The 72089-nt window shown below is 33.6% G+C and overlaps 3 protein-coding genes across 3 annotated transcripts; 2 read left to right on the top strand and 1 right to left on the bottom strand.

Annotated features, from left to right (window-relative positions):
* The first annotated feature begins 713 nt into the window (after positions 1 to 713).
* On the top strand, positions 714 to 4384 carry LOC133303392 (GDSL esterase/lipase EXL3-like). The gene is made up of 5 exons (XM_061503301.1): positions 714 to 1036; positions 3046 to 3176; positions 3303 to 3536; positions 3641 to 3896; positions 3982 to 4384. Exons 1-5 carry the CDS (start codon positions 754 to 756, stop codon positions 4170 to 4172), a joined length of 1095 nt encoding a protein of 364 aa, XP_061359285.1. The 5' UTR covers positions 714 to 753; the 3' UTR covers positions 4173 to 4384.
* A 16729-nt stretch (positions 4385 to 21113) lies between these two features.
* LOC133303397 (GDSL esterase/lipase EXL3-like) lies at positions 21114 to 24458 on the top strand. The gene is made up of 5 exons (XM_061503309.1): positions 21114 to 21396; positions 23318 to 23448; positions 23587 to 23820; positions 23927 to 24182; positions 24268 to 24458. Exons 1-5 carry the CDS (start codon positions 21114 to 21116, stop codon positions 24456 to 24458), a joined length of 1095 nt encoding a protein of 364 aa, XP_061359293.1.
* Positions 24459 to 32011: 7553 nt separating this feature from the next.
* LOC133303381 (DNA polymerase epsilon catalytic subunit A-like) lies at positions 32012 to 70214 on the bottom strand. Its single transcript, XM_061503286.1, has 50 exons — positions 70056 to 70214; positions 69549 to 69614; positions 69379 to 69438; positions 69098 to 69193; positions 68628 to 68788; positions 68383 to 68471; positions 68053 to 68270; positions 67408 to 67494; positions 67114 to 67248; positions 66650 to 66772; positions 65747 to 65830; positions 64833 to 64997; positions 64556 to 64732; positions 64315 to 64428; positions 63973 to 64077; positions 62933 to 63051; positions 62692 to 62833; positions 62526 to 62620; positions 62179 to 62284; positions 61991 to 62070; positions 61705 to 61881; positions 61082 to 61169; positions 60857 to 60937; positions 60624 to 60767; positions 60027 to 60122; positions 59671 to 59871; positions 59492 to 59546; positions 59262 to 59404; positions 58706 to 59175; positions 57943 to 58075; positions 57659 to 57856; positions 57484 to 57558; positions 56451 to 56641; positions 56099 to 56279; positions 55863 to 55927; positions 47472 to 47604; positions 47272 to 47373; positions 46948 to 47031; positions 46656 to 46730; positions 46023 to 46082; positions 45720 to 45943; positions 45595 to 45643; positions 45154 to 45314; positions 44805 to 44871; positions 41597 to 41707; positions 36316 to 36486; positions 36008 to 36220; positions 33689 to 33795; positions 32480 to 33044; positions 32012 to 32144 (listed from the first exon to the last, which is right to left on the bottom strand). The coding sequence occupies exons 1-49, from the start codon at positions 70212 to 70214 to the stop codon at positions 32684 to 32686; spliced, it is 6597 nt and encodes a 2198-aa protein (XP_061359270.1). The 3' UTR covers positions 32012 to 32144; positions 32480 to 32683.
* Between the last annotated feature and the right edge of the window lie 1875 nt (positions 70215 to 72089).

Here is a 72089-nt window from a genome sequence, read left to right as displayed (position 1 = left end):
GGGCTTTTATTATAAGAAATTTTTTCTTCAAAAATACAATTTCATCAAGAACACACTACTATTTCTTTTCTCAAATATTTTCCTCTCAAATGAGTACTTCGGTATTCCTTTTCCCATATTTTCCCCTATTTTTAGAGGGAAACACAAATTTTTCTATTTTATTTTAAATGTGAGTTGCATCCACCCATGACGTCTAGTTTGGTGGTGCATGCTTTCGCATTTTATTTTTATAGATTTTTTAATTTTAGTTTTTCTCCTTTTTTAGATTTTTGGAGTTTGTTTTCTAACAGCTTGGACTTGTTTTTTTTTTCATCCAAAAAAACTGCAAAAGTCTATATATATATATATATAATCAATAGGAAAAACATCTATCCTTTTAAAGGATATAAGTTTATATCCTTTTAGATCATAACCGTTGATTTCCGTCCATCAACGGTTATAATCTATTGGGCCAAATTTATTATTAATTAATTAATAATTTTAATCCAATAAATTATAATCGTTGATGGACGAAAATCAACGGTTAGGATCTAAAAGGATATAAGTTTATATCCTTTAAAATGATAGATGTTATTCCCATAATCAATTAGTTAGCCGTCTAATCCAGCTATTCTTGCTTGTGTAATTAATGACTAAAAAGGAAGTAATTTTGTGTGTGTATATAAAGAGATGATAAGCCCCTTATTTCCTAGACTCACTGGAGTTTACTCTTGAAGAAACACTTGTTGGAACTTCTTAACGTACAGCATTAGTATGGCTCTGTTAATGAAGCACCCCAGTTTTTCTTCAACTAGCTTAATGCTTTGTTTCATATTGTTATTAGTTTTATCCTACAAAGCAAAGGCTGTGGTGAAACTACCACCAAATTTTTCAATTCCTGCAGTCATAGCTTTCGGAGATTCGATAGTGGACACGGGCAACAATAACAAGATTAAAACACTTGTTAAGAGCAATTTCCCTCCTTACGGTAAAGATTTTGAGGGAGGAATCCCAACCGGTCGATTTTGTGACGGAAAAATTCCATCGGATCTTTTAGGTACTACTCTCTCTTCTCTTTGGTGTTTGTTATCTTTGCATTTCTGAAAGCCTTGTGATCAGTCTGCGGTCTATGCTTAATTGCAAAGTTTCTTCGTGTCATTGTTTTTACTATATATATCTATATATATGCATGGCAACAAGCGAACGCAAGCTATACACCTTTTATTTTCACCTCCTTTAATTGATCGAACACTCTAAATTCAAAGCAAGCTTTAGCTTTATTGTCAAATTAATTTGATCATGAAGAATGCGATTTTTTTTTTTTTTTTGTATACAACCTATTGCTTCTCTTTATGCGAATTTCTTTTATCTCATTACAGGGTCTTAATTTGTATTGCCTTCCTTTTGTCCCTTTCACATGCGTGAGACATTATATTATATGTATAAATTATAATATTTAAATTTTATATATAAGATAGGTTATTCTACCTACTATTTTTGCTGTCTATCTTTGTCTACCACTCTTTAATGTCGTTAGATCAGAATTTTAACTAACATTTATTTCTCTATCTCTTCTTGAGATTCTGATCTAACGGTATTGAAGAGTGATAGGCAGAAAAAATAGTAGGTAGAATAACTTATCCCTTTTATATATATATATATATATATATATATATATATATATATATATATATATATATATATATATATACTTTTTTCTCGAATATATTTTTGTTGTCAAGAGAGCAAGGTGACAGTTGAACATCACTGTTGAATGTTTTTAGTATTGATGATATCTATACTATTGTTTAGAAATTTTAACCAATAATTACATTTTTCTAATCAAGAAAAACTCACTGAAGGAGCATCGATCATGACCTTGATGTTACAAACAAGCCTAGAAATGGATAATTTAAATTCCATTGCAGACTAATGTTAAGGTTAATCAAAATAAATTAATTTTCATAAAATGTCTAGAACCCATTAACCTTTAACCTCTCTCAAAGAATATTTTCTGACTCCACACCTTCTGTGATATTGCGATAATTAGTTGCGAGGAATTCTGGATTGGGGATGGTACTACATGGAAGAAAATATTGGAGTTAGGTAAGGCATGAGGTAGCTATTTTAAGAGGACGGTTCCCCAATTTAAAATGAAAACGATGGCTTCATTGCAAGTATTTATGGAGCCTCATTAGAAATTGAAGCTCGCATATTTCTTAGAAAAAATTGAGTGTCGCTAATAGCATGATACCTGAAGGAACCTATAACAAAATAAAGTCTCTCTTGGTATTCATCATAAACGACATCGAAAATCGATGAATCTCAAAGGGAATTAATTAATCAATTAAAAAACAAATTACATAAATTCATTTGATCTTGGGTCATATGTTACGTCATTTTATAAGGAAACATGAGCATACACAAAGGTCATGAACAATACAACATAATAAAATAAAACATGTTAAGTTGGATCTACAAGTATTACTTCAAAGTATCCGTGTCTCTAAGAAAATATATGATTATCTGTAATAATATAATTAACAGTCGTTCACTATATTTGAAATTTTAATTTTAGAATTTAACATAATTTATTTGAAATAAAATAATTCACAAAACATAAAAATTCTCTGTTTTTATAAATTCTAAAACACGATAATTTATAAATGAAAGTGATTTTCTGACGATATTACTTCTTATTTAAAGATGAAAATATAACATTAAAAAATACTTTCCCTATATACAGGGCGGATGGAATGGGGACAAGAAACAACTTAATTTGGTCCCCCACTCATGAATTTATCATCTATTATCGGTAGTACTATTTTTATGAAAAAAACAATATACTCACTTTAGAAAATATATGATACGTTTAATATTTAAATCAATAATTTTTCATTCAAATATCTAAATATTTAATAATTTTGATCCCTTAATAATAGATGCCTAAATCCGTCCTTCACAATATATGATATTTTGAATTCATTTAGCATTATTATCGGCTTTTCATTAATTTCCAAGATCATTTTTGTTCCTGTTGAGATTAATTACTTCATTGAATTTCAGTTGAAGAGTTGGGTATTAAGGAGCTTTTACCAGCTTATAAGGATCCAAATCTAAAACCAAGTGACCTTATTACGGGAGTCTGCTTTGCTTCTGGTGCCTCTGGATACGATCCTTTGACGCCAAAAATAGCGGTGCGTATAAATATTTTTGAGCTCTAGTTTTCACTAGTAAAATTTGTGGGGTGGACAAGAACAAATTATATCAATATTGTTATTCACATTGTTTTCTAACTCGATAATTGTATAATTATAAATCAGTCAGTGATATCATTGTCCGATCAACTAGACATGTTCAAAGAATACATAGGGAAGCTTAAAAGCATTGTTGGAGAGGACAGAACAAACTACATCATAGCCAACAGTCTTTTCGTTGTGGTAGGTGGAAGTGACGATATTGCCAACACCTATTTTATTGCTCGTGTTAGACAACTACAGTATGATATTCCTGCTTACACTGACCTTTTGGTCAACTCAGCCTCTGATTTCATTAAGGTACTAAAGTCTTTTTTTTTTTTAATTATATTTATAAATTTTTATTTACGAACTTTTATAAATTACATTATCTTTTACTATTTTTTTTTCGATAAAATGTGAAGGAATTATATCAACTTGGAGCACGCAGAATCGGAGTACTCAGTGCACCACCGATTGGGTGCGTGCCATCACAGAGAACTCTGGCTGGAGGCAAACAAAGAGACTGCGCAGAAAAATACAATGAAGCAGCGATTTTATTTAACTCCAAACTATCAAAGGAAATGGATTCCCTTAACAATAACTCGCCAAATAGTAGGATCGTTTACATTGACGTTTACAACCCCCTACTTGACATCATTGTGAACTACCAAAAATATGGTAATTCCCATCCCAAGTCTTATTTATTTTTCTAATAATTTAGTTAAAATTCTTTTAAATATTAAGTTCCTTGGTCAATTTGCAGGCTTTAAAGTTGTGGACAGAGGTTGCTGTGGCACAGGCCTAATAGAAGTTGCAGTTTTATGCAATCCTTTGGGTGCCACTTGTCCTGATGCTTCGGAATATGTTTTTTGGGATAGTTATCATCCTACCGAAGCAACATACAGACAGCTCATAGACCAAGTCCTTAAAAAATATTTGAATCGATTCCTCTGAATTTTGAAGTTTGCCCTCGGCATGTTAATTAATCAATTATGACATATCATTCAAGAAGATCAATGTTTGATTGAGTTTATGATGTTGTGAGCGTGATTGTTAAGTAGTATATGTATCAATAATTAATATTGATTGAAGAAGATGAACATGTTAGATCGAAATATCAAGTTGCTGCTGTAATTGTTAAGGATTATATATATCAAGAATTAATATTCATGTATTTTTTTTTAAAAATAAAATAATATTCATGGGTCTCCCACTCATTGATTCTTATTTTCCCATTTTTTCTACTGGTTGAAAAATAAATCTTAGTGTAGCACTAAACTGAGACAGATCAGCTAGGATCTTAATTCTCGGGACCGAGACTAAGGAATAAATGATTAAGGGAAAGAAAATCTATAACTATCATATTAACTATTAAGTAAGGGTTAAATGAGTCTATAGCGACATGAGAAAGAAACCTACTGACCAATCGATATTTGTGTTATTGTTTATAGAGAAAGATTTATTTACAAATTTTGATAAATTACACTATCTTCTTTCGGAGAACATAGTGAAACTTAGTGTTTTACTGAAAAAAAATAATATAGTTTGTATACAAAAAAGTTTGTAAATATAACATGCCCCTTTTTTTTATATATATATATATATATGCACTCTACATAGGTCATTGTCTCTATAACATAACATAATGATTCTCCACAATAGGAGAGTTATTTAACCCATTACGTAAACACATAGGAAATTGTGTTATGTTTGAGAGACCATCAACTAGTGAGATTCAGATACTGTGATATTAAATATGAGTAACTAAGGTGGGCAAGAAATAAAAATAAGGGGAATAACATATATATATATATATATATATATATATATATATATATATATATTTATTTATTGGGAATTAATATTAATTAGTAAGTTCGATTCTCAATAAATTATAACCGTTAATTGAAGAAAATCAAATGTTAGGATTTTGTGACAAATTTCAAAATTTGACATCGGTATCAAAGGATCCTATATATATATATATATATATATATATATATATATATATATATAGGTGGGATCCTTTGACACTAGTGTCAAATTTGAAATTTGACACCTTATCTGAGAGCCGTTAGATCAACCGTTAGATCAAAAAAGATCACTGATGTCACATGCTTACAAATCAGAGTTATTGATCTTTTTTTATCTAACGGCTTTCAGATGAGGTGTCAAGTGATCATACCTCATATATATATATATATATATATATATATATATATATATATATATATATATATATATATATATATATATATATGGGGCAGGATATTCTTACATCAATGTAAGAGTTAGAAATCTTACACTCAATCTTGAGCATTGATCCACTTGTATCTAATAAATCACATTACTAAAAAATTATAACCCTTAGATATAAGTAGGATCTATGGTCAAGATTGAGAGTGTAACTTACACCGGTGTAAAATGATCCTGACCCTATATATATAGAGAGAGATATGATTCATTTACAAACTTTTTTTGCAAATTAGACTAAGTACGACCGGTCGTACACTGCATGATTAAAGTATGTCTGGTTTATAAGAGTTTGTAAACAAAAAAGTTTGTAAAAATAACCTGCCCCATATATATATATATATATATATATATATATATATATATATATAGGTAAAATAATTTCTGCAGCCGCTTTATGTACAGCAACGACAGATGTATGGTTATGATTTCTCCCATTTAATGCTTTTATCTTTTGTATGGTTATGATTCTCTGTATTTAATGCTTTCAAGTATATATATGGCAAGTATTTGATTGCTCTATGTACAACAGCTATAGAAATGTAATCTCCATATATATATATATATATATATATATATATATATATATATATATATATATATATATATAATCTATTATTCTAAAGGAATTCCATTTGTTGAAAATTTTTGCCATGTGTCACTCCCTCCTTGCATCTCAGATTTGTTGTGTTCACATCATACCCACTTAAAAACTTTCCTCCTTTGGCAAATTCGAATTATTAAATATTTTAAAATACGAAAAAAAAAGTTGAATTGAGTTTTGATTCAATTGAGTTGTGGTGGCAGACACCTCATTCAATTTCCAACTGTCCCAGTCCTTATTCAATGTCTCACTTAGCTGTTTCATTTAACGATGATTTCTACATTGGAATTGAGAGGCTATTTTAAAATTTGAAATTCAAACTGATCATGATTTTTTTTTCTTTTTTGTAATTAACTGATCATGATTTCTACATTGGAATGATCAGCTCTTTTAAAATTCAAAATATGATTTCGATTTAAATTTTGAAATATTTCGATTTCATTTTTGAAATTCAAATTGTAATGGTGGAACAAAAATTTAAGGTGTTTAGGTGGCAGATAGCTCTCGTTTAATCTCTGACTACTTTTCTTTTGTTGCTTGGGTCTATAAGAAGGAACGTGGGAATAGACATTTTGTTCTTCCCTCCGGTATTCCATTTTTGCTGATTGTTTCTTTTAGAGGAATCAGTTCTTTCTTTTCTTCCTTTTTTGTTCTCCTCTACGAAATGTTTTCAACCTATGATTTTATAAAGGATCTTAATCTTACCAAGGAGGACTAGAGGATTAAGGTTAAGGTGGTTCGATCTTGGAAGGTTCCTAATTTTCAACGTAAGGATTTTGACGACAATGTTGAGATGGTTCTGTTGGATGAACGGGTAGTGCTGGTTGTTCTTCCTTTGTTCTTTATAATCTATTGTCACTTCGTCTCTGTTGTCGTAGCATGTTTCCGTCTCTGTGTCTGTTGTTATGATTTTTCGTTTTCGTTGTTTCAATTTTGGCTTTCACTTTTTTTGTAGGGTGGAAGGATCCATGCTACTGTCAAATGATCTTTGCAGGTCCGAAAAAAATTCTGTGACGGAGAGGTGTATTTTATAGGTCCAGACTCTACAATGTAATGGATGCACTGTTATGAATGACTGATATACTGTATTAAGCTCTAAAATGTTTCTACATCTTTTTTTTTAATTCATTTATGTTATTGACTGTAATGTGAACTGTACATATTACATAAGAGCTGTTTGATGAGGATCTAATCTCGGTGAATATAACCTTCTAACTGCTTCTTCTTCTTTGGGTGCTGTTATACAGACATATGATGCATCTTCAAATGTAACTGAGAATATAAACTAACAGCAGTGCTCTCGCTCATCTTTTGTCTATTTTATCAGGATGTTGGCTTTTGGCTGAGAGACTATAAATCTTGGTAATTACCGGCAAATTTTTAAAGAAAATGGTGTTAATGGAGAATACCTAGAAGGAATGTCTATGTTCACGACTGAACAGATCCTTCGATTCATTAGACGTTGCCACATGAAGTGGGGAGACTTTATCACATTGTGCAAGGAATTAAGCCGCATTAAAGGTTTCTCTCTCTCTCTCTCCCTTAAGCAGTAAATAGATAATGACATGCCAATAAACTCTCATTTGATTTTATTTTTTTTACTAATCTGTTGTGATTTTAAATTTCTGTGTCTGTTGTTATGATTTTTGTTTTCGTTGTTTGAATTTTGGCTTTCACTTTTTTAATGAGTTGATCTGTATTTTTTTTAATTTTATGGCTTTAATCGGGAGGCATATGGTTTAAATTCCGAATCTGTTTTCCTGCAGCATAGGGCTTTGAATGTAATCGTCTGTCATGCAAATTTGGTGATCTACCTGGATTCTTAATTCTTTGATTTGTCTTTCCGTTTCTATCAATCTTTATCCTTTCTAATTGTTTACTTTTCTCAAGTTACTTCTCTATTCTGTTGTAATGGTGGGAAAGGATTTGGAAATAAAAAATTAAATAAATAATAGTTTCTTTTAAAAATTGAAATAAAAAATAAATGGAAAATACAGTTAATCATTTATGGTGGCAGACAACTCATTCAATGTCCCACTGATTTGTACATTGGAATTACTCAGCTCTTTTAAATGCTTTCTACATTGGAATTGCTCAATCTTTTGAAATTCGAATTCTGAATTGATTTCAAATTTTGGATTTCAATTTTAAATTTCAAATTGTAATGGTGGGAAAGGATTTGAAAATAAAAAATTAAATAAATAATAATTTCTTTTAAAAATCGAAATAAAAAATCAATGGAAAATTAAGTTAATCATTTATGGTGGCAGACAACTCATTCAATGTCCGATTGATTTGTACATTAGAATTACTCAGCTCTTTTAAATGCTTTCTACATTGGAATTGCTCACTCTTTTGAAATTCGAATTCTGAATTGATTTCAAATTTTGGATTTCAATTTTAAATTTCATATTGGAATGATCGGGAAAGGATTTGGAAATAAAAAATTAAATAAATAATAATTTCTTTTAAAAGTCACAATAAAAAATCAATGGAAAATCAAGTTAATCATTTATTGTGGCAGACAACTCATTTAAAAAAAATATTGTAAAATAACCAAATTAATTATATTGTAAAATAAATTCAAAATTTGGAAATAAATTAAATGAAAAATTATGTTAACAATTTTTGGTGGCAGAAAGCTCATTAAATGTCCCACTGCAAACTACATTGGAATTTTCAAATTAATAATAACTCAACCTTTCTAAATTTTGAATTTATGTTTAAATTTAAATTTTGGATTTGAATTTTTAACTTTGTAATGATGGAAAAACTTTTAGAAAAAATTTTGTAACAGACAACTCATTTAATGTCCCACTACTTTTCTTTTGTTGTATATCTTACTATTTTTTTCATGGATAATTGTTAGCCTTATTAATGCTGCATAAAAAAAACAAAACATTAAAAAAATTGTAAAATAATAAAATTATTGATATTGTAAAATAAATTCGAAATTTGGAAATAAATTAAATGAAAAATTATGTGAACTTGATATATGACAAAAGAATCCAGCATTTAATATTTATGCAGTGAAAAAAAGATATATATAATAAATTTGAATTTAATATAAAATTATAGATTAAACAATAAAATATATAAAATTATAAAAATACATTTATAGTCGATAAAATTATTTAAAATTTCAAATATAAAAGAAAAAAATAAGAAATGGCATAATTTATACTTTTCAAAAAATAAATTAAAATTTTAACATAAAAATTTTAAATATACATGTATAACCAATTAAAATAATATACATGTATGTTTTAAAAAATACTTAACATAAAAATTTTAAATATACATGTATAACAATTAAAAAAATATCTAAAAATCATAAATTAAAATAGAAAACATTTATATAAAAAAATGTATAATTAATATAAAAAGTTTTAAATTTTAAATTTAAATAAAAAATGACGTGTGTCATTCTGTAAAAAAAATTATTAAAATTTAAGAACTATAAAATGAAAATTTTAATTTAGTATATAAGAAAGAAATTAAACTTTCATTTTTTTATTGCAAGAGTGTAATTAACACAAATACTTGTAAAAAATAATTATTTATATAAAATGCTGACAGTTAGAGGTGAAAAACTGGGCCAGGCCGAAAATATATTTTTATAATTCAATTGAAATTTTATCCTTCTTCTTTTATAATTAAATTACTGAATCTGATTTAAATTTTTGTAAATACAAATTTGTAAAATTTCAAAGACTAACGACACTAATCCTTGCAAAAAAAAATTATTTATATAAAATGCTGACAGATAGAGGTGGAAAACTGGGCTCAGCAATTGAGTATTAGGGAATCAAAGAATTTAACCCAAAATACCAAATCAAAGTAGATCCATTTTTTTCATTCCCGAAGAATCCATACATTTGATTGGATTAAATATTGAAGAATCTGGAATCCTCTTTTCTTTTTTACCAGAAAAATGGAAACTGAAAAATGGATGTCTTACTTGATCATTAGTTACTGAAGGGTTATAAATATTTATCTCTTCGGTTTTTTAAGGCAAAAATTCAACAATCACTTAGCCAAAATCATGGAACTATTCGTATGTTATTCAATAGAAATAAGGAATGCCGATCTTTGATAATTTTGTCATCATCGAATTGTAATATATTTTTATAATTCAACTGAAATTTTATCCTTCTTTTTTTATAATTAAATTACTAAATCTGATTTCATTTTTTGTAAATATAAATTTGTGAAATTCCAAAGACTAACGACACAAATCCTTGCAAAAAATAATAATTATTTATTATTATTTTATAAATCTGATTGTAGTAAATGAAACTTCATCTCTGAGATAAAATATAAAAACCTAGACGTAACTATAAAAATATTTTTTTGTGAATAAATATAAACACCTTTTACATGCTGATAGTTAGAGGTGGCAAACTGGACTCGGCCCGGAGGGCCGACTCACACACATATTTTTATAATTAAATTAAAAGTTCATCCTTCTTCTTTTATAATTAAATTCCTAAATCTGATTTTAATTTTTGTAAATACAAATTTGTAAAATTTCAAATACTAACGTCACAAATCCTTGCAAATAATAATTATTTATAATTATCTACCAAAAAAATAATAATAATTTATTATTATTTTTTAAATGTGATTGCAATAAATGAAATTCTATCTCAAAGATTAGTGTAGTTGCTATTAACATGGTGTATTATAACGTATTATGGTGTATTATGATGTATTATAACGTATTATGGTGTATTATGATGTAGTTGTATGCAAAATTAATTATCCCTCTGAATAGCAGATTTTTTTTTTTGGGCAATATTTGCAAAGCTCTTTGTCAATACTGTAATTTTTTTACCTGAAATATAGAACAAAATAACAACACAGTTTTTTGTAAGTATAAGATTTGCAGTGCGATTAACCAACCACGGCGGACGACAAAAAATTTGATCTTTTTTCCCCGTGCATCGCACGGGTAATATTTTTAACATATTTAGTAGAATAACATATTTTTACTTAAATGCGATTAAATTTGATATATTTACTTAAATAATAACATATTTGATTATATTAAATGTAATTCAATTCAATTCACCAAACATTCGATTTAGTAGAATACTTTTTTTGTATCAACTCATATTTGTTCATTATATTTTTGTTATAAATATAAAAAAAATGCACAATGAAAATAAATGAATTTTTTTAAATAAAAAATAAAAGATGACATTTATCATTCGATAAAAAATAAATAAAATTCTGTAAACTGGGTTTGGCCCGGAGGGCCTGCACGCCCTGTCTGCCAACACATTTTTATAATTAAATTAAAATTCAACTATTCTTCTTTTATAATTATATTCATAAATCCGATTTTAATTTTTGTAAATACAAATTTGTAAAATTTCAAATACTAACGACACAAATCCTTGCAAAAAATAGTTATTTATTATTAATTTATAAATCTGATTGTAATAAATAAAAGTTTATCTCTGAGATAAAATATAAAAACCTAGACGCAACTATAAGAGCCTTTTTTTTTATAAATATAAAAACATATTACATGCTGATAGTTAGAGGTGACAAACTGGGTTCGGCCCAGAGGGCAAGCCCACTAACACATTTGTATAATTAAATTAAAATTCAACTATTCTTCTTTTATAATTAAATTCCTAAATCTGATTTTAATTTTTGTAAATATAAATTTGTAAAATTTCAAATACTAATGATACAAATCCTTGCAAAAAATAATTATTTATTATTATTTTGTAAATCTGAGTGTAATAAATGAAAGTTCATCTCTGAGATAAAATATAAAAATCTCAATGCAACTATAAGGACCTTTTTGTGTGGATAAGTACAAAAACCTATTACATGTTGATAGTTAGAGGTGGCAAACTGGGCTCCGCTCGGAGGGCCGGCCCACCAACTTATTTTTATAATTAAATTAAAATTTCATACTTCTTCTTTTATAATTAAATTCATAAATCTAATTTCAAATTTTGTAAATGCAAATTTGTAATATTCAAAATACTAAGGACACCAATACTTGCAAAAAAATAATTATTTACATAAAATGCTGATAGTTAAAGGTTAAAAACTGGGTTTGTCCCTGAGGGCCTGCACGACCCGCCTGCCAACACATTCTTATAATTAAATTAAAATTTCATCCTTCTTCTTTTATAACTAAATTCCTAAATTTGATTTTAATTTTTATAAATATAAATTTGAAAAATTTCAGATACTAACGACACAAATTCTTGCAAAAAATAATTATTTATTATTATTTTGTAAATCTGAGTGTAATAATTGAAAGTCCATCTCTGAGAAATACTGAAAGAAGCCGAGTCAAACTTTGTAATTTTTGAATGACCACAAGATTAGCTAAAGTATAGCGATATTTTTTGGAATGACCATAAGATAAATATAAAAATTCATTACATACTGATATAAAATGCTAATAGTTAGAAGTGACAAAATGAACTCGGCCGGGAGGGCCGACCCACCACACCAAACAAACCGATTTTTTCCCCTTGCATCAGCATGGGTAATACACTAATTTTGTAATAAACTAGAGTACAGAGATCCTTCCATCTCAATTACTGGAGTTTAAATGTTGTCTACCATATCATTATAATTTGAAATTATATATGTATTTATATATCTTTTTATTATACTTTCTTTTACATTATATTGTTCAGTAAATTCTTCATTAAATCTTTTTAAAAATTGATTAATGATTAAGAATAATACCAACTAAATGAAAATATCAGAAAGTTATATTTTTCAAATATACCCTCCCCTAGCTATATTATCTTTTCTTGATAAGATAATACATTGTCTTATCATTTGAGTTTAAAAGAATGATATATGTTAACAATGGATTCTAAAGCCACTACCTAACAATGGTTCCAATTTAAATATTTTAAGATATGATAATATTTTTTTTATGTAGATATGATAATAATATTAGAGATTTGATTATTTTTTCCTATTCTACTCTTTAAGTGATTGAAGCAGAAAAAGGGTTAAGTTTATTTCAACCCCCTCATTTATCATTATTTTTTTACTCTTTATACTTTAATTTATATAAGGAAAAACTTCAAAAAAAAATTCTGTAAGTTTTTTCATAATCACTTACCCCCTCTCCGAAATTTTTAATCATTTACCCCTACTTAAATTTGCTTTATCATTTATCCCTACTTAAATTTGCTTTATTATTTACCCCCTTAACTTAATTTTTTATCCAAAATTATAGTTAACAGTGTTAATTTTTTTATAAAATACCAAAATTATCCTTTAAAGAAAAACACGCTGTGGGTATTTGTTAAACCCTTTATCAAATTATGGAATGTAGGATCATTTGCAAATAGTTGTAATATTTATGTTTCATCATCTGTTCAAACATTTTGAGTGCACTATTTAAGTCATGCCGCTTCACATATCCATCTATAACTGTGGAATAAGTGTACTCATCTGAAGCATGATGCACATTTTTCATCTTATTGAACATATTTTCTTCATAGCCCAAAATCTCCCTTCTCATGCCAAAAAAAAATGTTTCCAAAAAATCTGGACAGCAAAAAAAAACTTTAAAAAATCTCCTTTCAAGCATATGAATCTAAAAATAAATCTGGACAACAACAATAAGCTTCAAATCAATGAATCTTTATCAAATGTTAAGGGGACATCAATATGTTTTCCTCCTCGTGTAGAACCATCTATCAATACAAGAGGCCATTCAATTAAGAACACAAAATTAAAAAATTGAAATAAAATAGGAAAAAGTCATTACCTTTTGCGTCTTTGTAGAAGGTTGAGATATTTGCTGTGATTACTCATTTTGAATTCGAGCCATCCTTTGGTATAGCCAGAGCTGTCAACTCACAAACACCCACAATATGTTTTTTTTAAAGGGTAATTTTGGTATTTAATAAAAAATTAACATTATTAACTATAATTTTGGATGAAAAATCAAGTTGGGGATAGGGGAGGTAAATGATAAAACAACATTAAGTAAGGGGTAAATGATTAAATTTTTTGAAGAGGGGTTAAGTGATTATGAGAAAATTTATAGTTTTTTTTTTAAGTTTTCCCTTTATATAATTAGGCACATTATACTTTAATTTTAACATTATTTAATCGAATTCGTCATTTTTTATTAAAATTAGCTATCATTTAACAATAACTTAAAATAAAATATTCAAAGGATTTTCTTTTTCTGCAATTACTGTAGATAAATTATCTGCAGTAAGTCAAATACGACGTCATTTTGGGACGAAAATCATGGTGTTTTTGTAATTTAATTTATTTCATGGTTACTATAGTCTTTATAATTATAATTTTTTAATATTTCAATCCCAAAACGACCTCGTTTTGGGAGTAAATACAACTGCATAAATATTTTTCTGATATTCAAAATACCCTTGATCTTTTTTGTTCATTGAAATATGAATGCGTTCGATGAGATATTCACCTTTCCCATGATTTCGGATTCGATTCTGAATTATTCTTCCTTTCTAGGCGACACGGCATAACATAGGCACACCTTTCAGATTTCAGCAGTAGGATATAGGAGGTCTCATTTGAGGTCTTGCATTTTGCTTATATCTTCTGAGTAGTGTATACATAGTAGGTACTACTTATATATCCATTAACTTTGTCTGTTGAGGGCTTGAAACTCTTTCTTAAGATGGATGTTAATGGATTGCTTCGTTATTTTGGCAATCGAAAAAATTAGGCAAAGATCTCGTTGACAGAGCAACAGCCCCACTTGTTTGTGCAACCCATTGGTAACCTTACAGAAAATAATATCGAAGGCAAAGTAAAGAAAAAAGAAAGGAAGAAAATTTCTTTACAATTAATTCTTTAAACAATAAAATAGGTTTAACTGAATTGCGATAACTTAATTATGTGACACTTATAAAAGGTCATTTAGGTTACGATTTTTTTATAATTTCAAAATTTTAAAAATAAACCAAATAAACTCTAACATTAAATAATTATTTTTATAATTAAATTACTCAACCCAAAAATATTTTAAGGAGTCACACAGCTGTGAGTTTCATATTATATCAGAGAATACATAAGAGAACGAGTTCTTTATCAAGTTAAAATTAAATTTTCATAAATTAGTTTCTTGCTTAAGTAAATGGAAAAAATAAATATATATTGGAGCAGAAGATAGGTTGGAGTAAGAATTCTGTCAAGTTAAAATCAAATTTTTACAAGTTAATTTCTTATTTATTTAAATGTAGAAAAATATATATTTAAAGTTTATTAATAATTCATATAAGGTAATTTCTTCTAAAAAATGTATTATGAATAAATATAGTGAGTTTTAGTTTTCATCCTTTTTCGTATTTAATCAAAATGAAATTAAGAACAATTTTATAATTTTTTCATAAATTCTAAATACATTTTCTCTCTCATGCTTTCTAGCATGTTGCGAAATTTATGTGTAATTTTTTTAAGGGAAAAGTTCACTAATGCTATTGTGATTTGCTTCAGAATCACTTATGCTCCTGTGGTTTTTTTTTTATCATACATGTCCCTGTGGTTTGCAAAAAGGTATATTTTTTATCACATATGCCCTTGTGGTTTTTTATTTATTACAAAGTACAGGGACATATGTGATACAAAAAAACCACAAGAATATTGGTGAACTTTTCCTTTTTTTAAATAGATAACATTCAATGTTTGAAGACCCATCTGATTTTGGGTTTAAACTTTTTCACCATTGGGGAGTAACCAGCTACTTTTTAGGTCAATCAATTCTTGCCCTGGGTCTAACTAACTGAGACATCACTAAACCATCAACTCTTGTTTTATGACTTTAATTTATGAGTAAACACCCTTTTTAGTCTCTGGCAATATCTACGAAGTCCTTTTCAGTCCCTGGTAATAAAAAAGGACCAAATTAGTCCCTGAAAGTACTAGAAAAGGGCCACTCTACATATTTGGGAGTTGACATAAGGACTAACATGACACTTTTTTTGTAATTTCAGGGACCAATTTGGTCCTTTTTTATTGTCAGGGACTAAAAAGGACTTCGTAGATATTGACAGGGACTAAAAAGGGTGTTTACTCTTAATTTATTAGTCATGTAAACTGTTAGATATTAATGAGATAAACAACTAACAATAAAAGTAATACTTGTTAGACTTTAGAAGCTGATATTCCCCTTTCAAATTAATTATCTAACCCAAGCATTCTATGGTTATTTAAATAAAACATTTTTGCTTATTTAACTAAAAAAACATATTTATGCGTATGAATTTTTTTAATAAACAAATATATATATTACTTTTTTTACTTTAGAAAATTTTTATAATTAGAATATTTTACAAATAATATTTTGTTAAAAGTGTTAAACATATTTATAGTATCAAAAAGTATAATGGAAAAAATAAATTTTAAATTTTAATAATTTTTTTTTATTTGTAATAAGATTTAGTACACTTTTGAGCTTTACATACATATTTTAAATTAAAAGTCATTTTTTGAAATATTAATTAAATTTATTTAGCGCGTGGAAATTAACTTTATCTGTTAGAAAAAGCATATTCTTGATCTCCTTAGCGATGCACAAAGGAAAACTTAAATGTAAATCTTCTAGAATTCAAATTGACCAAAATCACAAATAAGGAAGTGAAAAGGGGAATCCTTAAGTTGACCGAAAACAATATCAATTGATATGGTTGATATAACTAGCTCATACTAGACATGATCTTACTTACGCGATTACTGTCATCAAGCAATTCAACCACGACCCAAAGGAAAAACACATAGATGCAATAGACAAAATTCTCTTGTATCACACCCGACAAAGGACTATAATTTAGGAGAGGCAAAAATCTATCACTAGAGGTTTATATCGACAATGAATATGCTAGGTTTATTATTGATCAACGATCAACCTTAGGCTATTGTATATTTGTTTGTGGTAATCTAGTAACATGGAAGTGTAAAAAACAAAATATGATTACTAGATTGAATACAAAGGCAAAATTTATAATTATGGCCCAAGGTAATTTCAATTGTTGTGTCTAAAAATTATCCTAAATGACCTCGGTGAGATGTCAAACTCTGTTAACCTACTTTATGACACTACTAAAAAATGCATTTTTTCGACGGAAAAATTCCGTCAAAAATGGTTAAAATTTCGTCAAAAAAGAAGTTTTGTGAAAGCTCAGAAGAAAAAAAACTGTTCGCGTAGAATATTGGTAAAAAATACCATAAATATGGCAATCTGGTCACTATTCCAACAAAATACAATGAAAAAATATTTCACTTATATATTGTATATTTGTGAGTTTTTCGACGGAAATTATATTCCGTCAAAAATTTCATAAATATAATTTCTCTTTTGATTTATTTTTTACAATAATTTTCGACGGAAAAATAATTTCATCGAAAACTTCATAAATATAATTTTTATTTATTTATTTTTTATAAATTTTTCGACGAAATTAATATTTCGTCGAAAAATTCACAAATATAATTTTTTTGATTTATTTTTTATAAAATTTTTGACGTAATTAATTTTCCATCGAAAATTCACAAATATATTTTATTTTTTATTAATTTTTTATAAATTTTTCAACGGAATTTATATTCCGTCAAAAAATTCAAAAATATAATTTCTTCTTGATTTATTTTTTATAAAGTTTTCGACGGAATTTATATTCCGTCGAAAAATTTAGAAATATAATTTCTTTTTCATTTATTTTTTATAAAGTTTTCGACGGAATTTATATTTCGTCAAAAAATTCATAAATATAATTTTTTTGATTTATTTTTTATAAACAATTTATTTATTTTTTATTAAGTTTTCGTCTGAATTAATATTTCGTCGAAAAATTTAGAAATAGAATTTTTTTTAAAAAAACTTTCAATGGAATTCTTTTTCAGTCGAAAATTCACAAATATATTTTCTTTTATATTATTTTTTATAATATTTTCGACGAAATTCGTTTTTCGTCAAAAAAATTTGACGGAATCTATTTTTGATCGAAAAATTCCATCGAAAATTAAAACTTTTCTAGTAGTATGATAACAAGTCAGCCATATGCGTAACATACAATTTTGTCCAACTTAATTGAACATAGCACATGGAGATTAACCACCACTTCATCATAGAGAAGTTAGAGAATGGACTAATCATTATTCCATTTGTTTTCCAATTAGCTAACGTCTTGACCAAGTAATTTCTCATTAACAAATTTCAAGTACTGGCGGAATCGATGGACGTTGTCCAACTTGGGTTGTCAGAACATATTATTCAAGATTCCAATGCTATCTTCTCACTTGCTCTTGATGAGGATGATGTAAACAACATTAGAGAAGCCTCAGGGCAAGGAAAAGATCTGCATAAAGTGATTGGTGATTATGGAGCAGTATACAGGCTACAGTCATGCTGGCATATCAAAAAGGTCAATAATTTCATTTAAATAAGACAATGGGGACAAGAAGAAATTATTCACGTCACCACCGTAGAAGAATTTGTATGTGATGCTTCCATAAATCAAATTACTCCGTCATTGGTTCTGAAAAGGAATCCATTGAACGATTAAGCTTTAATATGGCACTGGTAGCTTGCATTTTATGAGGAGAGGATAGATATTTCATTGATCAAGTTGAATTTCATATACACAGAATTTACATCATGCAATGACAAACAGAATAAAAGAATTGCTTACAACAGTGTCAAACGAGCACACCTCAAATCAAATGGTTGAATAATCTCGTACACTGTTGGCCACAAGCAGGTTTCGATGCTTCTTTCATACCGGGGCACTTGTTGCTTACGACTAAGAGCAGATTTGCAAGGACCGGATGTGTACACTGATACTATTACTCTACACAGTTTAGTTTGGATTTACTCCCGATCATATCTCACTCAACTTTTAACTATCTAAATTCTAAAATCCAGGAGGTACATTCTTGGAGAAGTTTGAATTTCTGACGAGAAGCAATGTTCAAGAAAACCTGCATCTTAGTGCGAAATTCACTTACATCTTCCTTGCACCTAAATGAGCCTGCACATGCACACTGCTCAGCCAAATGTGCAGCTTTCACCTGGCTGCACCTGAGACACACCAGATCTTGGAGGTGATATTGCCGTTCTCTTTGTCGTACAATCTGAAGAAGAGTATTCTCCATCGCCTCGCGGTCATAAGGCTGGCCGCACTGTGGCACAGCACAACGCCACTCCTGAGTCAATAAAGCTGAGTCACAGCACAAGTCCAAGTCCCTGCAGCCATTACAATAGCTGTCCCCGAAAAATAAAAAGTAATATAAGTCAATATGGGAAGCTTAAAACATTTTTGCTTTCGGACCATGATTAATATTGTTGGATCCAACGTATAAAGACAACGGAAATCTCATCCATATAAATCAAATCAGACCATTGATAAAATTATCAAGTTAAAGACTGGCCATTAATGCAGAAGCTTGCAAATTCCAAAGCACATGAAAAGATAGTAATTATAAGAAATAATAGAAAGATAGATAAACCCCAGCCCAATGAGGCAAAAAGCAATAGCATTTTAGTTATGAGAAGCGGTGCATTGTGAAATGACTTAGCTTTTTCTAATATCAAATTGTTTATCTTGGCAGTAACCCTTCTTAGGCAAAGAAATTTACAAAAACCACAAACTGGCCCATGAAAAAATTAACAGCCACTGATAATATAAGAAACAGTCAATGGTTTTCATTAAACAAAATTGAATAGTTTGGCAACCAATTAATAAGATAGTTCTAGTCAAACTCGAGCAAGAAATGCTTATGCATTTCAAGAATGAAAACATAATAACTCTAATGCTATTGATAGTCAAAATACTTTTAGTAAAACTATTGTATTGTTTGCTATTCAATTGATAAATCAAAATCTATATTCTTTTACCTGCAGATAAGATTGGCATGGGTAAGATGATGGAATGACAACGATTACGAAACTCAGCTTCTGGAGCAAACTCCCTGACATGAACATACTTTAACAAAATCTTTCTCATGACCTGTCAAGTGAAGGACACAATCAAAACAATCACTTTCCAGACCAAGGATAAATGTAGAAACCAGAAGATAAACAACCGATGAAGAAAGAAGCCATTCCACTTAAATTATTCGGAATAATATAGAAGTATAGCTTCACCACTCCTACTTCTTTTTTCTTTGGCATGAGGTTAAGTACTGAACAATGCTTAAATTCTTCTTTCTTGTTGATATCCTAATCAACATAGGTTATAATGCGTTGTTAACATTTATTTCCTCACGAAATTCATGCCACGGCCAAGACAAGGAGTATACGTAAGTGCATGCTCAACGGATAAGATACAAAAACTGTTGATCTTACCAAAGAAAAAGACAAGAGAGATCCAAGGGTTCAGTTTGAGTAGCTCAGGGAAGGATTCAAATCTGTTGTATTAATTCAGGACCTATATGATGGATGCGACAACTAACAGGGTACTACTAATTTTACTGCTCCAAGCCTCTAACACATTAAAAACCTATAATTTAATTTCGAAAGTTACAATTCTTAACTACGTTGCTTGTGTAAGATATTTAATGGTGCAGAATAATAGAGAAGATAAATGGGCTTTTATTATAAGAAATTTTTTCTTCAAAAATACAATTTCATCAACAACACACCACTATTTCTTTTCTGGAATATTTTCCTCTCAAATGATTACTTCGGTACTCCTTTTCCCACATTTTCCCCTATTTTTAGATGGAAACAAATTTTTTTCTATTTTATTTTAAATGTGAGTTGCATCCACCTATGACGTAGGCTAGTTTTGTGGTGCATGCTTTCGCATTTTATTTTTAGATTTTCTAATTTTAGTTTTTCTCCTTTTTTAGATTTTTGGAGTTTGTTTTCTAACAGCTTGGACTTTAGTCATGACCGGTCTAATCCAGCTATTCTTGCTTGTGTAATTAATGACTAAAAAGGACGTAATTTTGTGTGTGTATATAAAGAGATGATAAGCCCCTTATTTCCTAGACTCACTGGAGTTTACTCTTGAAGAAACACTTGTTGGAACTTCTTAACGTACAGCATTAGTATGGCTCTGTTAATGAAGCACCCCAGTTTTTCTTCAACTAGCTTAATGCTTTGTTTCATATTGTTATTAGTTTTATCCTACAAAGCGAAGGCTGTGGTGAAACTACCACCAAATGTTTCAATTCCTGCAGTCATAGCTTTCGGAGATTCCATAGTGGACACGGGAAACAATAACAACATTAAAACACTTCTTAAGAGCAATTTCCCTCCTTACGGTAAAGATTTTGAGGGAGGAATCCCAACCGGTCGATTTTGTGACGGAAAAATTCCATCGGATCTTTTAGGTACTACTCTCTCTTCTCTTTGGTGTTTGTTATCTTTGCATTTCTGAAAGCCTTGTCATCAGTCTGCGGTCTATGCTTAATTCCAAAGTTTTCTTTGTGTCATTGTTTTTACTATATATATCTATATTTATGCATGGCAACAAGTGAACGCAAGCTATACACCTTTTCTTTTCACCTCCTTTAATTGATCGAACACTCTAAATTCAAAGCAAGCTTTAGCTTTATTGTCAAATTAATTTGATCATGAAGAATGCGAATTTCTTTTATCTCATTACAGGGTCTTAATTTGTATTGCCTTCCTTTTGTCCCTTTCATGCGTGAGAAATTATAGTATATGTATAAATTATAATATTAAAATTTTATATATGAAATAGATTATTCTACCTATCATTTTTTCTGCCTACCTTTGTCTACCACTCTCCAATACCGTTAGATCACAATCTTAACTAACATTTATCTCTCTCTTCTTGAGATTATGATCTACCGGTATTGGAGAGTGGTAGACAAAAGTAAACAGAAAAAATATTAAGTAGAATAACCTATTCCTTTATCTATATATATGTGTGCGCTTTTTTCTCTAATATATTTTGGTTGTCAAGAGAGCAAGGTGACAGTTGAACATCACTGTTGAATGTTTTTAGTATTGATGATATCTATACTATTGTTTAGAAATTTTAACCAATAATTACATTTTTCTAATCAAGAAAAATTCATTGAAGGAGCATCGATCATGACCTTGATGTTACAAACATACCTAGAATTGGATAATTTAAATTCCATTGCAGACTAATGTTAAGGTTACTCAAAATAAATTAAGTCTCATAAAATGTCTAGAACCCATTAACCTTTAACCTCTCTCAAAGAATATTTTCTGACTCCACCCCTTCTGTGATGCGATAATTAGTTGCGAGGAATTCTGGATTGGGGATGGTACTACATGGAAGAAAATATTGGAGTTAGGTAAGGCATGAGGTAGCTATTTTAAGAGGACGGTTCCCCAATTTAAAATGAAAACGATGGCTTCATTGCAAGTATTTACGGAGCCTCATTAGAAATTGAAGCTCGCATATTTCTTAGAAAAAATTGAGTGTCGCTAATAGCATGATACCTGAGGGAACCTATAACAAAATAAAGTCTCTCTTGGTATTCATCATAAACGACATCGAAAATCGATGAATCTCAAAGGGAATTAGTTAATCAATTAAAAAACAAATTACATAAATTCATTTGATCTTGGGTCATATGTTACGTCATTTTATAAGGAAACATGAGCATACACAAAGGTCATGAACAATACAACATAATAAAATAAAACATGTTAAGTTGGATCTACAAGTATTACTTCAAAGTATCCGTGTCTCCAAGAAAATATATGATTATCTGTAATAATATAATTAACAGTCGTTCACTATATTTGAAATTTTAATTTTAGAATTTAACATAATTTATTTGAAATAAAATAATTCACAAAACATAAAAATTCTCTGTTTTTATAAATTCTAAAACACGATAATTTATAAATGAAAGTGATTTTCTGACGATATTACTTCTTATTTAAAGATGAAAATATAACATTAAAAAATACTTTCCCTATATACAGGGCGGATGGAAATGGAGACAAGAAACAACTTAATTTGGTCCCCCACTCATGAATTTATCATCTATTATCGGTAGTACTATTTTTATGAAAAAAACAATATACTCACTTTAGAAAATATATGATACGTTTAATATTTAAATCAATAATTTTTCATTCAAATATCTAAATATTTAATAATTTTGATCCCTTAATAATAGATGCCTAAATCCGTCCTTCACAATATATGATATTTTGAATTCATTTAGCATTATTATCGGCTTTTCATTAATTTCCAAGATCATTTTTGTTCCTGTCGAGATTAATTACTTCATTGAATTTCAGTTGAAGAATTGGGTATTAAGGAGCTTTTACCAGCTTATAAGGATCCAAATCTAAAACCAAGTGACCTTATTACGGGAGTCTGCTTTGCTTCTAGTGCCTCTGGATACGATCCTTTGACACCAAAAATAGCGGTGAGTATAAATATTTTTGAGCTCTAGTTTTTACTAGTAAATTTCTTTTTTTTTGGGGGGTGGGGGACAAGAACAAATTATATCAATATTGTTATTCACATTGTTTTCTAACTCGATAATTGTATAATTATAAATCAGTCAGTGATATCATTGTCCGATCAACTAGACATGTTCAAAGAATACATAGGGAAGCTTAAAAGCATTGTTGGAGAGGACAGAACAAACTACATCATAGCCAACAGTCTTTTCGTTGTGGTAGCTGGAAGTGACGATATTGCCAACACCTATTTTATTGCTCGTGTTAGACAATTACAGTATGATATTCCTGCTTACACTGACCTTTTGGTCAACTCAGCCTCTGATTTCATTAAGGTAGACTAAAGTCTTTTTTTTTTTAATTATATTTATAAATTCTTATTTACGAACTCTTATAAATTACATTATGTCTTACTGTTTTTTCTCTCGATAAAATGTGAAGGAATTATATCAACTTGGAGCACGCAGAATCGGAGTACTCAGTGCACCACCGATTGGGTGCGTGCCATCACAGAGAACTCTGGCTGGAGGCAAACAAAGAGACTGCGCAGAAAAATACAATGAAGCAGCGATTTTATTTAACTCCAAACTATCAAAGGAATTGGATTCCCTTAACAATAACTCGCCAAATAGTAGGATCGTTTACATTGACGTTTACAACCCCCTACTTGACATCATTGTGAACTACCAAAAATATGGTAATTCCCATCCCAAGTCTTATTTATTTTTCAAATAATTTAGTAAAATTTCTTTTAAATATTAAGTTCCTTGGTCAATTTGCAGGCTTTAAAGTTGTGGACAGAGGTTGCTGTGGCACAGGCCTAATAGAAGTTTCAGTTTTATGCAACCCTTTGGGTGCCACTTGTCCTGATGCTTCGGAATATGTTTTTTGGGATAGTTATCATCCTACCGAAGCAGCATACAGACAGCTCATAGACCAAGTCCTTAAAAAATATTTGAATCGATTTTTCTGAATTTTGAGTTTGCCCTCGGCATGTTAATTAATCAATTATAACTTATCATTCAAGAAGATCAATGTTTGATTGAGTTTATGAAGTTGTCATGAGCGTGATTATGTTATGTATCAAGAATTAATATTGATTGAAGAAGATGAACATGTTAGATCGAAATATCAAGTTGCTACTGTAATTGTTAAGGATTATATATATCAAGAATTAATATTCATGTATTTTTTTTAAAAAAATTAATATTTATGGGTCTTCCACTCATTGATTCTTAATTTCCCCTTTTCCCTACTTGTTGAAAAATAAATCCTAGTGTAGCACTAAATTGAGACAGATCAGCTAGGATATTAATTTTCGGGGCCGAGACTAAACGAATAAATGATTAGGGGTGTTCGCGGTCTGGATTGGATCGGTTTTGGAAGCAAAAATTATCTGATCCAATCCTTTTGGTTTGGTCATGTAATCATCCATTCGGTTTGGATATTTTTTCGAATCCGATCCGATCCAATCCAATTTTTTTCGGTTTGGATTGGATCGGTTTTCAGTTTTTTGAAAATCCTAAAATTTGTTTCATGATTATTGTGAAAATAACACCTTTTGTATACATTGACTTTGTAAAAAAAAAATTAAATACAAAAACATCAGTAAACGATAATATAGTTTTTTTTTTTTAGAATGAGATATAAAACTCTACATAGATGAAGTTTTGTTGATGAGATGTGACTAGGTTTTTTTTTAATTTAGTAGATGGGTTAATGGGTCTTGTGTTTAGAAATTTTTGGGCTATGCTTGGGGAAAGACCCAGGTAGATAAAGAGAAATTAATATATTGGATCGGTTTGGATTGGATCGATTTTCATCTACCAATTCGAAAACCGATCCAATCCAATTAAAATTTGCGGGTTTTTTTCGGTTTTCGATTATTCGGTTATCGATTTTTTGGTTCGGTTACCGCAGTTTAAATCGATTTGGATCAATTAATGAACATCCATGTAAATGATTAAGTGAAAGAAAATCTATAGCGACATGAGAAAGAACCATACTGACAAATCTACATGTGTCATTGTCTCTATAACATAGATAATAATTCTCCTACAATAGAAGAGTTATTTAACCCATTACGTACACTCATAGGAAATTGTGTTATGTTTGAGAGATCAACTAGTGAGATTCACATAGTGATATTAAAGATGAGTAATTAAGGTCGGTAAGAAATAAAAATAAGTGAAATAATATATCCCTATATATATATATATATATATATATATATATATATATATATATATATATATTGGAAATAATATTAGTTAATAAGTTTAATTCTCAATAAATGATAACCGTTGATTGACGAAAATTAAAAGTTAAGATTTGGTGTCAAATTTCAAAATTTGACACCAATATCAAAGAATCATATCCCTATATATATATATATATATATATATATATAGGGGTTTACTGTTGAGATATATAAAAAAACAATTAATGTAGACTTGTTGATTTGGTGAGCATGGGGATTTTCCATGGCACATAGACTTGTTATGTCTTGTGTTAGTTGGAGTTGTAATAATGTATCAGGATTATTGTCCGGTTTACGTGATGTAATGCCGTGACTTAGATACTTACTTTATATTTTATATTGAGGTATTTCAGTTAGTTGTCTTGCAATTTACATACAGGCGTTGTTTTTATGAAATTGATTAAGTAATCAACTTGGCTAAGTATAATGACGTCATAATTGAAAAAGAAAAAGATATTCTGCAGTTTTTAATTAAGCGCAGCTTAATACGATAGTATGATAACATTACCGGGTATACACGGGGTGTTACATTTTATGGTAACCATTTTAATAGTCTATGTAGATGATATGGTTGTGACAGGTGATGATGAATGTGAAATGAAAGCCTTAGAGCAATACTTAGCCACTGAATTCGACATGAAGAACCTAGGAGAATTAAAATATTTCCTAGGCATTGAAGTTGCCAAATCTAACCAAGGAATTGTATTGTCACAAAGGAAATATGTCCTAGACTTGTTTGCTGAAACTGGGATGTTGGCTTGCAAACCTGTGGAAACTCCAATTGAGATGAACCATACCTTAGGAATTTATCAGGATCAGATTCCAACCGAGACTGATAAATACCAAAGGTTAGTTGGAAAATTAATTTATTTGGCTCATAATAGGCCTGATATCTCATATGCAGTGAGTGTAATTAGTAGATTCATGCATTCTCCAAGTAAGGATCACATGTATGCAGTACAAAGAATTCTTAGATACTTAAAAGGGACACCTGGAAAGGGGTTGCTGTTCTCAAAAAATGGAGAATCATCAATTGAAGGATATACCGATTCAGATTGGGCTGGAGACAAGACTACAAGACAATCAACATTAGGCTATTTCACATTTGTTGAAGGAAATCTAGTGACTTGGAAAAGCAAGAAACAAAAGGTAGTAGCCCGTTCAAGTGCAGAAGCAGAATTCAGAGGTATGTCTCAAGGTATCTGTGAATTACTTTGGATTAAAAGTATCTTGAAAGATATTGGAATTGAATACAATGAACCCATGAAGTTATACTGTGATAATAAGGCTGCAATAGAAATAGCTCATAATCCGGTTCAGCATGACAGGACCAACGTGTGGAAGTTGATAGACATTTTATTAAGGAGAAACTTGATCATATGATTATTCAGTTACCTTTCATACGGTCAGAAAATCAAGTTGCTGATATTCTAACAAAAGTTGTTTCAGGGAAGTCGTTTGATAAAGCAATTAACAAGTTGAGTATGATAAATATACATGCACCAACTTGAGGGGGCGTGTTGAGATATATAAAAAACAATTAATGTAGTCTCACCCAACAGCTTAAGCTTTTAGGTCGAATTGGTTCCTAACATAGTATCAGAGCGTTCAAAATCTCACCGCCTCTCACTTTCTTTGTAGTGGAATTTCCACATGTAGGTGGGCTTGTATGTTGTCCACCCTTCAAGCCCAGTGGGCTCTCGTGTGAGAGGGCGTGTTGAGAAATATAGTCCCACATTGGTTGTATGGGCAACTAATGTGAGGTTTATAAGGCATTTGGCACTCCCACCCTTTGAGCTAGCTTTTGGGGTGGTGACCTCAAGGTTCTTAACATTTACATTTCTGCAGCTGCTGTACGTGCAACAATCAAATACTTGCCATATATATACTTGAAAGCATTAAATGCGGAGAATCGTAACCATACAAAAAGCATTAAATGTGAGGAATCATAACCATACATCTGTCGTTGTTGTACGTAAAGCGCCTGCAGAAATGATTTATCATATATATACATATATATATATAGGGTTCGTTTTTTTACAGTCAATGTAGATAACTTATCTTAGATAACTTATCTTAGATAACTTATCTACATTGAGCCCAAAAAGGCGTCGTTTTGAGGCAGAAATCAAGGTATTTTTGTAACTATAATTTATTTCAGGGTTATGATAGTCTTTTTTATTATATTTTTTAAATTTTTCAACCCAAAACGACGTCATTTTGGGAGTGAATGTAGATAATTTATCTACATTCACTGTAGAAATATTAAACCCATATATATATATATATATATATATATATATATATGGGGTAGGATCATTTGATACCGGTGTCAAATTTTAAATTTGACACCTCATGTAAGAGCTGTTAGATCATAAAAGTTCAACGACTCTGATTTGTAAGCATGTCACGCCATTGATCTTTTTAGATCAACGGCTCTTACATAAGGTGTCAAATTTGAAATTTGACACCGGTATCAAATTTGAAATTTGACACCGGTATCAAATATCTCTCTCTCTCTCTCTCTCTCTCTATATATATATATATATATATATATATATATATATATATATATATATAATTTTGTGATAAAGTAGAGTACGCAGGTCCTTCCATCTCAATTGCTGGAGTTTAAATGTTGTCTACCATATCATTATAATTTGAAATTATGTATGTATTTATATATCTTTTTAGGGAAAGGTAATACTTACAACCTTTTTTCTTTACAACCTCTTACAACCATATATCTTAACGTTGATTTTCGTCAATCAACGGTTATCATTTATTGTGATTTAATAATTAATTAATAAATTTAATTTGCGAAAATCTTAACCGTTGATTGACGGAAATCAACGGTTAAGATATATGGTTGTAAGAGGGTGTAAAGAAAAAATGGTGTAAGTATAACCTTCCGCATCTTTTTATTATACTTTCTTTTGCATCATATTGTTCAGTAAATTCTTCATTAAATTTTATTTAACAATTGATTAATGATTAAGAATAATACCAACTAAATGAAAATATCAGAAAGTTATCTTTTTCAAATATACCCTCCCCTAGCTATATTATCTTTTCTTGATAAGATAATACATTGTCTTATCATTTGAGTTTAAAAGAATGATATATGTTAACAATGGATTCTAATAAAGGCACTACAACAGTGTAATTGTAACTTAATTGGTTCCAACTTAAATATTTTAAGATATGATAATATTTCTTTATGTAGATATGATAATAATATTAGAGATTTGGTTATTTTTGCCTATTCTACTCTTTTAAGTGTTTGAAGCAGAAAAAGGGTTAAATTTATTTCAATCCCCTCATTTATCATTATTTTTTACTCTTTATACTTTAATTTATATAATTAGGCACATTATACTTTAATTTTAACATCATTTAATCCAATTCTTCAATTTTTATTAAAATTAGCTATCATTTAACAATAACTTAAAATAAAATATTCAAAATACCCTTGATCTTTTTTGTTCATTGAAATATGAATGCGTTCGATGAGATATTCACCTTTCCCATGATTTCGGATTCGATTCTGAATTATTCTTCCTTTCTAGGCGACACGGCATAACATAGGCACAGCTTTCAGATTTCAGCAGTAGGATATAGGAGGTCTCATTTGAGGTCTTGCATTTTGCTCATATCTTCTGAGTAGTGTATACATAGTAGGTACTACTTATATATCCATTAACTTTGTCTGTTGAGGGCTTGAAACTCTTTCTTAAGATGGATGTTAATGGATTGCTTCGCTATTTTGGCAATCGAAAAAATTAGGCAAAGATCTCGTTGACAGAGCAACAGCCCCACCTTTTTGTGCAACCCATTGGTAACCTTACAGAAAATAATATCGAAGGCAAAGTGAAGAAAAAAGAAACGAAGAAAATTTCTTTCCAATTAATTCTGTAAACAATAAAATAGGTTTAACTGAATTGTGATAACTTAATTATGTGACACTTATAAAAGGTCATTTGGGTTACGATTTCTTTATAATTTCAAAATTTTAAAAATAAACTCTAACATTAAATAATTATTTTTACAATTAAATTACTCAACCCAAAAATATTTTTTAAAGAATCTCACGGCTGTGAGTTTCATATTATATCAGAGAATACATAAGAGAACGAATTCTTTATCAAGTTAAAATTAAATTTTCATAAATTAGTTTCTTGCTTAATTAAATGGACAAAATATATATATATAGGAGCAGAAGATAGGTTGGAGTAATAATTCTGTCAAGTTAAAATCAAATTTTTACAAGTTAATTTCTTATTTATTTAAAAGGAGAAAAATATATATTTAAGGTTTATTAATAATTCATATAAGGTAATTTCTTCTAAAAAATGTATTCTGAATAAATATAGTGAGTTTTATTTTTCATCCTTTTTCGTATTTAATCAAAATGAAATTAAGAACAATTTTATAATTTTTTCATAAGAGTTTGGTGTTTGTCATTTTAAATAACATAAGTTATGTCATTTTAGGAGAGAAATAGACACAGAAAAATAAAAATCATGGGAGAGAGAAAGTGAGTGATTTTTTTAATTTAAAATTCAAATCTTCTGTGTCTGTATCTATCTTAAAATGACATAATTTTCTGTCATTTAAAATGACAAACATTTTTCCTTTTTCATAAATTCTAAATACATTTTTCTCTCGTGCTTTCTAGCATGTTGTGAAATTTGCATGTGTAATTTTTTTTTGAATAGATATCATTCAATGTTCGAAGCCCTAGTAGGTTTGACCCATCTGATTTGGCTTTAAACTTTTCCACCATTGGGGAGTAACCAGCTACTTTTTAGGTCAATCAATTCTTGCCCTGGGGTCTAACTGAGACATCACTAAACCATCAACTCTTGTTTTATGACTTTAATTTATTAGTCATGTAAACTGTTAGATTTAATGAGATAAACAACTAATAATAAAAGTAAGGGTTTTATTAGTGTTATGTAACATAATGTAATTGTTGTTTCCAACTCTCTCATCAAAAAGGAGAGAGAAAGTGGAATGATGAAAGAGAAAGAAAAACATGTGGATCCCACCTCTTTAATGTGTGTGTAGGAAAGTGAAGTTATATTATGTTAAATGATAAACATAAAACCCTAAAAGTAATACTTGTTAGACTTTAGAAGCTGATATTCCCCTTTCAAATTAATTATCTAATCCAAGCATTCTATGGTTATTTAAATAAAATATTTTTGCTTATTTAACTAAAAAAATATTTATGCGTATGGATTTTTTTAATAAACAAATATATATATTACTTTTTATACTTTACAAAAATTTTATAATTAGAATATTTTACAAATAATATTTTGTTAAAAGTGTTAAACATATTTATAGTATCACAAATTATAATGGAAAAAGTAAATTTTAAAATTTAATAATTATGTTTTTTTTATTTGTAATAAGATTTAGTACACTTTTGAGCTTTTCATACATATTTTAAATTAAAAGTCATTTTTGAAATATTAATTAAATTTGTTTAGCGCGTTAAAAATAACTTTATCTGTTAGAAAAAGCATATTCTTGATCTCCTTAGCGATGCACAAAGGAAAACTTAAATGTAAATCTTCTAGAATTCAAATTGACCAAAATTACAAATAAGAAAGTGAAAAGGAGAATCCTTAAGTTGACCGAAAACAATATCAACGACAGATGATATGGTTGATATATCTAGCTCATACTAGACATTATCTACCTTATGCGATTAGTGTCATCAACCAATTCAACCATGACCCAAAGGAAAAACATATACATGAATAGACAAAATTCTCTTGTATCACACCCGACAAAGGACTATTATTTAGGAGGCAAAAATCTATCACTAGAGGTTTATATTGACAATAAATATGCTGGGTTTATTATCGATCAACGATCAACCTAAGGCTATTGTATATTTGTTTGTGGAAACCTAGTAACATGGGAGAGTAAAAAGCAAAATATGATTGCTAAATTAATACAAATGCAAAATTTATAGTTATGGCCAAAGGTAATTTGAATTGTTGTGTCTAAAAATTATCCTAAATGACCTCGGTGAGATGTCAAACACCCTGAAACTACTTTATGATAACAACTCAGCCATATGCATAACACACAATTTTGTCCAACATAATTGAACAACGCACATAGATTAACCGCCATTTCATCAAAGAGAAGTTAGATAATGGACTAATCATTACTCCATATATTCCATTTGTTTGCCAATTAGTTAACGTCTTGACCAAGTAATTTCTCATTAACAAATTTCAAGTACTGGCGGAATTGATGGTCGTTGTCCAACTTGGGTTGTCAGAACATATTATTCAAGATTCCAATGCTATCTTCTCCCTTGCTCTTGATGAGGATGATGTAAACAACATTAGAGAAGCCTCAGGGCAAGGAAAAGATCTGCATAAAGTGATTGGTGATTATGGAGAAGTATACAGGCTACAGTCATGCTGGAATATCATAAAGGTCAATAATTTCATTTAAATAAGACAATGGGGACAACAAGAAATTATTCACGTCACCACCGTAGAAGAATTTGTATGTGATGCTTCCATAAATCAAATTACTCCGTGATTGGTTCTGGAAAGGAATCCATTGAACGATTAAGCTGTAATATGGCACTGGTAGCTTGCATTTTATGTGGACAGGATAGATATTTCATTGATCAAGTTGAATATTTCATATACACAGAATTTACATCATGCAATGACAAACAGAATAAAAGAATTGCTTACAACAGTGTCAAACGAGCACACCGCAAATGGTTGAATAATCTCGTAGACTGTTGGCCACAAGCAGGTTTCGATGCTTCTTTCATACCGGGGCACTTGTTGCTTACGACTAAGCAGATTTGCAAGGACCGGATGTGTACACTGATACTATTACTCTACACAGTTTAGTTTGGATTTAATCCCGATCATATCTCACTCAACTTTTAACTATCTAAATTCTAAAATCCAGGAGGTACATTCTTGGAGAAGTTTGAATTTCTGACGAGAAGCAATGTTCAAGAAAACCTGCATCTTAGTGCAAAATTCACTTACATCTTCCTTGCACCTAAATGAGCCTGCACATGCACACTGCTCAGCCAAATGTGCAGCTTTCACCTGGCTGCACCTGAGACACACCAGATCTTGGAGGTGATATTGCCGTTCTCTTTGTCGTACAATCTGAAGAAGAGTATTCTCCGTCGCCTCGCGGTCATAAGGCTGGCCGCACTGTGGCACAGCACAACGCCACTCCTGAGTCAATAAAGCTGAGTCACAGCACAAGTCCAAGTCCCTGCAGCCATTACAATAGCTGTCCCCGAAAAATAAAAAGTAATCTAAGTCAATATGGGAAGCTTAACACATTTTTGCTTTCGGACCATGATTAACATTGTTGGATCCAACGTAATCCAACGTATAAAGACAACGGAAATCTCATCCATATAAATCAAATCAGACCATCGATAAAATTATCAAGTTAAAGACTGGCCATTAATGCAGAAAGCTTGCAAATTCCAAAGCACATGAAAAGATAGTAATTATAAGAAATAATAGAAAGATAGATAAACCCCAGCCCAATGAGGCAAAAAGCAATTGCATTTTAGTTATGAGAAGCAGTGCAAAGTGAAAATGATTTCAGCTTTTTCTAATATCAAATTGTTTATCTTGGCAGTAACCCTTCTTAGGCAAAGAAATTTACAAAAACCACAAACTGGCCCATAAAAAAATTAACAGCCACTGATAATATAAGAAACAGTCAATGGTTTTCATTAAACAAAATTGAATAGTTTGGCAACCAATTAATAAGATAGTTCTAGTCAAACTCGAGCAAGAAATGCTTATGCATTTCAAGAAAAAACATAATAACTCTAATGCCATTGATAGTCAAAATACTTTTAGTAAAACTATTGTATTGTTTGCTATTCAATTGATAAATCAAAATCTATATTCTTTTACCTGCAGATAACATTGGGTAAGATGATGGAATGACAACGATTACGAAACTCAGCTTCTGGAGCAAACTCCCTGACATGAACATACTTTAACAAAATCTTTCTCATGACCTGTCAAGTGAAGGACACAATCAAAACAATCACTTTCCAGACCAAGGATAAATGTAGAAACCAGAAGATAAACAACCGATGAAGAAAGAAGCCATTCCACTTAAATTATTCGGAATAATATAGAAGTATAGCTTCACCACTCCTACTTCTTTTTTCTTTGGCATGAGGTTAAGTACTGAACAATGCTTAAATTCTTCTTTCTTGTTGATATCCTAATCAACATAGGTTATAATGGTGTAATCTCTTCTTAATATTCAAAAGTTAAGTTTGCAATCAGCAGTAAGCAATACTTCACTTCTGTGTAGCACCGTCATTACTATGTACACAACAATGAAACTAATAAAAAATTATTCAAATGAGCCGCTGCAAAGCCAAAATAGCGCAGTTTCTTTCACGACCAGGACTGGATCATTGATAATACGTCAAGCCAATATGGTTTCAAGTAACTTAGCTCAAAAAAGGTATCATAAGGACGCATAGGCTGCATGTGACAAATTCACCAAAGCACGTGCAGAATTCTAAAAATGTGAAAATTTACAAACTAGATTATGAAATGGTCTGGCAGGGCAGGAGGAGCTCATGGCGGAAAATCAGCATCAATAGCCTAAGTAAGTCCAACCACATAAAGTGGACTCGACACTATGGCTCAACCCAATATGGTTTCAAGTAACTTAGCCCAAAAAAGGTGTCATAAGAACGCATAGGTTGCATGTGATAAATTCACCAAAGCACGTGCAGAATTTTAAAAATGGAAAAATTTACAAATTGGGTTATGAAACTGTTAGGCGGGCCAGAGAAGCTTATGACGGAGGACTACCCCACCAATGGGCTAAGCAAGCTCAATCACATCAAGTGGCTCTGACACTATGTCTCAACCCAAAACCTTAAGATATTAGATTCATGAATCTTTCCACTTATATGGACGTTACTTAACTTATTATCAACCAATGTGAAACTTCATCACACTTAAAAATCCTAACAATAACCTTGTCAATTACCAAAGCAAGAATCACATTACAATCAAGAACCCAAATATGTCTTCCAAGACTGATTTCAAATATGATGAATCTCCGCCATGAAAACTACATGCATTTTACAAATAGATATGTCATAGTCTCTTGGACATATATCAAAAGTATTCCGACATGAGACTGTAATGCATAAGTGCTGCAAGTATATACACCTCACCTATTCCTAACAGAATACTGAAAAATATCTAAAGCTGTAAAGACAAAGACTACAATATCCCTAATGATAAAAAAATATAATATCCCTAATATAACCCAACTCATGGGTGTGAAGAAAATTGTGTTGAATCCAGAACCATGAGTTTGGTTCTAAGATCAATGGTGTAGAGGCTTTGTAAATGTATCAACAATTTGGTCAGAAGCTGGAACATGGAACAATCTGGTCCTGGGTTAACTCGATCTGCAACACAATCTTCTTCAGACAAGTAGTGGTGTGGTATTTGAGGGTTGACGAGGTATCCTTGAACTGGTGTGATTTAATCACTGGTTCAACCAGTAGTTTCTAGATGAGAAAATTGTTTTCTGTGAGTTTCACCATTGCATGATGGGAAATGAGCCCAAATTTGGATTCTACGAAAGCCATTGGGTAGGGAAAAGTTTCTGGTTTAGGCCCGCAAAGAGAGCTCTAATACCATCAAAGAGAAAAGGAGAGAATATGTCTGAATTCTATTTATAACATGATGAAAATGATGAACAGTGCAAAGTTAAATAGAAGAACTACGAGCTCCATCTGTTACGGATGTTTACTCCGGAATCAATAGGGGGAATAAGAATAAAGATTAGTTAGTTAGGAGGGCGTTTATAAATAACAGGGGCAATAGCCTCTAGGAAAGGTGCATTCTTTGTATTTTCAGTTGAGTGAATGAGAGAGTTCTCATTGTGAAAGGAGGGATATCTCCTTTGTGAAGAGTTAGTCCCTTGTAATTGTCTTTCTCAAAATCAATAAACCAGTTTTCGTTCTTATTTTCCTTTCTTGTCTCTGTTCTAGTACTGCTTTTCTATGGTAGATCGTAACAGCAGCTCCCCAAGAAAGGTGCGTCCTAGAATACGTGCACCTAACCTATTCTAAATAGAATACAGAAAAATATATAAAGCTGTAAAGTAAAAAGACTATAATATCCCTAATAATTAATAATACTGGTTGTTAAGTAAAGCCAACACAATTTAGGGAAAACAAATATTACCAAAATATCATGCTGCACATTTTGGTCACGGGCCATGACAGCACAGACATGCTCGATAAATTCCAAGGCTGCATCCCCTCTACGGTGATCACTTTTAAGTTGAGGAAGGGCAGATGATATATTCTGGTCGTTTTCTGATCTGTTCATCCCCTTCATGTGAAGACCAATATCACGTACAATTCCTAGCAGTTTGTCAGTGAAGTAAGAGCTAATCTGTGGAATAGAACGCCAAACAATATAAGAATCAACTAATATTTACAATGAAAAAAATGGTGCAACTTCAATTCCTTATGTTGTCATTGTTATACCTGCCCTTTAATATATTCCGTTATTTCTGATTCAAAAGCCTCAGCAGCTACGATGTTAATTGATGGGGTGCAAGACTCGTCATTCAGCAATGACGCCCTAATTGCTGCTTGTTTATGTGCATAGTTCCAGGGAATATACATGAATTGAGAAACAATGAAAACAAAATGGTCCTGTAAAAAGCCATAACATGACCAAAAAACTTAGATATGAAGAATGCAAAATAGTCCCTGTATTAAATTGCTAACCATTTCAATTCCAGTAAATAAATCTTCCCAAAGAATCCTTGTCTTTAGCACTTTTGTATTCAAGCTAAAATTCATACCAAGTGCTAAACAACCAATTCAACTCAAAAACCTTAAGTGATGTTGAGATATATAGTCTCACATTGGTTGTATGTGCAACTAATGTGGAGTTTATAAGGTCTTGAGCACTCCCACCCTTTGAGCTAGCTTTTGAGGTGGTGTATCTCAAGGTTATTTACATGGTATCAGAGCCTCGCCGCCCCCCACTTTCTCTTGTGGCGTTTCTTAGCACAGGTAGGCTGGGCCTGTTGCATTGTCCACTCTTCAAGCCCAATGGGCTCTCGTGTGACTACATAATTACTAATAAATGACTACATAATTACTATTTACAACACTCCCCCTCAAGCTGAGGAATAGATATTTATCATTCTCAGTTTGCTAGCAAGTTCTTGAAATCTATCTGAAGGAAGCCCCTTTGTCAATAGATCAGCTAATTGACGCCCAGTGGAAATGTATGGAGTGGTAATCAACCCGCTATCAAGTTTCTCTTTGATGAAATGGCGGTCGACCTCAATATGTTTAGTCCGATCATGTTGAACTGGATTATGAGTTATACAAATAGCGGACTTATTATCACATAGCAGCTTCATAGGTCCCTCACATTTTATTTTTAGATCATCAAGTACAATTTTCAGCCACAGTAACTCACAAATGCCTTGAGCCATAGCTCGAAATTCAGCTTCTGCACTTGATCTGGCGACCACATCTTGTTTCTTACTTCTCCATGTCACCAAGTTACCACAAAGAAACATGCAATAACTAGTGGTAGAACGACGGTCAGTCACGGATCCAGCATAATCAGCATCTGTGTAGACTTCTAAAGATAGATTGCCATCACGTCGGAATAACAACCCTTTACCAGGAGTACCTTTCAGATACTGAAGAATTCTCTCTACTGCCTGCATATGTTTCTCCTTTGGATCGTGCATAAACTGACTGACAACACTAACAGCATAAGCTAAGTCTGGTCTAGTATGAGCCAAATATATCAATTTCCCAACTAGCCGTTGATATTGTCCTTTATCAACTGGAGGACTCTCCTCTTCATAGCCCATCTTGTGATTCTGCTCAATAGGAGTATTAGAGGGTTTACATCCGAGCTTTCCTGCTTCTTTGAGAAGATCAAGAACATATTTCCTCTGGCTGATAAAGATTCCTTTGCTCGAATGAGCTACTTCTATCCCTAGGAAATATCTCAGTTTCCCAAGGTCTTTGACTTCAAACTCAGAGGCAAGCCGTGTTTGCAGAATCTGTCTCTCCACAAAATCATCACCTGTGATAATAATATCATCAACATATACAAAGAGCACAGTAAGCTTCCCATTTTGGGAGTGCTTGAAAAAAAGAGTGTGATCTCCTTGACTTTGTTTATATCCTAAGGTCATCATAACCTTAGTGAACTTTCCAAACCAGGCACGAGGTGACTGCTTCAATCCATACAAGGCCTTTTTTAATTTACAAACTTTATTTTCTCCCTTCACAGAATCAAAACCAGGCGGAATGAAAGCATTCTTCACATCAAATTGGTTTATATCCCAATTGTAATGGGCAGCAAGGGATAACAAAACTCTCACCGTATTCATCTTTGCAACTGGAGCAAATGTTTCTTCATAATCAATGCCATAGGTTTGAGAGTAACCTTTGGCAACTAATCGAGCTTTGTATCTCTCAAGAGTTCCATCAGAATTATATTTCAGGGCATAAACCCATCTGCACCCTACTGCTTTCTTTCCAGTAGGTCTATCAATAACCTCCCATGTTTTATTTTTCTCCAATGCATTCATCTCCTCTTGCATGGCTTGAGCCCAATTCCCATCTTTCAAGGCTTCATGTACTGATTTTGGGATTGCAATAGAGTCTAGTGCTGAAACAAAGCTTTTGTGCTGCACAGACAGATTAGCAGAGGAAACAAAATGGGAGATAGGGTATTGAGTACAAGAGGAACAAGATTTCTTGGGACATGATCTTTTTCCTTTTCTAAGAGCAATGGGTAAATCATCAGAATCAGTAGTAATGGGTAAGTCATCAGAAGTATCATGATCAGAAATATGAGATTCAGGACTTACCAGTGGTTCAGACGATTGAGGTTGCTGCTGAGGCAATGTGGGCTGTGTATCAGTCATAGGAGGATCAGTCACAGGAGGATCAGACATAGACACATTGGGAACAGGAACAAGAGGAAGAGACACTGACTCAGGTGAAGGAGTAGACACTGAAGATTCAAATTCAAAGAAGGAAGGTGATGAGTCTTCTAGTGAATTATTCTCCCCCTGAAGATGAGGACCTTGGAAAAAGGACTCAGATTCCTGAAATGTAACATCCATAGAAACAAAAAATTTCCGACTACCAGGGTGATAACACTTGTAGCCCTTCTTATCAGGAGCATATCCAAGGAAGACACATTTAAGAGCCCTAGGATCCAACTTACTGCGATGCTGTTTATGAATATGAACAAAGACAACACACCCAAACACTCGAGGAGGAAGACTTTGCAAAGTTGGAACAGAAGGAAAAAAAGAAGTCATGGAGTGAATAGGACTTACATGATCGAGAACCCGAGTGGGTAGACGGTTGATCAAGAACGCTGCAGTAAGAATGGCATCTCCCCAATAGCATTTGGGTACATGTGTTTGAAACAGTAAGGCACGAGCAACTTCAAGAAGGTGACGATTTTTTCTTTCAGCAACCCCATTTTGTTGAGGGGTGTCTACACAAGTAAGTTCATGAATCATACCTTGATTTCGTATAAATTGGGAAAAACTGTGATTAACATATTCAGTACCATTATCTGTTCTTAGTCTCTTGATTTTTCTACCAAATTGGGTCTCAACCATTTTATAAAATTGAAAGAACAGATGTGGTACCTCAGACTTTTCATGCATTAAGTAAACCCAAGTTACACGAGTGCAATCATCAATAAAAGAAACAAACCATCTATTTCCAGAAGCATGAGGGACTTTAGAAGGACCCCAAACATCAGAATGAATAAGATCAAAAGGTTCAACACTCTTAGTACTACTAGAAGGAAAAGACACACGATGATGCTTAGCAAACTCACAAACATCACAATGAAAAGACTCAACAGGCTTAGATAAAAACAATGACGGAAATAAAGACTTGAGTAAACCAAATGGAGGATGTCCCAAGCGCTTATGATGAAGCCAAATCAAAGAATCAGCAGTTGATTGACCATGAGACATCAAGATGTGATCTGTTACTTTATTTGCGGGAGATTGTGACACCAGATAGTACAGCCCACCTTGCTCTTTAGCACTACCAATCGTCTTCCCCGTGGCGAGATCCTGAAAAACACAATGGGTAGGGAAGAAGGTTACAGTACAATTCAGATCTTTTGTAATTTTATGAATAGAAAGAAGATTCGTGGAGAGTTTAGGAACATGAAGAGCATCTTTAAGATGTAAGGACTGCTGTAAGTTTATGTCACCAGAACCCGCAACTGATGTATGTGAGCCATCAGCTATGGCTATAGTATGAGTTCCAATGGTAGGATGATAAGAAGCAAAGGAGTCAGCACAACAAGCCATATGATCAGTAGCACCAGAATCAACAACCCAGGAATGTTTAAAATCATTACATGAAGAAAGGAAAGAATGAGTTTTGGGGCTCATACCAGTCAAAGCCAAAACACTAGTATCAGATGGCTTACTCAGATAATCAAGGATGGTTCGGAGCCGTTCTAACTCATCTAGACGAAATGCAGGTTGGGTCTCATTAGGTGCAGGAGTTATTCCAAAGGAAGTAAAATGCGCTTGACCACGCATCCTTGCCATCTTTTCTAAGACAGTTTGCTTTCCATGGAGGCGAAAGCATAAATCCTTGATATGACCTGTTCTTTTACAATAAGAACACCATCGATCATCTCTCTTAGGTTTAGAAGATGCACCATCATAAAACTTTGTAAAGGAACTCCTTTGGTCAACGAAAAAGGCTCTAAAAAGCCAAAAAATTCGGAAAAAATACCAAACGATGTCCGATCTGAGAAAACAACACAGATCCAGAAAGAGAACAAGGAGACGAGAAGAATGGTGGTGGTCCGGTCCAGAAACACCGCCGGACGCGCCTCCACGCGCCGGAGAAAGCAGCTGCGCGTGGGCTTCACTCGCGGACAAAGAGGCGGTGCGTGAGAGCGCGTGGCAAGGCTTCTCCGGCTGAAACTTTTCCGGTGTGGTCGTCCGGTGAGCGCGCACCTGTCTGTGGGTGGTTGCGGTTGAAAAGTCACCGGAAAGGGTTCTAAACGGTGAAGACAGAACTGGTTGAAGGCGGTCAGAGGTGTTTGGGTCGTTTGTGGCGGAGGAACGTTGCGTAGAATGATAGAACGAAAAAAAAAAGAATGTCAACAGTGGTCCCCTTGGTCCAAAAGGTCCCCGGAAAAAATTTTCCGGTGGCGGCTGATGGCGGCAAGAGGCAAAGAAATTAGGGTTTTATAAAAAAAAGACAATAAGTGCGGAAGCAGAGCCCTCAGGATCGAGTGCTCTGATACCAACTTGAAAAAAGGTTATGAAATATTATTGATTTTTGTATTTGAATCTGTACATAGGGGTCTCTATTTATAGAGACTTCTTGACCTAATTTTGACCTAATGGGCTTGGCCCAATACACGAGTAACGGACTAAATAAATACAAATAAATGACTACATAATTACTATTTACAACAAGTGACAACATTAATAGTTTTATATTAATATCTCTAACACACTCCTTATGCAATAGCCCTTGGATAATGCAGACTCACTTTTTTTATTTATCTTGTGCTGATTTAACTTACTTCTTTTTTAAAATTTTATTAGAAAACAAGGGTGGGTGCTGAGGTTCGAACTTATGGGCACTTGGTCACAAGCTCAGATACCATGTTAAACGATCAATTCAACCCAAAAACTTAAGCTGGTAAGTGATAACCACATTAATGGTTTTATATTAATAGCTCTTAACACACACCCTCTAACACTAAGTAACTTACTTGGATTTTTTTGGGTAAGTATTCAGCAATATTCCAGCTCGATATAATATCAACTTGTGATTCATCATTCATGGCTTCATCAGATTTTGCTGGTATTCCACCGTAGTTATACTACAAGAGGAGAAGCACAATAACTAAGCAATATATGATTACATGCTGACTTGGAGTAAATAATGGAAAAGTGAAATGATAGCATGACTGTAAAACTATATCAAATCAAGAACATGAAGAAATTACATTAGATTTCCATAGGAGTACGGTAAAATACTGATGTTCACAATTAGATGCATTTATCACTCGGTCACCACCATTATGCATTTAATATCAAAACAGGATATTTAAACTAGAAACATAAGAGATAAAAAATATTTACGACCACTAGTAGCAAAAACAATAATATATAATATATCACACCATTATCAAATCTTAAACTGGCTTCATCAGTCAAGAAAATTTCTTTGGTTTTTCTTTATGAAAGATCAGTCAAGAAACTCTCTATTTCCATTTTGGCATCAGTTATAAACCTTGCCCATAAAGAAAATATTTCACATTAGGTCATTAGGTATTAAATCAATGACTTTCTTCATAATTATATTACAAGAAAAATTATTACCTTCCCTCGCATTCTGAAACTTTAGTTCGAATATATTTTTATTGGACTACCCAACCATTCAAGAGTTATAAAATGTGCCTGGTAGACCTCGTGTTATTGTATTATTATTTTTTGGTGACTGATGGAACCTCAATTTGATATAAAGAATAAACAAGATACAGATTAACAAACAATTACAGTAATAACAAACAAGAGGAAAAACTTCACTCCAAGACAACCTAGCCTTGAGAGCTTCCCTATTTTCTCTCCTAATTCCTCAACCCAATTCCCCAAATTACAAATGATATTCAGCCTAAAGAAACCCCACCCTAAACATCTATATATAACTAATTCCTGACTAATGGGCTTGGATACTTTATTAAAGGCCATAATACTTCCCCTCTAAAACTTACCTTGTCCTCAGGGTGAAGAAAAAGGATAGATAATGTTAGAGAACTTTCTACTCGGGTCTCATTGTTTAAAGTATACAGATCTCGTTATGCTAGAGGCAGCATAATTGCTATTAAACCATGTTACACATGACCTGCATGAGGGTAACTTAGTAAGACTCTTGGAAACTTCATGGAATACTTTTAGTAACTCCATAATAGCTACTTCTTGGGCACATGACAGTTTCGAGTACCCCTCCTCCCCATTTGCTCAATCTTTACTGCCACAACTGATAAGTCAAGTTGAATGCCCTTGCACGTCCCTCGACTATGCACACTATTTCCATAGCCCATGGCTGCTAAGTATTCTCTAGTATTGAACCTCCCACACCCAACAACATAACCAGCAAGCTTGGGTTTTGACAAATATGGTGTGGAGAGTAGTTGTACCTCTCCTTCATCTCTTCCGGGGAAAGCCTTTGAAATCTCGCGCCACTGCCACCGTTGTTAGGATTAGCCGCAATCCTATGTTTTGTGTTCCCTTGATACCCTCTTTTCTTGTATTCGTTGGTTGCCCTTCTGATTGGGCTGAATTTATTGCCCTTTCATTACCAGCCCATTAAGTCCATCAATGCTATTCCTATTAGGCCTACCTCCCATAAAAGGCCCTTCGCCCAATGCTGGTCGCTTGTGTGACCCAACCACAACTACTACTCTTACCAATTTGCCCCAAGAATGACCCGACCCGTTCACATTCTTTCTCCTGTTCTTCAATTCCTTGTTCGAGCTGGAGCACGTCTTCCTTCACTATTGTCTCCTTGACTTTGTTTCCGATTTCTTCCTCTGGATCAATCCCACCTTTACCCAGTATCTTTGTAAAGAACCAATTCAACCCAAAAGCTTACGCTAATGGGTGAGGCTACATTAATGGTTTAATATATCTCAACACGCCCCCTCACACGAGAGTCCACTGGGCTTGAAGGGTGGACAATGCACAGGCCCACCTACCTATGCTAAGAAATCCATAAGAGAAAATGGGGGGCGGTGAGGATCGAACTCGGGACACGAAGCTCTGATACCATGTAAAGAACCAATTCAACCCAAAAGCTTAAGCTAATGGGTGAGGCTATATTAATGGTTTTATATATCTCAACAATCTTCACACGGTCCGGCGAGAAGGGAGCATCACACATGAAGCACAAATTCCACCACCGCTTCTCATTCGTCTTTTCTGACCCAAATGACGTAGAACCCTTATTGTTTCTTTCTTCTTCAGTTTCGTTGTTCACCTTTTCCACTTCAATTTCATCCTCTTCTTCTTCGACAAGTTTTTCTGCATCTTTTTTTGTGTATTCCTTTGCTTCTGTTTCGGCTTTTTGTTGATCTATTTCTTTTTCTTTTTCTACATCCGCTTCTTCTATTACTCCATTGCTTTCATTTGTATCCGTTTTGGATCTTGTTACCGCCACTTGGAAACTTTCATGTCCCTTTGCTTCTTTTTTCATTAGAGCTTCTAGTTTCTCTTCCCAAGCATCTATGATTTTTATCATCTACTCAAACAACTCAATGACCTCTGATGTGCTTACTTTCTCCAAAGCTTTAAGATTTATTTTTTTTACAGTTCTAGACCATATAGCACTCCCAAGATCGGAAATGATCTAATACCAAATTGATGGAACCTCAATTTGATATAAAGAAGAAACCAGATACAGATTAACAGACAATTACAATAATAACAAATAAGAGGGAAAACTCCACTCCAAGACAACAATCTAGCCTTGAGAACTTCCCTATTTCCTCTCCTTACCACTCCCCATGAAACCCGACTAGCGAGTGTGGGGTGGAGAAAATCCTTGTACGCAGCCTTACCCTTGCATAATTGCAAAGAGGCTCTTTCCCGGATTCGAACCCATGACCTTTCAGTCATGAAGGAACTGTTTTACCACTGCTCCGGTTCGCCTCCTTTTCCCTATTTCCTCTCCTAATTCCCCAAATTACAAATGATATTCAGCCTAAAGAAACCCCACCCTAAACATCTATATATAACTAATTCCTAACTAATGGGCTTAGATACTTTATTAAAGGCCCATCAGTGACAAACAAGTCCCCAGGCCATTCACAATTGCTTTGGAAATAATTTGAAGAAGGAACCTAAATATCATCTCACAATCAACAACCAATACAGTGAGGGCTAAACAATGAACAACAAAAATCATGATGACCAAACCTGATCCATGAACAGCAATGAGCACCAGAACTGCAGTGGTTCAAGCTCAATCCATTCAAATAGGTCACTACAAAATAAGCAATACAAAGAGTTAGATAGAACAAGATGCATCAGTTTATTGTCATTTAAAGTTGAATTTGCTAAAATTGAAAAAAGACCCGCATAAGTGATTCTTTCACCACAACTTTACGTTATCCAGTTAAAATTGTAGATTCTTCATTCTTATATGAGGTTGTGGGCAAAAGTTTCCAACTTCTGCTATCTTTAGGTTGAATCATCACATAGACAACAAGAGTTTTATATAATAAAAGAAAATATGATACATTTTTATGGCTTTTGCAAGACAGACCTAGATTGTATAATTTTTAACAAACTGTCACAGTAAGCTTTGGCTGCAGACATATCATATTTCCCTGTGTCAATAATAATCTTTGAGAAGTTTGCAAATACAATTGTTGCACCCAATTTGCGGAACTCTGCCAACAGCAATGCGAAGACCTTTTGCATGACCTAGCAATATCAATGCAACCACATGACATGAGAGACAATTGATTAAGAGGTTCTAACACAGATATATAAATCACAATGAAATGAACTCAACAGGGTCAACAGGCCTAAATCCAAAACAATTAACAGGAAGGAAAATATTGTATCATCTCAGCGAATAATCGAATTCACTAAAGCCATTTTGTTTGCTTTATCAAATTAACTAGTAAATTTTGGAAAGATAAATAAGAGATGAATTTCATTACATGCATCATGCGGCATCTTTTAATGTATAATTATTTACCTTGTGGAGTAGCTGGTGAAGAGCTGGATCATGAAGTTTTGATTCAGGGCTGCAACGTGGGAAGGAATGCAGTAATTACATGAATCAAATAGAAGACGATGGTAAACAAATAAAGATAGTAAAACCTGCAAAGCCATCGATATAGATGTTGCAATACTGCATCAGCATAAACATTTCCAGATGTGACTGCATCCGCAAGGCATCGCTGGATCAACTGTTTTAGGACTCGAAAGGCATGTGTACATGAGGTAGACTCATCAAAGCCACTATCAAATCCTAACAAAGCACCTCCTTCCATTTCATTAACCTGATTGCATTTAAGAAGAGCATCTACAGCGAGGTGGTGTATCTGCAAAAATAAAAATAAAATCCCCATGAAGTTATAAAAGCTTGGCTCAACTGGTGAAAGTAACTTTAGATTATCGAACCTTTAGCTCCACCGTAACTTTTCTATAAGCTCCAGGATACGTAAGAACAGGTTGGTGGACCTATTTCCAAATAGCACAGCGGTCAATTTCAGAGGACCAAATATGAGCATACTAAATCATTAAATAATAACTAATAATAAGGGAAAACTCTTCCCGGGTGATACTTATAGCACGGTTTAGGCACCTGCACTATTTTTCTGCAAACAATTTGAACAATCTCAGTTTAAAATCTGATCATTATGTCATGGAGAGAGATTAATTAATTCATTATTAAACTGCAACTAAAACTGGTGGATGTCCTCCCACAGAACAACAGCATTTAACCAAATAAGAACAATTTAACACCGGTGATCATGTTAAAAAAAGCGGAAACTTCATCACAAAAAAAATAAAAAAATAAAAATCCAGAGTGGTTATTATATCATAAGTGTCATTGTTCAAAAGGTAGTTATGGGGAAAAAATAGTATAGGAACTAAAAAAGGGAACTAGGAATCATTTTTATTACCAAATAATAATAATAACAAATGCTTAAGAACGCATAATAGTAAAGCTCTGCAAAAGCGAAAAGAGGAAAACATTAAAGGTATGCAAAAAATTGGGTCATTAAAAATCCAAATATTTATATGACAGACCTCGTCAGCAAAACAGTTATCTTCAACATTAATGCCATCTACATCTGGAAGACCGTCATCAGAAATCCAAAGTACCTGTATGAATGAATATCTTTTAAGAGACAACTATGGTTGTAATAAATCAATCTTTTTTTTCTTTTTTTGAAAGGGGGGTTGGGGGGTAAAAGGGGAAGGACGATTCACGGGATAGAAAAATCATGATCAGGCTAGTGGATCCATCACAAGCGAAGTCAGTTCAGTAAGTTTCAGTTGATAACTTCAGATTCAAGAACTTAAAAATCAAAATCAGAACCTGTTGATTATCATGCAACGCTCTTGAAAAAAAGGTATCCGCTGTAAATATAAGCCAGTCAAGTTCAAAGTTCCCCAGTGGTACCTGCAAAAGGAATTCATATGCATATGCAAAATAAAAGATGGGAAAATTACAAAATAGAACCTCTCAATAAAAAATCCCACTTCTAAGAACAAATTATCACTCAGCCTGTTAACGTTGTGCAAGTAGAGCTGCATATGTTTTTACTTATTGGCTTAATCTACCACTTTAGTTCGGTAAATATATCCTTTTTTCTTTTGTACTTTTCCCAAAGATATGCTGCTAAAGATTTGGAGTGATTACATGGGCATATCTTGATAAAGCAATTCTTTCATTTAGCCACTGGACAGATGCTGCACAACGTTGCATTCCAATTTTAGCAGCAACTTGTTGCCATCCAAGAATCTAAAAAGAGCCCAAATTAAGTATGTTAAAAAAAGGCATAAAAGACATCTAAATACTAACTTGCTTCAGAAGGACCATCTGTTTCAAAACATTTTTACCTGATATTGACTATCACGGGCATTTGAAGGAATACTCAGGCATGGAAAATCATCTAGAGCTCGGATGCCCAATTTTACTAGTTGAACATTTGGGCATTCAATGACAGCAACCATAGGCCCATGATGTTCGCTCCTATGAACAAGATTAACAGAGAAGAGAAAAATAATTCAGTCCAAAGGATGTAAATATAAAAATAAATTTTGACATTTTAGAACTTTCAGAGCATATAGAACATCGGTAAAGAATAGAATTGTAAAACCTCAAAAACTTACAAAGATTATTTTGAGATTAAGCATTGTTAAAATTTCAAGCAGTTACTACTCTTAATCTTCTTTTGAACATTTAGTGTAACACTGATGGGCCCCTAATGCCTTTTAATCAATATTATAAACGCAGGAGAGCTAAGGCCCAAGTGGAAGGAAACATCAAAGAGGCCCAATCTGATGGCACAAGCACGAGAGAGAGGGGAAGCAAGGAAGCAGAGCAGGGAAGCCACAAGAAGCAGCAATCAGTTATAAACAATGCCACGTGGAATGTTGTGAATGGAGAGGGTCACGTGGGGGAGGGGGCTGTGGCGAGTAGGGAATAAGAGAGACGGTTAGGAGGAAGGGGGGATTATTCTGAAAAGTGGAGAGTAAGGGTAGCACCTGAACTTGTGGTTCAGTGTGGTAAGGGTGTGTGGAATTGTTGTAAACGGGTGACTTGAGTGTGATAGTTATGGAGTTTGTAAGGGCAGTATGATGGCCTGGTATTCGTGAGTAATTGTTAAAGGATATATTCTTGATTGTAAAGGACAATGTCCTAGTAGTATAGCTAATACTCATTATTTTCTTGTTCGTGCTGTAAGGGGTTGTTTCCCATGACCTTTTATAATCAATAGAAGTAATTACCGTTGTTATCCTTTGCTTAATCGATCCTTTTATAGCCAACGTATTGAAATTCTTATTGTTGTTATTAAAAGATAAGTGGTGCCATTAATTTGGTATCAAAGCACTTTACCTGGGAAAATTGTGAATGGTGTTGACACGAAACATGGATCATCGAATGGAAGCGTTGGAAGCAAGAGTTGCGGGAACAGAGAAGGGAATCCATTGTATTGAAGCTAATTTGTCTGATATGATGCGTACCCTTCAGGAGCTTGCAGTCGCTGGAAATGAAGGCGGGACAAATGAAAGAGGAGGCGGTCATCAGGAAGGAACAAACGGGGAACTTCATCGCTTGTTGAGGGATGAAGAAAGGATGAAAAGAGTGGAGGTGCCATATTTCAATGGAGACGATCCGTATGGGTGGATTTTTCGAGCGGAAAGATATTTTCGTATCAATCATATTCCCGCTGAGGAACAAGTTGAGACCGGATCTATATGCTTGGAGGGTCGTGCGTTAAGTTGGTTCCAATGGTGGGAGCCGCGAAAGCCTACGATGAATAGGGAGGGCCTCCGAAACGCCATTCTACAGAGGTTTCATGTGTCTTCTACAGGGAACCCATATGAGGCGTTGATGGGACTGAGGCAGGAAGGAACGGTGGCCGAATACAAGGAGAAGTTTGCGATATTGTCAGCACCGTTGAGGAATGCACGTGACGATATGATGCAAGCAGCGTTTCTAACGGGTTTGAGGAAGGAGATTCGAGCTGAGGTGAGGCTCCATTCCCCTGTGGATTTGAATCAAACCATGATGCTAGCTCAGAAGGTGGAAGAAAGGGAGAAAGAGTTGGGGAGGGTGACGATGGAGTGGAAAAGGGGAAATGGGTTTGGGGGATCATACACGGGCCGGTCAGCATTGCCAGGGAGAAACGGGCCCAATAAAATGGGTCTTTCACCAATAACTCAACAGCCCAAGTTAATAACGCAACGCAGGGAGCTTCAACGTCCGTAGCGAGTGTGAGCCCTAATCACCCAAACTTGAACACGACAACGCCAGGGGGAAGCCATTCGTCCGTCTGCGGTGGCATGGGGTCACAGCGGTCGAACTATAGGAGGCTAAGTCAGATAGAGATGGATGACAGACGAAGGCGAAACACTTGCTTCAAGTGTGACGGACCATATGGGCCGAGACACGTTTGTCAGTACGCTCATTTGAGTGTGTTGATATTAGGAGAAGTCACGGTGGAGCACGAAGTACAAGATGTGGGAGAGGGGGAACAGGAAGAAGCGATCCAATTGAGCATGCAAAGTGAGGTGGGGTGGACGTCGAACAGGAGTCTGAAACTGTGGGGACGCTTAAAGAGCCAAAGAGTGGTGATTCTTATTGATACAGGGGCTTCTCACAACTTCGTAGCTGAGAAGTTGGTGAACGCTCTTGGCCTGCCAATAGACGAGACACGGAATTCCAAGGTAGAAGTGGGCGATGGACATCGAGTGGGCAGTAAGGGAGTATGCAAGGGACTATGCTTGGAGTTGCAGGTTTGTCGATAAGTCAAGATTTCTTTGTTTTCAACTTGAATGGTGTGGATTTGGTTCTGAGTTTTACCTGGTTGGAGGAATTGGGGGAGATCCGAGCTAATTTCAAGGAGTTGTTGCTGGAAATTCTTTGGCAAGGGACTGTAGTCAAGCTTAGGGGAGACCCAACTTTATCATGCAAGCAGATTTCAAGTAAAAGAGTGAATCGTTCTTGGAAGAAAAATGACGAGAAGTTTTATGTGGAATTGGGTTTAATTTCTTTGAATCCAAGTTCCCTTGAAGGGGTACCATCCCAAATCTCAGAAATGCTTCAGGAGTATCAAGTCGTGTTTCAGTTGCCTTCAGAATTACCTCCTAGTAGGGGCTGTGACCACCAAATCATCTTGAAGGAGGGAGCGGAGATACCCAATGTGAGGTCATACTGTTACCCACATTATCAGAAGGAGGAAATTGAGAAATTCATAAAGGAGATGTTGACTGCAGGAATGATAAGGCCTAGTAACAGCACTTACTCTTGTCCGCTGATCATGGTTAAAAAGAAGGATGGAAGTTGGCGGTTTTGTATGGACTATCGCGCTTTGAATAAAGTGATTGTAACTGATAAGTTCCCAATTCCTGTCATTGACGAGCTTCTGGATGAGTTGAATGGGGCTAACATTTTTTCCAAGCTGGATTTGAAATCGGGATATAATCAAATATTGATGAAGGTGGAAGACATTGAGAAGACAGATTTTCGCACGCATGAGGGGCACTACGAGTACCTAGTAATGCCATTTGGGTTGAAAAATGCTCCATCAACCTTCCGATCGTTGATGAATGCCATTTTTAAACCTCATTTGCGTAAGTTCATCTTGGTATTTTTTGATGATATCTTGGTGTACAGCCAAGATGAGAAACAACATGAGTATCATCTTCGAGTAGTGCTTGAGATTTTGAAGCAGCAAAGACTTTTTGCTAACTATAAAAAGTGCAGTTTTGCTAAGGAAGAATTGGAGTATCTGGGTCACGTGGTATCTAAGGAAGGTGTTAAAACAGATCCACAAAAGCTGCAAGCTGTACAAATGTGGCCAGTGCCTCGAAATTTAAAGGAGTTGCGGGGGTTTTTGGGACTTACCGGGTATTATAGGAGGTTTGTGAAGAGGTATGGTCATATAACCAGACCCCTCACGTATTTGTTGAGGAAAGATTGTTTTTTATGGGACGAAGAGGCACAAAAGGCTTTCGAAATGTTGAAGGCTGAGATGGTGAAGCTTCCTATGCTGGCCTTACCCAATTTTAAGGAGACATTTGTGGTCGAAACGGATTCTTCTGGTGTTGGTATGGGGGTTGTCCTTATGCAAAAAGGGCGTCCTATTTCTTTTTTGAGCCAAGCTTTTTCTGACCAAGCAAAGAAGTTGTCTGTCTATGAGAGGGAATAGAAGGCTATAATGTTTGCAGTCCACAAGTGGCGTCATTATCTGTTAGGGAGACACTTTAATATTAGGACCGATCAACGCAGCCTCAAGTATTTGACGGAACAAAGGTTGATAGCGGAGGGCCAACAAAAATGGATAGCCAAACTGATGGGGTTTGATTTTGAAATTCAATTTAAGCCAGGGGAAGAAAATAAGGCCGCTGACACCTTGTCTAGAGTAATGGAGTGCAAGGAGTTGACCTTGGTAAACAGTCCCGATTTGCAAGATATAGCTGAGGAGGTCTTATATGATGTGTCCACACAAAAAATAATTACGGAAGTGTTACAGGACGCTCAATCACACCCTGGATATCAGGTAATTAAGGGTTGTTTGTGGTTCAAAAATCGGTTCGTGTTGCCCAAAAATTCAGCACAAATCCTTGCAATCCTATTTGAGTTTCACTCTTCTCCTTTAAGGGGTCACTCAGGGGAATTAAGAACTTTCAAAAGGATTGTTGTTGTGTTCTACTGGAAGGGGATGCGTAGAAGGGTGGCTGATTTTGTAAGGCAGTGTGGAATTTGCCAACAGCAAAAATATGAGGGGCTGCTGCCTACTGGCCTTTTGCAGCCACTGCATGTGCCAGAAAAAGCATGGGAAGATGTAACAATGGACTTTATTGGAAGTTTACCAAAGTCTCAAGGAGTTGACACCATCATGGTAGTAGTAGATAGACTAACCAAGTACGCGCACTTCTTAACCTTGAAGCATCCTTATCAGGCTCAGGATGTTGCAGAGTTATTTGTGAGAGAGGTTGTCCATCTACATGGCTTCCCTAAGTCTATTGTTTCAGATAGAGACCGGGTGTTTATGAGCTTGTTTTGGAAGAAGTTATTTCGAATGTCAGATACTAAGTTACGTTTTAGCTCCTCTTATCATCCTCAAACGGAAGGACAGTCCGAAGTAGTGATAGAACTGTTGAGACATATCTGAGATGTTTCATTAATGGTCATCCTCGCGGTTGGGCTAAATGGGTATCTTGGGCTGAATTTTGGTTCAACACAACTTATAACCGGTCAATTGGCATGACACCCTTTAAGGCTGTGTATGGGCAAGACCCTCCTTCCTTGTTTCGTTTTGAAAAGGGGGGAACTTAGGTAGATACATTAGATTGCTAGAGATGCAGTGGTGGATGATCTCAGGCAGAATCTAAATAGAGCACAACAGCGCATGAAATTCCAAGCAGACCAGAAAAGAAGAGAGGTTCAGTTGGCAGTAGGGGACAGTGTGTTCTTGAAGATACAGCCTTATAAGATGCGTTCTTTAGATAAAAGGATCAATCAAAAATTGAGCCCACGTTTTTATGGACGTTTTAAGGTAGTGGAATGTGTTGGGGCAGTGGCCTATCGTTTAGAGCTTCCTTCATATTCAAAGGTACACCCCGTATTCCATATTTCTAAACTTAAACTTGTTGTTCAGCCGATGGTGCCCATAGTACCATTACCAAGGTGTTTGGATGATACCTTGGAGCTTAATGTTCAACCTGTGGCAATCCGTGATTCTAGGAGGTTGATGAATGGGAAGGTGGAGTTATTGGTGCAATGGGAAGCACTTTCTGACTGTGACTGCACATGGGAGGATTTGGAGGTGTTTAGGCATCAATTTCCTTCTTTTCACCTTGAGGACAAGGTGACTCTTCCAGGGGGGAGTATTGATGACCCCTAATGCCTTTTAATCAATATTATAAACGCAGGAGAGCTAAGGCCCAAGTGGAAGGAAACATCAAAGAGGCCCAATCTGATGGCACAAGCACGAGAGAGGGGAAGCAAGGAAGCAGAGCAGGGAAGCCACAAAAGGCAGCAATCAGTTATAAACAAGCCATGTGGAATGCTGTGAATGGAGAGGGTCACGTGGGGGAGGGGGTTGTGGCGAGTAGGGAATAAGAGAGACGGTTAGGAGGAAGGTGGGATTATTCTGAAAAGTGGAGAGTAAGGGTAGCACCTGAACTTGTGGTTCAGTGGGGTAGGGGTGCGTGGAATTGTTGTAAACGGGTGACTTGAGTGTGATAATTATGGAGTCTGTAATGGCAGTATGATGGCCTGGTATTCGTGAGTAATTGTTAAAGGATATATTCTTGATTGTAAAGGACAGTGTCCTAGTAGTATAGCTGATACTCGTTATTATTTCCTTGTTCGTGCTGTAAGGGGTTGTTTCCCATGACCTTTTATAATCAATAGAAGTAATTACCGTTGTTATCCTTTGCTTAATCGATCCTTTTATAGCCAATGTATTGAAATTTTGATTGTTGTTATTAAAAGATAAGTGGTGCCATTACACGTATACAATAGACTCATACAATGAACTCCCCTGGTACTTGACGGTGTCAAATATGGAATCTATTGATTAAAAAATCAGGACCGGACCATATTTATATATAAACTCATGCTACTAGCTTATCTACTCTACTCAAAAGATTCAGAATCTTGCTTCAGCATGTTGATGAACGGGGAATGATATAGTTCAAAAACATGTTCTGCAAGAAAGACTAACTAAAGAATTTGAAGTTAAAGATCTTGGGAAGTTGAGATATTTTCTTGGGATAGAAGTTGCATATTCAAGGCAAGGTATCTTTATTTGTTAAGGAAAGTATATCCATGATCTCCTTAAGAAAGGAGGAAAACTTAGGTCTAAACCTTCCGTTGTTCCAATTGAACAATACCATAAATTAAGAAGTGAAAAGGAGAGTCCTTCGATTGACAGAAGACAATATGAATAACTAGTTGGGAAGATTGATATATCTGGCTCTTGTATGATCTAGCCAATTCATGCATGACCCCAAGGATAAAGTCTTGCATGCAGTAGACTAAATTGTCCAGTATCTTAAGGACACAACTAGGAGAGGACTGTTATTCAAGAGAGTTGGAAAACTATCGTTAGAGGTAAATACAAACGTTGATTATGTTGGGTTAATGATTGGTCGACGATTAACCTCGAGTTATTGCATGTTTCTTTGTGAGAACCTAGGAACATAGAGGAGTAAAAAACAAAATGCAGTTGCTAGGTCGAGTGTAAAGGAGGATATTCAAGCTATGGCCCAAGGTATTTGGCAACTCATGTCTGGAAATCATCCTAGATGGCCTCAAAGTGAGATGTGAAGCTACTCTATGATAACAAGTCAGCCATTTGTAAAGCGCGCAATCCGGTTCTAACACGATTGGACAAAGCATATTGAAATTGACCGTCACTTCATCAAAGAGAAGCTACATAGCAGACTAATTAGTACTTCATACATCTCTTCTGGTTGCCAATTAGCTGATGTCTTGACCAAGGGGCTTCCCATCGATAAATTTCAAGAACTTACTAGCAAGCTGGAAATGATAATCTATTTCTCAGCTTGAGGGGAGCATTATAGATTATGTAATTATTGTATTTTATTTTTTCGGGCTTTGTTTCTTTGGCCCAATCTCTATAAATAGTGTAACCCTCTGTACATGTTTTCTTTGAGAATCAATAATATATTTGATTTCTCCTGTCAAGGAATTAAGGTAATGACTTTAATTGAGGGTCATGCAACCAACTCTCCCAAACGCTTAAATTGTTAAGTGAAGGCAGATGAATGATTTTATGTTTTTTATATTATATTTCTAACATGCCTCTTCACAGAAGAGTTAATTGGGCTTGATGGTGGACAATGCACATGCTTACCTATATGTGCTAAGAAATTCCATAATATTTATTAGACTAGTGGGAGCGGCAAAGATGGAACTCTAGACCATTTGGTCTTAGAGGCTCTGATACAATGTCATGTAACCAACTCTCATAAAAGCTTAATCTGATAGGTGAAGACAAATGAATGGTTATGTGTTAAAAATTATATTTCTAGCGAGGGAGTTTTGGGTTTATGGTCTTAGATGAGATTTCAATCGTTATGTTGTCTTGAACAATTCATGAACAGACTTTATAATGAGTAATGGCCTCTCTGCAGAACAATTTGACAAAAAACGATACATCATTATGCAATCTTAACCGAATACATATATCAGAGAAACTACTAGGGTACATTGAGGACCCTATAGAAGGAAATGACCGGTAAGTAACAATAGTTACCGATAATTTTTAACAACAAAAATAATGTCTCGAAGGAAAGTAGAATAAGCTGTTCCAGATATTATGTAACTACAGATGATGGAAAAACGAGTTGGTGTGGAATTCAGCTGGTACTTTCATATGATATTCAAGTGACTAGATTCATAGAAACCAAACAAGGGAAGGCCCGGGGATATATTTCACTGATAGTAGTGTATAGGAAAGAAGCAGGGATGAGATTTATCAACCACTTCATGTAAATGGAGAAGGGTTGAGACTTAAAAACTTTGGGGATTGAAATCACCTTCGTATGGCGATAAATTTTCTTACTCACATACAGATTATAACATTTCACATAGTAATAATTAGGGTATATGCTGTTAACTTTTGTTTGCACTAACCAGCAAAAGGAATCTGTACACAACTGAAAAAGCATGGTAACATATTTTTAAAAGAAAACCTAAGTTGCACTACTTTCAGCATTATAGTAAACTAAGATATGGGGGGGGAAAACCTGTGATCATTTATTGCTCTTTGTATCACTGTTTCAGCATCCTTGACATGTGCAACATAGTCCACCTGAATGTAGGACATTATTATACCCATAAACAAGAAAATAGATAAGCACATAGACACTTACATGGAGAAATTTAAAAAGATAAAAACTAATTAAAAGAACATCTATAAATTAGATATTAAGATCTATTGCAAGGAAACAAAATTATGATTAGAGAAATGTGGCAGATTTACCTTAAAATTAATGCCATTCCTCGGAGGTGGCTCAATAGAAAAAGCTTGGCAAGCATCGTGAAATTGTCTTTCAAGAAAAGTTGGTGATAAATCTTTGTTTTGATATGGATTAACTGCCACAACAGTTATTGCTTTTGATGCAGGAAAATATCCAACATATATAGCCCGTCCCTCAGAGATGCTGAAGTTAATAATAGAACATTACTTGTAAAACTACTTTCAAAGATATCATGCAAAGCACGGGAAAGGCAATAAATTTATTGTCAACGCAATACAATTCTGTTTTAAACACAAAAATGAGTGACAAAAGCAACTGAGAAAATATCTCTATAGACATTGGGCCTCCACTTACCTATGGTACAAGTAAAAGAAGGATATGGATTGTTCGAGATAAGCGCATTCTGTTGTGGTCTTCATGTGCAATTCACTCAAATTCCATGGGTCTTGTAGACTACGTTTTTTAGAAGTCTTGTCCACCTTACATACACAACCAAGCTGGACTATAGCGTTAAACTCCAGTGGCATCTTGGTTTCATATATTCCCTGACAAAAAAATTGCATCCTCCTAGTTAAATTCAATATAACTGCAACGATCAAATACATTTTACATAATGGAAGTAAAACGGGTAGTATGAGCTCTTCAATGTACCCTAATATACTAATCGAAGGAAGGTATTAAAATAATAAGATGTGAATGATGTGTATCAACTGTTTTGAAGATGGAGTTATACAAACTCAAAAATGGAAGATGGAGTTTAATATCAAATATCATACAAACATATGTGATTGGAAGTAATGATTCAGATTTGAAAGAACTACCATTTTATCCAACAATATAACAGTTGCTCACCATTAGGAACAGAACAAAGGCCTTTTGCACATTGCCACGGCCATATCAATATGCTTCAAGAATTTAAGACTTAAAAACCGATTCAAATTGCAAATTTTACCAGTCAATAACGAATAAGGTCTACATCTACAGCATGAACAAATATAATTTGCTTATCTAAATAAGGTAAACCTGTATCAAAATGAAAGAGACTCTGAGCCAGGAAAAATTGCAGAATGAAGAGAGCATATTACTGCCTCGATATATTCAAAAGAAGAAACAATGTAGTCGAGAAAATTTTTTCTGAGGCCAATCAAACTCTTACAAATAAAAGGCATACAACACAGAAAAGATTACTCATAACAACCCCACCCCACCCCCAAAAAAAAGAAAGAAAAAAAAAACAGAGACAACCTTTTATTTGTTGATGTCTAACCACAAATTACAACAAGAATTGGTGGTACATCATATTACTAATCAAATTATAGGTGATACAACAAATTGTCCACACAGAAAAGAAAAGAAATATACTTAGATGATTAATGAGTATGCTGACCTCAACATCAGGATCTGCCAAAAGAGCTGCAAGTTTTTTACTTGCTTCCCTATATTGAACTTCATTAATTGTGACCTGCAAAATTTCCAAAGCAATATCAATACCTTCAAATGAGAAAATATAACAAAAGAACCATAAAAAATTCTATTTAGAAAAACAAGCAATAATACCACACCTCATACAGGTTATAACTATGTCTTCCATGGGGAAGAGTCTTGTTGACACGTTTGCCCAAAAATTCTTCAGTAATTGGTGATCTAGAATTGAGATAAAAGACTCTAGGAACAGAAAGAGGAATCTTAAGCATAATCCCGTCAACAACCACCCAAGCAAAAAATTGGCCAATCTGTGAACTTTGAACTAGCTGTATTATCTGAATCACAAGATTAGAATAAGGAAATCAAAACATCATACAGTGATGCTGTAAAACAGACTACTTCAATACAAAATTAACATTACCTGCCAGTGGCAACGTGTTAGGACTACCTCATGATTTCTGAAATATGAACTGACATTACTCCTGCCCTTCATCTTACCATTCGTTTGTTCAAGTATGCCATTCACATGGTCAGAATTCTTTGAATTCTCCAATCTGAGAAAATCAGTGCTCTTCCTTATTACCAATCAATAATATTTGGGAGCTCACACAATGATGAACTTAGATATCTATCACAACAGTCAGATTTTCATCCAGTAAAAAGAGGTGCAATGGATGGGGTAAAGAAGGACAGGCAGATCACTGTTCACTGCGTCTGATACCATGTAAAGAATCAATTCAACCCAAAAGCTCAAGCTATTGGGTGAGGCTACATTAATGATTTTATATATCTCAACAGAATATATTAGTAAGTATTACAATTTTCAAGATGTAAACATAAGACTTTCATCACAAGATTCTGAAACAAAATAATTGCCCAATATATGGGAACACAAACTTATATAATTTGGCTAAATGCCCTCTATTAGCTTTTTCTGTGCCGCCATTATTAATTAACATATTCTTTGGTGGTTGGTAATAAAATTAAAAGCATAATGCAGCAAACGAATTCATTATTAGTAGAAGATCCACCAGGCATATATTTAATACATTGTTTTAGCTCTCTCTTTCAGACAACCCAAGATTATATTTTGGGACATGCTCTTCAAAGGAGAACCCCTTCCAAAGAACTTCCTATATATTGATGCATGAACTGTGATACATAGGTAGAAATGAGCACTTTACCTTCGCTTCTTTCTCCTTTCCAGAATATATTTCCACTTTCTCTTCTTTATTTGAAGCCATCCTTGATAATCTACAGTTCTATCAACATTTTCACCTGATATTTCACTTTCTTGTAATAGTGAAAGTGGCTGATCCTTGCTGTTATTGTCATTATGTTGTTGCTCCGAATCTTCTTGACCATTGAGCTTCACTGAATGCCGTTTAATATTAGCTTCAAGATGCCGCACAATTGGTCTAGGTCCACATGTAGAACTACTACCCATGTTTCCAAAGTCCTCCAAGTCATTAACAGTCTCTTCATGCACCGCAAGGGAGACACCATTAGAATTAATATGCCTTTTTGAGTGCTCATCCCTCTTCATTGAGTTAAATGCATCAACTATTTTTCTTTGGCGAAACTTGTCCTCCTTCTCACGGACCTTCTTATGCAACCAATCAGGATGAACTACCCTAGGGACAGGATTTGCAACCTGCAAGCATTAAACTCATTTTCAGAAAAAATAAGAACAAACAAAAATGGGTTTTTTAAACAGGCAGACAGAAAAATTCAATAAACCTTTTGCATTGCAGCAGGAATAGTAATGATTTTTTGAATTGCAGAACTAAGCCGCCCCTTGTAATAGGACCAGTCAATTATGGATCGAATGCCAACATCTGATGAAACCTTGCACCATTTTCGGACATAGAACTTCATTACTTCTGCGAACATTAAGCATGCATTTCCTTATTTAGAATGCAAACAAGAATAAAATTGTTATTTGTTACTAAAAAACAAGAAAAACTTGCCAGCATCAGTTTCAAATATTGCCACAGGAACAGCACGCTCACTTACAGGTGTTCCCTGAAAGACAATGACTTTTCTAGATTATAGTCACTAAGTGATAAACAAGCAGATTATTGTGGGTGATAGAAAAAGAGGAAATATTTATAATTTACGAATTTTCCATATTATACATGGATCACACCTTAGGTTCACTTGCTACTATGTACTGACATCGAAGACCTTTATCTTTAACCATTGTATCACCAAGAAAGTTGGCGAGACGTTTAGCAGTGGTAACAGCACAAGACTTCTGCTCACCATAATCAGCTAAAGACTTGCTCATTGTACTTGATTCTGATATATAATCAAGCAATTCACTATCTGCAATATCCTTTCCTTGGTTCTGCATGACAGAAAAGTTTGAAAAATTAAGGAAATAAAAAAGTTGTATCTGGTCATTATCATCAGTATCTTCAACAAACTAATTTGAGCAAGTATACATTAAAGCTACTAACACATCAATTATACTAGATATCAAACCGTGGATCTTTAGCATACATCAAGAAGATCAAGCCAGCGGTTTGCCACAGAAGCGACAGCTAAATAACATTCCTCTAAAGTTGAGCCATGGAGAAACTTGTCGAAAAGCTCAGCCTGTGTCAAGAAATGTGTTTCACTATAGAAAATGACAGCTTCAAACAATCAATCTAATTTTGCTTTGAGAAACAAATAGCCACTAAAAAGACCTGAACATTGATCAACCAGTTCAAAGTTATGTTTCAGAATTTTTCCAACTTTATGACAACTATGAATAGAAAATCCATTAAGAGGATTATCACAAAGCTATCACATGAGCCAATCTGGTGAATAGTCACCCACCAAGAGTAAGCATAATTTTTAAAATACCAATTTCTATCCCCCACTCCAAAAAAAAAAACCTTCTAGTAGCTAATAAATAGCACTTATACCACTTTAACTAGTTCTAGTTCCCCAGATGCATGCATCCTTATTTCAGTCTTGTATTAGAAACAATGACAGCTTTATCATTCCATCATGTCAGAGGCATCAGGAAGAAAGTAAGAATACATATCTTCATCATTATCAAATATTGTAGTATGGCTCTGTGCTTGAAGCTAATTATCTTTATCAACATACCTGGAAAACTTTGATTAGCTTCAGTTCACCTCTGCGCTTGATCTCAAAACCTTTCAGCTCAGCAAGGGTTCCATCATCATTGAAAACAGCATATCTCTTCTTAATTAAAATTCCCTCTTCCTTAGAAGCAGGAAGGATCATTGCCTACATCAAGCAAACCATAGAAGTCATTTATACATAGGCTATATAGTGAAACACAAATATTTAAATCATAAACTACAGCTCCATTTTACCTTGTATGGCCCGTCCACCTCAAATTCAATAGAGCATTCACTCTGAGTTGTATAAGTTTTCCTAATTGGATCTGTGAGTGTCTGTCAAAAAATTGAAAATTGAAAGAATGAAGTAATCAGACATAAAAGCAAAGTAATTGAACTCTACTTACAGCAAACACAGAAGTAGAAGCACTTGTATTGTATAGTGAATTAAATAATTTAAAAATAAAATTACAAGCTGACCTGGTACTGATCATTTGTATTATTTATTGCCACATCAACATTAAGCATAACACAAGGGTATGAAATTGTGAACTTCCTCTTTGAATCTCTGAAATGCATCAAATATGAGTAAGTATCTTCAGATTTCTAACAGCATTTGAAACTGTTGAAAATTAGATAGAGAAAATAATGGTTTGGAAGAAAGACAGAGAAAGTAAAAAGTAAGAAGGATGAAGCACAATTAATTGCCTACATCCTACACCTCGAATCATACTAATTGCAGGAAGAATGTTACCAGAATATTAAATCATCCTAATTAGCGGATAAGCACCCAAATCAATGTTCCTTAATTTTGGCAGTAAAAAATTTCCTGTGTTCTCCTAAAAAAAGAATATCTTGGTGCTATAAAGTTCTCACTATGCGTAGGGTCCATGGAAGGATCAGACCCACTATGTGGGTATATAGTAGGAAGCCTTACTATGGACCCACACAATTGAACAAGTTGTGTAATCTTAAAACAAAATTCAACAAAGATTATCTTAAAATAACGAGCATTCATGCTGCTAAAATAGAAATATTCAATTAAAATTTCAAGACCTACTGTAATCAAATAAACAACCACATAAATCATGAACAGAACATACTTTGTTTTAAAAGTGAAATTTTCTGGAAAAGATCCAGGAAGTGCACACCAGATACCATCCGTGTCTAGTTCAAGTGGTTTTCCTATTTTCTCTACCAGCAAGCGGGCATTCTGAATGATTTTTGCACCAGTGTATGTGACTACTCCAGCCATTTCCATGGAGTACCATCTTGCACCTCTGTAAGATAAATATTGATGCACAACATGATTGGGGAGAAAACATAGCAAGAAAATGTTATTAAATGAATGATGAAACTTCATGAACATATGCTAAACAATATACTCACTTGCGCATGACATATCCATAAAAGGAATTAAGTATACACTTGTGAGCAAGTTGCAATGAATCATATAGCACTACCATATCCTGGTGCATAAAATAAAATAATATGAAATTCCAACATAGTAACATATTGATCATAGCAAATTGAGTAAATTATGCAAGAATCAACAAGCCTATTTTTAAAATCCATACTTGTGCTTCCTGGATCTTCATAGAATTTCCACTGGCTTTGGCCTCTGATAATTTTCCCTTCCAAACTTTATTAAGGCCTTTATATTCATATCTTCTATCTCGGAAACTTGAACCAAATAGCACAAAATCTGGGCTTAGTACAACAAGCACCAAAAAAATGACGCAAGAGAAGCTTAAAGAGATTCTCTTAAGGTTCATCAGACCACTGTTAAATCTATAAGCTGTATAACAAATATGTTCCACAGATTATAAACATAAAAGGTTAAAGGACATACCATCTGCTACAAACTACATAGGTAAAGGTTAACTTTATTATTCAAAATTAATCTTCAATGATCTTAACTCACCTGCGAACAGTGTCAACATAAAATGGATTTTCACGCATGCAGATTCCTGCTTCACGAAGTTCAGTAACTGGTTTGTTAAGTACCCGTTTATATGCCTGTGGAAGCCACCATGATTCAGTATGTCATACATTCTTTAAACAAGCATGTTCAATAAAACAGTCATAACCTTCTGGCAGTATTTCTTTAATCGCTCTTTTAGTCTTGATTGTTGCTCTGCCTTGGGCAGGTCAAGAAAAGATTTTGATGACCTCTCAGGAGCACTATCAACAAACTCGGATTCAATCTGCTTCTTTAGATGATAATAGTCACTGAAAGATTTCAAATAGAAGGCCAAGTCAATCATTTATTAAATTTTTCAGAGATGTGCTCAAAAAAATCTGCAGTGCAAACCAAAAAGAAAAGTATGCCTTCTTTTTGCCATGAATGTTTCTCCGCGCCAAACCCACTCAAGCTTGCGTAGACAAGTCTTTCCGGGACGGTTAAAATCACATGCAGTGCAAACCTCATCTGTAACAATTGATGGTGGCTGCAATTAGGAAAGAAGCTTCCTTCAGGAATGGGAGATTTATATTCATCCGAAATTCAGAATTGAGGACGGTAACTCCCAGCGAGACAGAACAAGCAGAAAACATGCATATACTTAAAAAAACATTTGTACATTAAATGCTTATCCACCTTAAACCTTTGGCTATAAAAAGTAAACCAATGTGATAATGCGGTGAGATGCATTGCCTCTATCAACAACCATGAGTGTATAAGACCAGAACAACTCCATGCCACCAGCATACATGGCAGAGGCTACATAAATCCCATATTCCAATTAAATATGCCTCAAACTGCATATTGCAGTAATCTTATCTTTTAATAGTCTTATTCACATTTTTTTTAGAAACCAGCCAAGCAAAATTGAAGAATAACATTAATATTGAAAAACATTTATATCAAAATTAGGCATATACACACATTTTTGTAATGCAGGAACAGCAGACTTGAAATAGATAAAACGATTACCTCTTTTTGTTTCTCTACATGTTTTCTGTTTTGATCCTTAAATTCTTCAAATTATAGTGGTAAAAACTTAATTTTCAGTTTGCAAACCAACTATTCATGCATATTAGCGTAGCTTTTCTACTATAGCAGATAGCTCTTGTTGTATCAGATTCTAACTTGTATTAGTCTGTTAGTCTGTTCTGATACTGTTAGGTTAGTTTGCTAGCTATGTGACAGCTGTATGACTCATTGCTGAGTCATCCGCGTGTATATATATAGTTCTTGTATCAGTTGCTGTGTGTAATACATCATTCTTCTCAATTCAGAATACAATGAGTTTCTCTCAGATTCCTCTTTTCTCTCGCTTTCTCAGACTTTCTTCCATTTTCTTGATGCAACTCGCACATTTCTAATAATGCACTAAAGAGCAATATTATAAATACCAATCTCATCATACCTGAAGGCGGTTTGTTAAAATTATGTTTGGATACATAGCAGCTACATCCAGATGATAAATGAGGGGGCATTCTTCACGTACTGGTGCATCTCGTAATTTTCCAAGCTGCATGCATAGGGAGAAAAAGGTCATGATAATTTCTTATTGGTGACATGCATATTGTAATTTTCAGTTTTAAACCACGTTAAACAAATGAACAAATCATAGCCACCGTGATGACTTACAAATAACAAGAACTGATTTTGAAAATATAAAATCAAACAATTAAAATACAGATTTAGACATGATTATAGGCAAGTAATAATATATGAAACTGGTCCAGACAAAAATCATAATCAGTACCTTTTCCATGATAGCATTCTTTACTTCATCATAATTAGAGACAGATTCCAAATCCATCTTCCCCTCTACTCTTATAGCATACTGTAGATCTCGATCAAGGTTGTTGATCAATTTCTGGAACCACACCATTCCACAATTAGTGAAGCATATTTGCATAAAGATATTACAAGGAACAGAATTTTAGAACTGAGTTACTAAAGAAAAAGTAGTAAAGTAGTTAAAGAAGATAAAAATAACAAACCTCATAGGCAGAAGGCTCGAGTGTAAAACTAGATGGAATATCAGATCTAAATACACCACTTTCTAGGCATTCCACATGGCCACCTATGTATGTCTCACTCTCGAGAAGATGATTGTTATAAAACTTCTCGGGATCAGATTGGTGTTTGTTAGGGCAGATAACATTAGCCTTGTATGCCTGTGATAGATACAAAATAATTACGAGGGAAACCAAAGGCCTTGAAATGAAAATTCAAGAGAGAATTTCAACTTCAATGAACACTTGCATAAGAGCCCACCTGGACCATGAGCAACATTTCACAGAGGGTCCCACTACCTTTGCGCAAGACCTCATCTGGTGACATGGGTATAATAGTTGCTAGAGAGAAAATAAAGGGATGAACATAAGTTGCATACAAGTAATAAGTTGATACTGCATCAGAAACTGAATAGGAGGCCATCATCTGCAATAACAATTCAAATCAAAGAAAAAAAAAATTAAATGATCAAGATATCTCATGACCATCTGGAATCATAACTTTTCAGATTGAAAACTCCACACATGACAAAGTATGGTATACCCTCAGGAAAAACCATGATTAAAAACAATGCTCACGTGAAACAAAAAACAACTTAAAGATTACACACTTCCGTAGCTCTTGATAAACAAAGGTACAATACTTCAGAATGATTTCTCTGTTCCCAATTAAAATGGATCTCGTTAGTTCAAAACAGAAAACAATCATTAAACTACACAACTTCCACGAATTTGGTGTAAGGATATGCAATATAACCCCACAGTTGAGCATTATATTTGCTGGAACCCAAGACCTAAGAAATTAGGAGCCGTCTATTTTACCTAGAAAATTTCAATTAAGAGGCCCCTTTCAATCTAACACAGCAATCTCAACTAAAGCCAGTTATATACCATTTATTAGGCAAATAAAACCACTATTTCATTACCCTCCCTTTCAATGGAAACTGAATAGCAGTGGCGGCCAAGTCATACCTAGTTTGTGCACAATCATAGAGGTCAAGCAAACAAGAAAAAAAGACATTCAAATACATTGACAACTACTCATACTCAGTATTTTACCAATATTCAAAAATAAAATAAAAAATTCTATTTTGGATGGGCCATCTCCAATCCACCATAACAGACTAATTTAACAAATAATAGAGACATCACTTCAAAATTTAGAATAACTCTAACCTGAGGTTTCTCCTTTGCAAAGCGAACCATGTCCTCAGGGTTAACCTCTAATGGATCATAACCCAACTTTGCTTTTGTAACAGCCTAAATAAAAATAAAGAAAATGTCACAAGGAGAAAGGACAAACTTGATTAATCTGGAATTAATGAGCCCAAGATTTATACTTACTTTATTTAGTATGACATGCAAGGAGACAATTCAATTTACAAAACAAGAGTTCCCCATGAAACACCGACTTGTGAGAGAAAGGGTAAGGAAATCCTAATACACAATATTACCTTGCATTTTTGCAAATAAGTTGTTTCCTAGAATGGAACACATGACCTTTTGATCACAAAGGAGCAGATATACTGCTACTCCAAATTCACCCTCTTAGACCATTCAATTTAGGGGTAGGATATTGTAACAACCAATTAGGGTTACTACTAATGTTACTATCAATCAATTTCAGCGTTAGATCGATTATGTTGATCCAACGGTTATATTTATTTCCATCTTTGTATGGTTATAATTCCCCATACTTAATGTGAAAGCATTAAATATGGGAAATCATAACCATACAAATGTGGAAATAAATATAAAGTATTAAATATGGGGAATCATAACCATACAAAGATGAAAATAAATATAACTATTGGATCAACATAATCGATCTAACGGTGAAATTGATTGGTAGTAACATTGGTAGTAACCCTAATTGATTGTTACAATATCCTTCCCCTTCAATTTAATGTAAAAATAAAAGTTTATATTCAAATTTATTGAATGTATAATTTCGAAAAAAAAATTCACAACATAATTATTTAGAAAAGTTGTCATATTGTGTAAGTGGAGCCAAGGCTTAGTAATTAATAAAATTAATTATCTGAAACAACTGAGAACTTAAGAGTAAAAACTTTGTACCTTCAGGCCTTGGCTCCCCTGAGGGAGATAACTATCACGTTTAACCCAAGCAAAACAATCCAAATGGCAAGCAAATTTAGCACGACATTCTCCTTGATTCATGTCACATTGAAACCCCAATTCCTGCAAGATTAAAAAACAAAGATGAAAACAGAAGAAAAATATATTCAATCAATGAATTAAAAGGGAAATCATCTAATTAATATGCTTCAGAATAAGGAGCAAAAATAAAATAAAACATACATGATTTGTCCCAAAACTCATGACAAATATTACATAACAAAGTCGAATTCAAGCTCAAAAATCATGGGAATAGACTATCATTCTTCAAGTTCATAAGCTATTAATAAAAATTTATATAAATCAATGTCAAGAAACAGAGAATTGTGCCAACATGCTAGCAATTACATTTAACTTTTTGCCACTAAATAGAAGCCAGTATTAAAAAAAAGTTAGCAACGGACATCGCTCATTTTGAACCCGTGATGGGCTGCCCTTCGTTCAATGAATGGCCAATCAAAGAAATCACCATTATACGTCACGTAGATACCAGGTTTAACCTCTTGCATATGAGAAAACCATAACCTAAGAAGGTCAATCTGCAAAAAGGCAACCAAACTCATCAGCCAAAAAAAAAAGATAATGAACCTGAACAAATTAGAAATCATTACTGTAAAACAACTTTGGGGAACAAATTTTCATCAGGGAAATAACATAAACGATATACCTATTATTTTTAGATTCACATATACCATTACCTCATTTTGAACATTTGTCACCTTAAAGCACCCTTCAAATTCCGGTTTTGGAGTGTACTCCAAATCCTCTATATCATCCCCAACACACTGAAAATCAAAGCAATAAATTAATTATTTAAGGTCATCAGTGTCTATGACACTGACTATTGCTTTACAATACATTTCCTGAATGTACAACTACAGGATTAATCAACAACCACATTTAATGCACATGAGTTAAAATAATTTATTACTGTTCCACTTGTTAGGTTGTGTATGATCATTTGGCTTTGCATAATGTAAAGAACCAATTCAACTCAAAAGCTGAACACATAATTTGAAATTGATAAGGATTACCTAATCTCTAGTTGTACATCTCAAATTTAGAATCAAATCCCAACATTATATCCAATAGTTCAATACAAATTAATCAACCTTGCGCATTAAAAATTGGGTCTGTTTGGGAACTAAAAAACCACTTGCAGTTAAATAATCTAAATAAAATGAACCTTATATGAAAAGAAAGAGAACCAGAAGATATTTATCGTGACAAGACTACTTATAAGGGGCTTTTGATGAAACATGTGTTTGCTGATTTCCTTTGTAATAATAACAGAGCAAGAGCGAGAGATTGCTCAAACATTAATGACTTCCATTAACATTTACCTCTCTGTTTATGATTAAATAGCCTTGCCCATCGACCATGTATGAAATCATCATAATTAAATCATAGTCAGCATCAGGAAATTTTAATGGAAGTTTGGTGGTCTCAATGTCAAATGCACAAATACGAACTTCAGCACGCTGCAGAAGATCTGTCCTCTTCTCAAGTGTAACCCCAGTATTGGACACTCCAACATCATACCACTGACCACACCGTATATCTGGGTCACACGTGATTGTGAGCGCCATTATAAATATAGATAATAGCATAACAGTAGAAGATACAACAATTAAATAATTATTAAAAACAAGACAAAAAATATCAAAAGGTACCATTGTCAATGGCAAAGCGAACATGATAAGGAACATCATATTCACGAAGACCAATTATGCAATCTAGAAAATCTTGAGGCTTTTGTTCTCTGCTAAGCAACAAGCAAGCTAGGATCAGATCAGGTAACAAGTGAAGTTATATTCAACTTAAATAATCTGCACTAAAAAAACAGCATTGAACCGTTAAAAGATGCAAAATGTGATACTTCAATCTAAAATTCCAAGTCTCATAAAACTTGATCTACCTTCTTCCTGTTAGTATGGACTCGTAGGCCTCTGCAGCATCAGACTTTGCCTGATTTCTTTCAACAACATGCATCAGGTCACTCTTCACATTCATCAATTGTTGCACAGTATCAAATGAAAGCTTTAAATAAGATTTTCTTAATCCAGACAAATGGTTTTTCTGTTGAGAACCATGAAAATAAATCAGAGTCCATCTATGAGGAAATCAAAAGCAAGTATAGCCTTATTGAATTGAAGCAAAACGAAAACTTTAAAGAAACATAACAATCTTATATTTTACTTTCAGAATGACCTTGTTAAAACAAACAGTAGCAATAAACTAACGCAGACTATATAGTGAACAATATCAACTTGACCTTCTTAAACTCTAGAAGGAATTACCAAAGAAAATCCAAGAAAACAGATTATCAAAGCTGCTTGTCTTGTATCAAAGAAAGTGGAGCACGTAAGAGATGCATAAATTGCTTACAAGATCCAGGTCTTCTTTCTCTAAAATTTCAATATCTGCAATCTGACTTTCATAACGTCGTCTCAGGTATGTTTCAACATCCATCTCCATTTTATCCTATTAAATTTATATAATCACAATTAGAACCACCATCATGATGGTTTATTACAGAATAAACACTGAATAAATCCGCTAAAGCAAAAAAAAAAAAATTGATGATTAGATGATCAGACACGCACATGCTTAACCCCAATATCTTGCCATGGCACTGTATAAGCATGCATATGAATTTTATCACTTACCTTTATAGCTGCATAGAAATAAGGACGAAATCTGTATTTTGACTTGAATGTAGACCCATCCTGCAAGCATACTCCAATCAATGAACTACTTCCCAAACCAGGTCACTCTTTTGGTGAAAAAACTTGTAAGAAAAGTAAGCTTCTGTAGAAGCATTTTAGCCTAACAATACCTGTGTAACAAAGTAAAGATCAACACAGCTGTACTCTTTGTGAGTGTCTTCATCCTCGCTAGATGACTGCAGAGTATGGTAAAGCATGTATAAGTCCCTTGGAGTGATATATTTGTGGTGACTGCATATTATAGTTAGGTACTGAAAATCTCAACTTCTCGTCCAAGGAAGATCAAGGAAAATGAATTGGTGTATAATATTCTTGTTTATGAGTACAATACATTAGAGTGGTGAGAGGCGAAATTACATAAGTAAATGATGGTGGTAGTAGCAACAAAAAACAACAAATGTAACTAGTGGATGAATGACTATAGCAATTCAATCATTGATCGAGGTGGTGGCAGCAATGTAATAACAGATTCATTTAAACTTAAACGATGCTTGCAATAATAATCGTGAGGGAGTAACTTTCACTTTGATGTTCGTCTTTCACCAATTCAATACCGTAACTAGGGAACACACTCACAGTCACAGATTGAAAGCAAAAGTGAATACGAAATGGCTTACGGATGCAAAAGTGAGCAACCATCCAAGTCGCTTTTCGCCCTCTGAGAAATTATCGAACCCTAATTTTGCCTCGAGCTCTTCCTCGGCGTTGCGGATCAGCTTCTGCTTCTTCGAGATCCTAGTGCCCTTCCAGTCCCGTCTGCGGCCGTCGCCGGTCATCGTTGGCAACGAGATCGAAGATTTTGTGGTTAACGCTTTTGAATGAAAGTTATACGAATCTAGAGAAAGAAACACATCTAACTATGAGAGTAGAAAATTTGGCCTTTGGGGGTTGCATTTTCCCGCGCTTCGTTCCGGGGCGAATAAAATGAAGTACGGGCTTTCGCACTGGGTCATCCACTGACCCATTCGCACAAATGTTGCCAAACCCAGTTTTGGCGAATTCACAAAAAACGGGCCTTCGCTAATTTCACAAAACGTAGGTTTATAAGTTATCTACATTGAGTCCAAAATAACGTCGTTTTGGAGTGAAAATCGTGATATTTTTATAATTAAATTTATTTCAGGTTTATAATAATATTTTTCATTAAATTTTTTAATTTTTCAATCTAAAACGACGACGTTTTAGGAGTGAATGTAGATAACTTATCTACATTTACTATAAAAACATTAAAGCCATAAAATATTGAGTACAGTTTTCTTCCCACGAGCATTAGTAATTTCAAGCATTAATTCACTTTTTATTTGGATCAATTAAATAATTGAATATTGAAAGTGCAAATTTATAATTTCAAAAAAAGAACGATGACAAAAACAAAATGAAGAGCACAATAAAAACCAAGCAATTATATATATATATATATATATATATATATATATATATATATAGTTTTGCATTTGTCATGTTGCATGACAAATGTAAAGTTTCCTACACATACATCGATATTTGTGCTGCATTTTCTTTTCTTTTCTTTTTATTTTAAACATAGTGGACTCCACACTTATTATCTCTATAGCATGACAAGAGGATTGTCCTATAACATGATACTTGTTTTTCCCATATATATATATATACTAGTGTATTACCCGTGCGTTGCACGGAAGAAAAAAAATCGATTTGTTTGTCTCGTAAAAACTAATGCAACACATGCAAGTATATTGCTGCATTATACATTGTCATGTGGTCATTCAAAAATTACAAAGTTTGACTCAGCTTCTTTCAGTATTTCTCGAAGATGATAAGAACACGTAACAGCATTTCTCTATGATATATCTGTAATAGAGTCAATCATAATATAATAATAACATAACATGTGAACAAAAAATATTTAAATGATGTGCTTGACATTAAGGGAATAAGAAAGATGTCAAACTTACATTTGTGATCTTTCATCCTCTTATAAATCAATGATTAATAATCTATGAACGAAAGTATGAAAAAAAAAACACGAATACGTGAGTACAAATAAAGTGTTATAACAATACATCAATATATCGATGACCATGAAATACTGTTTGTTAAAAAATAGCAATTAACAATATAACCTCGTGTGTATGAAATACGATTCCTGCATGACAACAAAAATTAGCAGTTAAAAAAACCAAACGGCAAACCAAACGGCAACGAAGATAAGTAAAAAAACACTCCATTGCCATTTTTTTGTCTTTACCTGTACCAAACAACGATATTATCTCCTTGTAGACAGAACAAAATATACTACAGTAATCTTTGAAATACTTCATTGTAAACTATATTAAGGGTAATATTCGTAACACAACCATTTTTATCAAGTATCAATATCTTCAATCCATGCTTGCTATTTACTCTAGACAGTGCCACATGTAATTGTCCATGAGTGAAGACAGGCTTAGGGAGATAAATTGCAACATGAGAAAGAGATTGTCCTTGACTCTTATTGATAGTCATGGCAAACGAAACAATCGGGGGGAATTGTCTTCTTTGGAAATTTATAGGAAATGTATGACTTGATGGACTCATCGTCATTCTATGAATTAACACAATTTCACCTATATTGCTTCCTGTAAGAACAATTGCCTCAACAACATGATTCCCCGATTTTGTAATGAGCAATA

The sequence above is a fragment of the Gastrolobium bilobum genome, unplaced genomic scaffold (genome assembly GCF_033153095.1).
Source record: "Gastrolobium bilobum isolate Gb01-03AN ecotype WA unplaced genomic scaffold, APGP_CSIRO_Gbil_v1 utg34787, whole genome shotgun sequence".
NCBI lineage: Eukaryota > Viridiplantae > Streptophyta > Magnoliopsida > Fabales > Fabaceae > Gastrolobium > Gastrolobium bilobum.
This window is presented reverse-complemented; position numbering and strand designations above follow the sequence as displayed.

Coding starts and splice junctions, on each gene's coding strand:
- LOC133303392 (XM_061503301.1), top strand. CDS start 754: ATGGCTCTGTTAATGAAGCACCCCAGTTTTTCTTCAACTAGCTTAATG. Junction 1,037..3,045: donor AATTCCATCGGATCTTTTAG/GTACTACTCTCT, acceptor ATTGAATTTCAG/TTGAAGAGTTGGGTATTAAG. Junction 3,177..3,302: donor CTTTGACGCCAAAAATAGCG/GTGCGTATAAAT, acceptor ATTATAAATCAG/TCAGTGATATCATTGTCCGA.
- LOC133303397 (XM_061503309.1), top strand. CDS start 21,114: ATGGCTCTGTTAATGAAGCACCCCAGTTTTTCTTCAACTAGCTTAATG. Junction 23,449..23,586: donor CTTTGACACCAAAAATAGCG/GTGAGTATAAAT, acceptor ATTATAAATCAG/TCAGTGATATCATTGTCCGA. Junction 24,183..24,267: donor TGTGAACTACCAAAAATATG/GTAATTCCCATC, acceptor GTCAATTTGCAG/GCTTTAAAGTTGTGGACAGA.
- LOC133303381 (XM_061503286.1), bottom strand. CDS start 70,214: ATGACCGGCGACGGCCGCAGACGGGACTGGAAGGGCACTAGGATCTCG. Junction 67,249..67,407: donor TGACAAATGTTCAAAATGAG/GTAATGGTATAT, acceptor GCCTTTTTGCAG/ATTGACCTTCTTAGGTTATG. Junction 62,071..62,178: donor TGAAGATCCAGGAAGCACAA/GTATGGATTTTA, acceptor TTTATGCACCAG/GATATGGTAGTGCTATATGA.